This window comes from Gossypium raimondii, chromosome 13 (assembly GCF_025698545.1).
Source record: "Gossypium raimondii isolate GPD5lz chromosome 13, ASM2569854v1, whole genome shotgun sequence".
Taxonomy (NCBI): domain Eukaryota; kingdom Viridiplantae; phylum Streptophyta; class Magnoliopsida; order Malvales; family Malvaceae; genus Gossypium; species Gossypium raimondii.
Window position 1 is genome coordinate 52,877,959 of NC_068577.1, and position 72,089 is coordinate 52,950,047.

At 31.8% G+C, this 72,089-nt stretch overlaps 6 protein-coding genes and 1 long non-coding RNA gene across 9 annotated transcripts; 3 read left to right on the forward strand and 4 right to left on the reverse strand.

Annotated features, from left to right (window-relative positions):
* The first annotated feature begins 848 nt into the window (after positions 1–848).
* Positions 849–2,112, forward strand: LOC105784139 (transmembrane emp24 domain-containing protein p24delta9). The gene is made up of 4 exons (XM_012609936.2): positions 849–1,115; positions 1,190–1,399; positions 1,545–1,621; positions 1,760–2,112. The coding sequence occupies exons 1-4, from the start codon at positions 903–905 to the stop codon at positions 1,902–1,904; spliced, it is 645 nt and encodes a 214-aa protein (XP_012465390.1). The 5' UTR covers positions 849–902; the 3' UTR covers positions 1,905–2,112.
* A 6,802-nt stretch (positions 2,113–8,914) lies between these two features.
* Positions 8,915–10,270, forward strand: LOC105784138 (uncharacterized). The gene has a single exon (XM_012609935.2). The coding sequence runs from the start codon at positions 9,132–9,134 to the stop codon at positions 10,164–10,166; it is 1,035 nt and encodes a 344-aa protein (XP_012465389.1). The 5' UTR covers positions 8,915–9,131; the 3' UTR covers positions 10,167–10,270.
* Positions 10,271–22,936: 12,666 nt separating this feature from the next.
* LOC105781692 (protein MAINTENANCE OF MERISTEMS-like) lies at positions 22,937–23,751 on the reverse strand. The gene is made up of 3 exons (XM_012606209.1): positions 23,698–23,751; positions 23,438–23,584; positions 22,937–23,353 (listed from the first exon to the last, which is right to left on the reverse strand). Exons 1-3 carry the CDS (start codon positions 23,749–23,751, stop codon positions 22,937–22,939), a joined length of 618 nt encoding a protein of 205 aa, XP_012461663.1.
* A 2,942-nt stretch (positions 23,752–26,693) lies between these two features.
* LOC105782616 (calreticulin) lies at positions 26,694–30,234 on the reverse strand. 2 transcript variants are annotated; one of them, XM_012607469.2, is made up of 14 exons: positions 30,047–30,233; positions 29,183–29,290; positions 28,906–29,098; positions 28,382–28,640; positions 28,225–28,281; positions 28,091–28,138; positions 27,915–28,001; positions 27,777–27,834; positions 27,605–27,672; positions 27,424–27,519; positions 27,299–27,346; positions 27,179–27,208; positions 27,003–27,092; positions 26,694–26,919 (listed from the first exon to the last, which is right to left on the reverse strand). In XM_012607469.2, exons 1-14 carry the CDS (start codon positions 30,156–30,158, stop codon positions 26,908–26,910), a joined length of 1,266 nt encoding a protein of 421 aa, XP_012462923.1. In that variant the 5' UTR covers positions 30,159–30,233; the 3' UTR covers positions 26,694–26,907. The 2 variants fall into 2 exon arrangements, with proteins under 2 accessions (XP_012462923.1, XP_052482820.1); XM_052626860.1 differs by lacking the exons at positions 28,091–28,138; positions 28,225–28,281 and having other exon boundaries at positions 30,047–30,234.
* A 2,598-nt stretch (positions 30,235–32,832) lies between these two features.
* On the reverse strand, positions 32,833–36,615 carry LOC105782615 (calreticulin). 2 transcript variants are annotated; one of them, XM_012607467.2, is made up of 14 exons: positions 36,445–36,615; positions 35,363–35,470; positions 35,086–35,278; positions 34,544–34,802; positions 34,387–34,443; positions 34,252–34,299; positions 34,076–34,162; positions 33,936–33,993; positions 33,764–33,831; positions 33,583–33,678; positions 33,452–33,499; positions 33,332–33,361; positions 33,156–33,245; positions 32,833–33,072 (listed from the first exon to the last, which is right to left on the reverse strand). In XM_012607467.2, the coding sequence occupies exons 1-14, from the start codon at positions 36,554–36,556 to the stop codon at positions 33,061–33,063; spliced, it is 1,266 nt and encodes a 421-aa protein (XP_012462921.1). In that variant the 5' UTR covers positions 36,557–36,615; the 3' UTR covers positions 32,833–33,060. The 2 variants fall into 2 exon arrangements, with proteins under 2 accessions (XP_012462921.1, XP_052482819.1); XM_052626859.1 differs by lacking the exons at positions 34,252–34,299; positions 34,387–34,443.
* A 10,262-nt stretch (positions 36,616–46,877) lies between these two features.
* On the reverse strand, positions 46,878–48,758 carry LOC105781964 (uncharacterized). The gene is made up of 2 exons (XR_008192752.1): positions 48,688–48,758; positions 46,878–47,254 (listed from the first exon to the last, which is right to left on the reverse strand). It is a non-coding gene; the product is annotated as an uncharacterized LOC105781964 (long non-coding RNA).
* Positions 48,759–51,611: 2,853 nt separating this feature from the next.
* LOC105783626 (uncharacterized) lies at positions 51,612–53,590 on the forward strand. The gene is made up of 3 exons (XM_012609195.2): positions 51,612–51,933; positions 52,351–53,119; positions 53,286–53,590. The coding sequence occupies exons 1-2, from the start codon at positions 51,864–51,866 to the stop codon at positions 53,109–53,111; spliced, it is 831 nt and encodes a 276-aa protein (XP_012464649.2). The 5' UTR covers positions 51,612–51,863; the 3' UTR covers positions 53,112–53,119; positions 53,286–53,590.
* Positions 53,591–72,089: the final 18,499 nt, after the last annotated feature.

The following is a 72,089-nucleotide window of genomic DNA, read 5'->3' on the forward strand; positions in this document are numbered from 1 at the left end:
TTAAGAACATCTGTCGAGTAAAGAAGCTGATTTAGGCTTTGTTTTCTTTTCTTAGTTTAACTTATTTTTTACAGCAAAAAAAAGAAGAAGAAAAAACAGACTTATTAATCCACCCTTACAAAAATGCTTACTAAGTATTCATAATTTGTATGGTATTTAATTTGTGGCCAGTATTATGAAATCCTATAGGTTCAAATAAGAAAAAGGAAACATGGATACTCCTATTCACACCTAAAAGCATGGTATTATTAAATGAGATGGGCAGACATTGAGTTTTAAATTCTGGGTGAAATTTGAATTTCCAAATAATTCTGAAAGCAAAATGTCAGTCACAATCCTGGTAAAATTACTCATAATGTTGTAATATATATGGTCCCTTACTATTCATTCCATCCATTCGCCATTTCTCCACCTCTATAAATGCTTCAACTTAAACACTCTCTTCATTACCAAGCTTTTCTGATTGATAACATTTGTAAAACACCAGCAATAAACAAGGCTTTGAGATATGAAATACATACATATTATGTATGTACAAAGACTGAGTTTGTATTTCAAATCCTTGGTTTTGTTGCTGCTGTTGTTTTGGAGTTGTGCATGAGCATATTATTATTATTGGAATGGAATTTGTGTTTTTTGTATGTTTATAGTATAGATTATGTAAAATGGTAATGTTTGATTGGAGAAGTCTTGGTAACCAATTTAAATGAAAAAAAAAAATCTAAAATGTCGTGGTGGACTTTAAAAATGATACAAAATTACCAACTTCGTATCAGTTAAAGAACTGACATCCTATGATTCAGCCCCTAAAATAGATCTCATCCCAAGTTTGGGAAGTTTCATATTAGAACCCAAAAAGGAAAAAAACAGGGATTATTGGTTTTGGTTAATCTAAGACAAGAATGTGTGGATTAAATCTGGGTTTCATTGTGATAATGATAGGATTAGTGGTGGAAACAGAGATAGGGGAATCGATGAGATTTGAGCTGGAATCTGGGAAAACCAAATGCATTGCAGAAGACATAAAGGCAAATGCAATGACGGTTGGGAAATACAGCATTGTGAATCCAAGTGAAGGTCAACCTTTTCCTGATTCTCATAAACTGGTAGTCAGGGTATGTTGTAAACAATTTTGATGATTTTTATGTTAAATTTCTGTGTTTGGGAAATTAAATAAATGATGAAATAGGTGAGTTCATCAAAGGGGAACAATTATCACCTAGGAGATCAAGTGGATTCAGGTACATTTGGATTTTTAGCGACAGAGAGTGGGGATTACACCACTTGTTTTTGGGCAAATAAACACAAACCTCCTGTCAAGATGACCATTGATTTCGATTGGAAAAGTGGTGTTGCTGCTAAGGATTGGTCCAAGATTGCTAAGAAAGGCCAGGTTGAAGTATGTCTTTCCTAACTCTTCTCATTATCTATTATTGTTTTTCATTTTCTTGAGTTTCTGCATTTCTAAAGATCATTTATTTGAGAATGAATGTCAAATACGTCTTAGACACCGCTAATGACTTATTGGTTTCATTTGATGCTAGACAATGGAAATTGAGTTGAAGAAACTGTATGACGCAGTCGCAGCCATTCATGAAGAGATGTTCTATCTTCGTGAGAGGTATGAAACAATCATTGCTGTTATTATAGCTGTGAATTCATGACTACCCTAGTTGAGGACGAAGATAGTTTAGGATCTGGATAACATGATCATAGGCTTGGATTCCATGTTTTCTTATTCAACTTGTATGTTTTACAGGGAGGAAGAAATGCAGGAGCTAAACAAAGAAACAAATTCAAAAATGGCTACTTTCAGTTTCTTTTCGCTGCTTCTTTGCTTGTCTGTGGCTGGCTTGCAGATATGGCATCTAAAGTCATTTTTTGAGAGGAAGAAGCTCCTCTAGTTTTCCTTCTCTTCCCTTACCAAGGCTCGATTTTGGATTCAAACAGAGCCATGTTGAGGTGCGATCCCCAGAAATTAAATGAAAATAGATTTAGTTATCAATTTAACAATGGTGGCTTCCGTTTCTATACACTTCTAAAAGTTTCACTAATGTCAAATAAGCTTTGGCCACTAACGTTTGCATGTTTTGTCAAAATAGTCCTAATTGTATTTTCATATGTTTGTTTACTGAGAGGTTTAATGAATAAATTCAAGGTTTTAATCTTTCATATGTTTGTTTACGGAGAGGTTTTTCTATTGAGTTAAATTTTTTTAGATAATTACATTTATTTTCTTTAAATTAAGAGTTATTTTTTAATTTCATGTATTATTTATTTATTTCATTATTTTTCACATGTAATTGTCTTATAGGGTTATTTAAGTAATAAATTACATCTCATTAAAACTATTCCACATAAGGGTGAGCATTTGATCGAATCGAAAATTTTTGAGTTAATCGAGTTTTCGAATCTCATTTTATCATTCTAACTTTATTTGAAGTTTTCTCGAATCGAGTCGAGTGTGATGGAATTCGAATCGGATATATTAGTTCGAGTTAAATTTTAAAAAATAATTTTAGGTCCTTATAACCACTGTCACCCATCGTAATAAAATTTGTCCACCTTAATCAAATTTTTTATTAACTTTCATCACCTCATAATTTATTTATTAATTTTTTATATCTTGGTTAGCTTCTTTGCTTGCTTAGTTGTTACAATTATTTTGATTCTTGTCACTATGTATTTTGGAATTAAAAATACATTAAATGTAAACATATGATTTTTAATAAAAGTTATTTTAAAATAAAATATGAAATTAATACCAATATACAATTTTAACACGAATATTTTATGGTATAATTAATAATTCAATTTTAATATAAATATATGACTAAACAATTCAATAATATAAATAATATAAAATGTGAAATTTAATTTAATAATATAAATAGTAGATATAAATAAAATTATTACTATTTATGTTTAGTGATTTTTTTGGATAATTTTGATTTTTATTTGAGAGTAAAGGTGAGAAGTAAAAGTTTAGGGGAAATAAAAGTTTTGGGAATAAAAGTTTGAGGAAAGTAAATAGGGGAGTAAAATTTTAAAGGAAAATATTTAAAAAATTTGGAGGGAGGAGGGTTTGGGGTAGATGAGAGGTGGGATGGGAAGGAATAAAAGTTTTAGGGAAAAGTGGGAGGGAGTAAAATTTGGGGGAAAATAAAAGGTTTTGAAGGTTTTGGGGAGTAAAATTTTGAAAAAAAGTAAATGGGAGAGTAAAATTTTGGTGGGAAATAGATTTTGGGTAGATTGGGGGGTTGGGAGGGAGGGAGGGAGGGAGGAGGAGTAAAAGTTTTGGGGAGAAAGTGGGAAGGAGTAAAAGTTTTGAGGGAAAAGTAAAAAGGTTTGGGAGTTTGGGGTAAAAATGTAAAATATTATAGTTTGATATTCAAATTATTCGAATTCGAAAACTCAACTCGATTTGAACTCGAAATTTGAAAAAAAAAATTAGAGTTGATTCGAATAACTCGATTCGTTTAACTCGAAATTCAAATTTTTTTTCAAGCCGAATCGAGTTTTGCTCACCCCTAATTCCACATATGAAGTTCCACATCATCCCGTTAATTTTTTTAACGGTACTTTTATTAAACTTGTTAGAAAAAGCAATTTGGAAAAAGAACCAAAAGTTGATGACTAAAAAAAGCTCAAAAATACAATTAGAGTTATTTTGACAAATTATGCAAATGTTAGTGGCCAAATTTATCATTAAGCCTATCAAAAACTAAGTCGTATCTATACACTTCAATATAAACTAAGGTAACACGTGGCACATCAACCATTTTTTCCTTTTCTTTTTGCATTTTACAAAAAGGTTTAATGTCAGTTTTAATCCCTCTAATATGTCTAAATTTAATATTTAATTTAATATTTTAATTTTAATTTGATCTTACATTTTATATGTTATTAATTAGTCCATATAGGTAATAACCTTAATTTTTGATTAAAACATCTTGTGGTTATATATAATTTTTACCCTAAGAGGTTTAGAGTTTGACACAAGGCTCCACATTTCTTTTAAGTCGTTTTTTTTACATTATAAGACAATTGTCAAATTTTAATTTTACCTCTAAACTATTATTTTCTACAGTTTTGGTGAAGAGACGAGAAGGAGGAAGAAAAAGTGTTTTTGTTTTATTTTAATTCCTTTAATACTTAGATTAAATTATAGCTCCTTTTATGGCTATTCACATATGGTTAAAATATGTAATAAGTCCCAATATTCTTTATAAATTTGAAATTTAATCTCTATACTTTTATTTTCAAAATTTAATTCTTTTACTTTTCATATTACAAAAATTTGTTGGTGTGATATTTTAAAATTAAAAAAATACTTACTTGCTAGCCATGGAACTAAAAATGATATTCTAATGAACCTAAATTTAATAAAATAATTTAACATATTGGCAATTAAACTTGAATTTTAAATTTGAAAAGCAATGGGACTAAATTCTTAAAAATAAAAAGTATAGGGATTAAATTCCAACTTTTGAAGAGAATAGGGACTTATGGAACATTTAACCTTCACATATTTATGTTATATTTGTATTTTTTATCCTAATAATATTTAAAACTAGTACGGTTTCGCCCACACTTTGTGTTAGGTTTATTATCTATTTGTGTCAAATTATACAGCAAAAAACCGAATGTTAAAATATGTTCTATGTCCCTATATACTTTCTACATTTGGAATTTAGACTCTCTACTTTTAATTTTCAAGAATATAGTGCTCTACCTTTTGAATTTAAAATTCAAGTCCACTCTTATCGCCATTAAAATTCTTCTATTAAATTCTTGGCATGACATTTTGAAATTTGAAAAACAAAATGTTTGAAAATCTTATAACAATAAAAATAATGTTGAAAATATTGATTAGGATTTTTCCCTAAAACACTCATTTGAATTCATTAAGATGGTTTTTTTGTTGAAATAGTTTTCATATGAAAAATTGATGCCATTATTTTGATTGAATATTTAAAATATTAACTTAGACTAATTAATGGCACTATAAAAGTAGAGGGACCAAATAATGTTGAAAATTAAAATATATAAATTAAATCTTAAGTTTCAACATAGATTAGAGGTCAAAATTAAAATTTGAGAATTATCTTATAATATAAAAAGTGACATAAACCTAAAAGAAATGCGGAGCCATGTGTCAACCTCTAATACTTTTGGATAAAAATTATATATAATCAAGAAATGTTTTAATCGAAAAATTAACGTTATTACCTATTTGGACTAATTAATAACATTATAAAAATATAAAACCAAATTAAAATTAAATATTAAATTTAGACATATTAGATGAATTAAAATTGATATTTAACATTTTTGTAAAATGTAAAAAATAGAAAAATTGGTTGATGTGCCCATCTTACCTTCTTTTTATATATGCGTATAGAAAGAGAAGCCACCACCATTAATGGCTTCAATTGCACCCTTTTGGATCCATCTTAGTTCAAGTTTATCATATTAAAGTATCTCTTTTTTTTCTTTGAAAAATATTTCAAATTTATGTGCTCTAACATGGAATTAGTTATACTGTAAAAATATTTTTTTTCGACATGTTTAATTTTTTTAATTTAACTCAAACAATTTCACTCGATTCGATTCGATTCGATTCGACTTGAATTTAATTTCACTTGACTTGATTCGAAAAAATTTCAAATTGAGTTAGGATGATAAAATATGACTCGTCAACTTGATTAACTCGAATTTTTTTCATTCGATTCGATGAAATGCTCACCTCTACCACTAGATATGCCCAAGATAGTGTTTAATGGGACGGGGAAGCAGTTTGGTACGATGAATTGTGTGACAGTGGCGGTGGAAAGCGACAACTTTGTGGCTGCCAACATTGCCTTTGTGATAATGTTTCCATTTATTATAACTTTTCTCGTATTAATTTATAGTACTATAAATGACTTGAGCGTTATATTATTAGGTTTGTTATTGAATCTTGGGAAAGTTTCTTGGTCCTTTCATGGCTTGTTTTTGTTACAAAATTCAGCTAAGATACCGGATGGTACAAAATCTTGGTATAGACAATCGCCATGAGAATTTCAGGGGACAACGCAACCTTCTATAACTGCAAGTTCATAGGGTTTCAAGATGCATTGTGCGACGATAGGGGCATGCATTTCTTCAAAGACTCCTACATTGAAGGCACTGTTGATTTCATTTTCAGAAATGGCAAATCCATTTATTTGGTCATTTTTTTCCTTTTCTTGGTTATATTATGGTTTAGGTCCCTCTATTATCCTCAAATCAGGGATTTAGTCCTTGTACTATCTTAAAGGATATCCATTTATTACAACAATGATGTATGTTTTTTTTATGCGAACACCACGATTCATTCGATTGGAAAATATTCGGTGTGATCACAATACAAGTGAGGGAAAGAGTGGAGGATGACAGCGGGTTTACATTCCTTTATTGTAACATTACAAGTTCAGGCAACAATACAATGTACATTTGTCGTGCATGGAAGCCAAGACCTAGAGTCGTATTTGCTTTCACAAATTTTGATGGATAAAAGCAAATATGACTTTAAGTCTTAGCTTCCATGCACGATATATAAAAGTTTTATTGATATCAAATACTAAGCCATATCTATACACTTATATATAAAAGTAAGGTGACACTTATATATAAAAAGAAGGTAGCACGTGACACATCAACACATATATAAAAGTTTTATTGATATTAAATACTAAGCCATATCTACACATATATAAAAGTTTCATTGATATCAAATACTAAGCCATATCTATACACTTATATATAAAAAGAAGGTAGCACGTGACACATCAACCATTTTTCCTTTTTTTGTATTTTACAAAAGGTTAAATATAAGTTTCAATCCTCTAATATGCCTAAATTTAATAATTAATTTATTATTTTAATTTTAATTTGGTCTTATATTTTTATAATGTTATTAATTAGTCCAAATAGGTAATAACGTTAATTTTTGATTAAAACATTTCGTGGTTATTGTAATAGTCTGTTTTTTAGTAGTATCGGAACGTTGATTTCGGGGTTACAAATCTAACGTGTGAGTCCATAAATATTATTATTTAATATTTACGAGTAATATATGGTGTAATGATAAATTTTGATTTAATGATTTATGTTAAATGAAAGAATAATTAGGTTTGCGTGGTAAGATCCTAAAATCAAGTGGTTTTAGAAAGTAAGGTATCGAGACCTCATTTCTATAAATTGAGATCATAAATATTTTTATTATATATTTACGGAGCAATTATATAAGTATATTGAAAATTTGTTCAGAAATTTTGATGTTTGGTTGTTAATTAACATTCTGAGCGGGCTTTAGGCCCATTGGACATATGTTTCACTCTAGGTCGCCGAGCACCTTGGGCCTTCAACGAGCACCTTTGGTATATGCGGATTGGGGCCGCGATCCTTACTCGGTTTGTGCGATCTGGCTCCGCGAGCTAGATTAGCGAACTCCCTTGCTGTCCTCTCGTGGTTCGCCTTGCACTCAATTGTTCGGTGGGACCTATTTAGGTCATGGGCAGTTGACCTGGGTCTTATCTAGGACTCGGGTTGGTTATCATTGATGTATAAGAAGATTTAATTTATATACTTTAATTTTCGACATTATTTGGTCCCTCTATTTTTATAGTGCCATTAATAAGTCCAAATAGTTAATATTTTTAAATATTTCAATAAAAATAATGGCATCAATTTTTCACAATAAAACTATTTCAACAGAAAAAAAATATTTCATCTTGACGACTTTGAATGAGTGGTTTTAGGAGAAAATCCTAATAAATAATTTCAACATTATTTTTGTTGTTATATGACTATAATTTTTTTAAAATTTCAAATTGTCTCATAAGAGAATTTAATAGAAGAATTTTAATGGTGGTAAGAACTGGACCTGAATTTTTAAATTCAAAAGGTAGAGGACTATATTCTTAAAAAATAAAAGTAGAGAGACTAAATTTCAAATGTAGGAAGTATATAGGGGCATAGAGCATATCTGAACATTCAAATTGTTTACTCTATAATTTGACACAAATAGATAATGAACCTAACACAAAGCGTGGGCCGAAACCATACTAGTTTGAAATATTATAAGGATAAAAAAATACAAATATAACATAAATATGTGAAGGTTAAATGTTTCATAAGTCCCTATATTCTTCAAAATTTTGGAATTTAACCCCTGTACTTTTATTTCTAAGAATTTAGTCCATTTGCTTTTCAAATTAAAAATTCAAGTTCAATTGTTAATATTGTTAAAATTATGTTATTTAGGTTCATTAGAATATCCTTTTAATTCCATGGCTACCAAGTGAGTATTTTTTTTAATTTTAAAATATCACACCAACAAATTTAACAAAAAAAGTTAATAATTGGAACTGAATTTTGCAATTTGAAAAATATAAAGGATTAAATTGTTGAAAATAAAAGTATAAAGATTAAATTTCAAATTTATAAAGAGTATAAGGAACGTGATAATTTGGTTATTCTAGGGTGCACCTATGCCTTAATAATATTGTTCCTTCCAGAAAAAAAGTATGGACTTGTTAGTTTAAGAATGAACAAATTTAGGGCTTAATCTTATATATTAACCCATCCATTATCCTTCACTTCAGCAAGTTTATTTAAAGGGTGAAAATATGTTAAAAAAATGAAGTTAAATTAGTAGATGTTTAAGAGAGGTTTTAAAAGGAGACAGTCAATCACCCTTACTAAAGTGATACATCTTTATTTTGTGCCCAACAAAGAAACACCTATAGGACTCAATCAAATGAGATTGGACACTTCTATTCACACCTTCAAGCATGGTATTATTAAATGAGATGGGCAGACATTGAGTTTTAAATTCTGGGTGAAATTGAATTTCAAATAATTTTGAAAGTTGCAGGACTCAATCAATGTCTCTCCCTTCCATTTTTTTTATTTAATTACCAATGCATTTACTAAATTACAAACAAATTGTTATTAGTATATCATATTTATAAAGCACCCCGTTGATGAACAAAATCTCATAAGACATTCACTTTCTCATTTCTGTCTTGTTCTATTTACGAACATTTCCACAAATTTTCCTCCCTTCTTTTTTCCGCCAATCACCGCAAAAACCTTCTAAAAACATGGAGTTCCAAACCCAAAATGGCCAAACTTTAGTTCCCCACCATGAGCCCCAAGTTTTCCCTGAATGCTATGAAAGCACCAGCTCCACACCCTATGCCAGTGCTCCTTCAAGCCCTGGACGGGCGCCTGGACCTGGACCAGGGTTCATCAATAGTGGGTTCTTTTACAGTGCACCAGCTAGCCCCATGCACTTTGCAATGACATCATCAGTTGTTGCTTCTTCAAGGGTGTCATCATCAACACAACCCTCTTCTCCTGATTTCGAGTTCTCCGCAAGGTTCGGACCTACAGGGTCGGGTCAAACAGGATCCATGAGCTCAGCTGATGAGCTTTTCTTGAACGGAAAGATCAGACCCATGAAATTATCCACCCATTTGGAAAGGCCTCAGGTATTAGCTCCATTGCTGGATCTTGGACATGAAGATGATGACGATGACGATGACGATGAAACTGAAGATGCAGATAACAAAATAAGGGGCAGAGATCTGAGGCTGAGGGATAAGTCCCTAAGAAGAAGAACAAGATCCATGTCCCCATTCAGACATGCTGCTTTCGGTGATGACCAAACCATGTGCTTGGACAAAGATTCAGGCAACAAAGCTGACACCAATAATGGAACAAGTTGTTCATCAGCTGGGAGAATCACAAGGAGATGGGTTTTCTTGAAAGATTTTCTAAGGAGCAAAAGTGAAGGAACAAACAACAACAACAACAGTAAGCTGTGGTCAACAATTTCATTTTCACCAGCAAAGGAAAAGAAACCAGGGAGCAACAAAATCAATGGTGTGGTTCATGAATCAAAGAACAAAAGGCCAAGCAAGACCAAGGCTGTGAATGGGATAGGTAAAAAGAGGGTTCCACCATCACCACATGACTTGCACTATACTGCATATAAAACACAAGCTGAAGAAATGAGGAAGAAGACTTTTTTGCCTTACAGACAAGGCCTACTTGGGTGCTTGGGATTTAGTTCTAAAGGTTATAGTGCCATGAATGGCTTAGCTAAAGCTTTGAATCCTGTTTCCTCCAGGTAAAAACTATATCAAGTTAACTAGGGACCCTGGGACTAGGATATTAAAGAAATTGTATTGTTTTTTCTTTTTTCTTTTCAGGTTTATCAGCTTAACTTTGGACATTCTTTTATGTTGTTTATTATTAGAAGACATTTATTAAATTGATTCTAAAAACTTATTAAAAATATTCTGACAAATGTTGAAAAACCAATCATTTTGGAACACTACTTCCCATCATTCATCCTTTTGTGTAAATAATTGGAAGTTGGGATGATAAACCTACCACATCTCATCACTCCATTTAAATAAATTATTAAATTATAAAATTCAGTTTAACCCCTCTATTCGATTCAACTACATGTATGGGTTTGTTGGGATTTTCAGAAGATATGAATTTGACATCAGCCATGATCTCCATGTTTTGCCTCCACCATACACTGGGATTTTAGGGATTGTATTTGTAAATCCCTAAAAGTTAAAAAAACTCCTTGATTAATAATCTCAAAATGAAAATGAAAATTTATGGTTAGAAAGGGTTGAGTGGGGTCTTGTGGTTGGTAGACAATGACACAAACAATGACTTGATTTGGATAGCGTCAGCAATTAATTCTAAGCCTTCTTTCTTTGTATGAATAAGCCTTTTTCCCAATATCCAACATTGGTTTGTAGATTAACTTTGGTTGTTAACCTGTAAATTTAAGAGCACAACCCAAGCTATTATTGAATTTGAAATCAAGATTATTAAGGGATGAGAAGTGTAGCAATGTGTGGAGGCATTTCATTTGTAGCCTGGTAGTGCAAATAGTGGCAAACTCACATCAATCAAGCTCTCCCCCAGCTAGCTGCATTGTCTTTTTAGTTTTTATACAATTTCTGTGCCATCCCAACTCTATCACTTAGCTACTTTCATAAATAATTTTGGGTTAATTTCTCCAAACTTCCCTAACTATTGATCAAATTTTGAATTGATCCATAAATTTCAAAACAATATTCTAGTTGAATCCTCAAAGTACCAATATTTAGGGGTGATCAAAATCCGATTCAATTCAAAAAACTCGATAAAAAAATTTAAATTTTGAATTAAATAGTTCGAGTTAATCGAGTTAATCAAGTTAATCGGATCAACTCGAATAAAAAATCAAATTTTTCGGTTTAACTCAAATATGAATTACATAATTCGAGTTATCCAAAATCCGAATAATAAAAGGCAAAACTACGTCATTTTAATAAATATTTACCTTTTCTAAAGTTAAAAGTCAAAATCATTAAGTATTACTACGTCGTTTTGATAAATGTTTACCTATCAACCTTACTTATGTAGTTAAAACATCTTATACTTCGTCTATTAGTTAAATAATCCGTCCATGTAAACACAACATTGAGTATAAATAATAGGATTTGTTAACTCGACTCAATTTTTTGACTCGATTCGAAAAAATTTCAAATTGAGTTCGGTTGCTAAAATAGGATTCGTCAACTCGACTAACTCGAAGTTTTTTTACTCGATTCGACTGGACTAGATCGAATGCTCGCCCCTGCCAATATTGCTTTAATCAAATTCTTCTATCAACCTAACCGTTAATTTGGACATTAAATGTCAATTTAAACTTGACGTGTAATGTATTTAAAATATGTGAATCAAATTGTAAATACGTGTATACTTATTGTATAGATTATTTGAAATTGACATGTTAAAAAAACATATAGAGTCAATAAAATATTTTGTTTAATACGCCATATCCAAGTGGGTATTTAATACTCAAATTAAAGACTAAGTTGATAGTTGATACGATACTATAATGATACATTATGCAATTAACCCAATAACTTAAGAAGTGATCAAGAGGGGAACTATGGGTGTAAATGAGACATTGGTGCTCGTAAGCTACTCGAGTTTAATTCGAAAAAAATTCAAACTCGAATTGGTAATTATCGGGTCGAGCTATCGATCGAGCCGAATTCAAGCTTAGTAATACTTGACTCGAATGGCTCGCGAGCGTTATCGAGTTTTTCATATTTTATATTATTAAATTACATTATTGCCCTTAATATATTATTAACATTAAGCTTAATTATTGAATTGAGCTTTGAGTACAAAAATTGGTAAACGAGCTTAATCTAACTTGAGCTTGATTAACTCGATTATATCTCAATTTAAACTTGAGCTTAAAAATATATGTTCAATTAAATTCGAGTCGAGTATTGAGCTCTGAATTTTGAATCAAACTCGACTAGGCTGAAGCTGAACTACACCCTAAGGGAGTCAAGTAAATGGAATTTTAAGTTAAAAAAGGAATAAGAAGGGGAAGCTGAAAGTCAACAGCTTATTAAAAAATCAAGTGGGCAATGGCAATGGAGGGGGAAACCATTTTTGTCTGCTTCTAACAACGGAATACTAATAATAATAACAATAATGATAGTTCACATGAATTACCATCACTGGGCAGGAACGTGGGAGAAAAAACTGCTGCAGCTTTTGTCTTCCCACCCACAAAACTCACTCCTCTGCAACTTCATTACACCTCTCCTTACCATATATATATATATATATATATATTTGTAACGGGAAAATAAACATTTGTAATGAAAGCACTAAGGTTATGTCCATCCTGGAAATATAACTGTTAAGGAACTGCAATTAAAAATTCTGAGCATTGCTATAATGATATCATAAATGCAGTAGTCAGATGAAAACTGTTGATCTATACCACCCACCTGCATTCTCACAGAGAATAGAATCTATCAAACTTACAGTCGTCTGTACAACATATTACTTACTTCATCCACCACCCATTTTCATGACTTTCTATGATACGTCTTATTGGTTTTCATGTCAGAATGATTGATTGCATCTTCACGGGAATTTGATTATAGTCAGTGTTGAAGTTGGTTCAGCTTACGACCTAATATTCTGTTCTACCTTAAGTATAAATCTTAATTAATAATTTTAGTAATCAGGAATCATAGCTGATTTCACTACACCAAAACAGGCTTTTAGCGGTGCTTTTTTAGGCCTTTAGCGGCGTTTTTTAGCGCCGCTAAAAGTAGTTGCGGCGCTTTGACAAGCGTCGCAAAAAACGCCGCTAAAGACCAATACATTTAGCGGCGCTTTTACCACAAACGCCGCTAAAGACCAATACCTTTAGCGGTGTTTTTCTCACAAACGCCGCAAAAGCCCATGACCATTAGCGTCGCTTTTCCCATAAATGCCGCTAAAGCCCATGACCTTTAGCGGCGCTTTTCCCACAAACGCCGCTAAAGACCATGACCTTTAGTGACGCTTCTCGCAAAAACGCTGCTAAAAACATAGCCTTTAAAAAAAATTATTTTAATCAAATTATATTTATTTTTATGATAAATATTATATTATGTTTTATTTTCTAAATTTGAACTTTAAATATACTTTTAAGGATAAATAAAAATATTATTTAAATTAAAATTTCTATGAAAATTTTAACTAAATATAATAATTATGAATGAAGAAAACTAATAATGATTTTATCGTAGAAGTAAGAAACTAAAAGAAAAGAAAACTATGAATTAAGTAGAAAATCATAAAAGAAATCCGGAGATGATTTTCTAGCAAAACATTTTACATGATTAGTTCATAAAATCCACATCTTCATTACACAAGAGAAAGGACTTTACATATCTAAAAGACCATAAAAGGCTTTGCACAAATAGGATGAAAAAGCTAGAAAGGAGGTACAAAATTGTACATCTTTATCAAGTAGGAAGAAGTTCGTGTAGTTGTTTTGCATTTCTGTCATCCTTACAATGACTTGAACGACCATGCTAAGAACACCAAGCCCCACCTTTGGAAGCCGAAAGAAAAGTTTTATGAGAAATAAAGGCGTGAGGGAATGGATGCAAGGAGTCAGAGAAAATTATGGTGAAAGATTGAAAGACCAAGCTTTATCTATAAGTCAGCCAAATACCTTCCAGCTCCCACCACAACAATCTTGTGGTTTGGAAAATCATCCAAAGATGGACCTTGTGGTCTTACAGTTCCTAACAATCCAGCAAGTGCAACTCCAGCAGTTCCCTAAAAGAATTAAGTAAGCACAACTTTTTAATATTGGTGGCATTCATAGTGATGCTGCAACAATCTAAGTTACACTAGAATCTAATCCTATCCATAAAAGTAGCAACTTGCTAGTCCAAGTGCTCACTTGTACGTCATCATTAAACATGCAAAACCTTTCCCGATAGCGTTTTAGTGTTTCAAAGGCCCACTTCATTTGAAAATCCTCAAACTGAATGGGGTAATCATCAAATAAACATCATGGCATGAGCATAAAACAAAAGTCTCACTTCTGAAAGAGAGAAACCTGTACAATAGCCTTAGGCCAACTTGTTAAAACTGCTTCGATGAACTCATCAATAATTGATAAATATTATTCCCCTTCTAACCTTGGTTGTCTTAGTCTTAAATCTGTCCAAACCCCCAAAAAGAAACATGTCAAAAGAAATCTCCACAATAGGTAAATAAAACAAAGTACCACTAAGCATTTCATATGTTCCATTATATGAATAACAAAGTAAATAAGCACACATTTTATTCACAAAGTGGGTCTTCAATTAGCTTTAGATTGTTAGTACCAACATCTAGCATAATTGGGAGTATCTGTCAGAGACAGATATTGATATAATAATTAAAGACAAGAGAGTTGCCATCAGAAGAAAATGTTGAAAATGTAAAATACGATAATAACATGGAGCAAACTTTTTCAACAAGATATAATCCACACACACACATTTTGCTTAGCCATAAAAATTTAATAAAATTAAGTCAACCATTAGAATAGTGGGATTACATCATCGAAACAACAACATAAAACACCAACAAAAAACAAAAACACCCTTATAAAAATAGGAAAACACCAGTAAACCAACAACTCTAAAGGCAAACCAAGCAAAAGATCACCACCACGCATAAAACATACAAATAAGATCAAATCACAACAATCGCCCTGGCATTAGCCGTTCTGTTGGTATCAAAATCAAGATCCTCCATCAGCATCTCAAAGACTTCAACCTTAGTGTGAAAAACCAACTCATTGATATCATCAACAAAGATTAGTGATTACAAATAATACCTAGAATCTTAAACCAGTATGCCTTTGCAGCACACTTTATAGCTATGGAGCATTAATAAACATAATACAGCCATATGCCTAAACACCACCACTTAGATAGATAACATGATCATCCAAAACAAAACTTCATATTCAAGCACACAAAACCACCCGATCAGACATTCAAATGCAGCAAAACAAAGGAAAAGAATCAGCATTGACACAAAAAATTCAGACCAAAAAAATTCAAACCATATGGCTATCGACATTCTAAGATTTGATCTATGCAACAACAACATATCAACATATCATTGAGTTCTCCATTTTTCATATAAAAAACTTAGCCTTTTAATATAAAGCTAAAATAAGTAAATACCTAACATACCCAAAAGGTTCTTTGTTTCTATTTAGCTGAATCGTCAGATTTGCATCAAACTCAACAAGCCATTTTCACTATCAATCCTATTCAACAAAATCAAGGGGGTTGAACCCTAAAAAGAGAAGAAAGGTGGGTTTACCAACAAGAAGAACAAGGCGTTTAACAGAAGGAGAGAAGCGAGGGGAGACAAGATCCATGCCATGAACAATAGGGGTCTTGAAGTAGATGTCGAAAATGCTTAACATGTAAACGGCATGGAGGATGACACCAAGTATAACCAGCCATGTTTCTCTTCTTTTAACCCATTGTCGTCTCCTAGGTATGCTTGGTTTGCCTAGCTTCGAATCTCAGTTACCCAAGATCCCATCTATATCCACCTTTTTCGTTACTTTGGTTTCTTTGTTGTAACCCAAAATTACTTGGTCTCACCTCTCTATAAACTCTTGCAAGAAAACCTCAAAGTGAAGAAGAAATTGGGAGAGATGCAGTTTAGGGTTTGGATTTGGTTAAAAAACTCTTGTAAGGTCTCCATGAATCTGTACCCTTTGAGGAGATGCAGAGGGCTGCCAATTTGGGGAAATTGAGGGGGAAAATAAAGGGAATCGGGGTAGGGGAGAAATTGGGGGAAAATAAAGGGAATCGATTTTGGGAAAAAGAAGGGGGAAAAATATATTTCATTTGGGATTTTGGGATAAAAAATATATATAAACACAAAACGACGTCATTTTGCAAAAATATTACTGGCGTTTGGAAGAAAAACGCCACTATTGCTCTCTTTTTTGTGGCGTTTTTAACAAAAACGCCGCTATTTCCTACCTTTTGTGGCGTTTTTTCAAAAACGCCGCTAACACTCTATTTCTTACAATTTTTATATTAAATTATTATATCTTTCATATAAATTTTAAATAAATAATTTTTAAATTTTAAGTAATATTTAAAAGAATTAGATAAAATTATAATTTTTGTTTTTGTATTTCATTTTATTTGTTCTAATTTGGTCCTATCCAAAATAGATAGTTACTTATCCGTATCAATCTATTACTTTTTTTATCAATTTTTTATAATTTAATATTTAAATATATCAAATGGTTTAGATTAAATATTTTTAAATATAAAAGATTGTATAAAATTTTATTATTTAATAAAAATCTCAAGTAAACCTTAAATCCTAAACCATTTAATATATATATAAAGTTTATCTATTATCTCTTAAATAATTTAAACTATAATCATAATGTTAATCTAAACCCTAAACCCCTAACCCCTATCTCCTAAACCTTAAATCATAAAACATAAACCCCTAACCTATATCCCCTAACCCCTCTTTTACAATTATATAAGAACTTAATTAATATATAAATTAAAAAATACTAATTAATCTAAACCTTAAACCCTAACTCGACCCCAAATCTTTAAACCCTAAATCACTAACTCTTAACCTCTAACCCCTAACCCCTAACTACTAACCCCTAAACCTTATTTAATATATAAATTAGAAAATACTAATTAATCTAAACCCTAAACCCTAAACGCTAACCCAAATCCCTAACCCTTAACCCCTAAACCTTATTTAATATAAATTAAAATACACTAATTAATCTAAACCTTAAACCCTAACCTAACATCGAATTCTTAAACCCTAAATCACTAACCCCTAAACCCTAAATCACAACCCTTAAACCAGAATCCCTAATCCATAATCCCTAATTTCATAATCTATAAACCTTAAAATTGTAACTCCTAAACCGCCCTTAAATCCTAAATTGACCATATACCTTAAACCATATACCCTAAACCATATATATTAAACCCTAAACTATAATGATAATTCATTAAATATTTTAAAATTAATATTATCGTATCTTTAACAATTATATATGAAAATATTTAATATATAAATTAAAATTAATCAGTCATGTACCCAAAAAATTTTAAACTTATTTTAAATAATAATATTTTAATTTTTCCATTTTTAACAAATATTTAATTAAAATAAATTGAATTTTAATTAATACAAATAAACAAATTAAATAGTAAATAGAAAGATAACTAAAAGCCTGAGCATTAGCGGCGCTTTTTAAAAAACGCCGCTAAAGATCTGAGCATTAGCAGCGCTTTTTCAAAAACGCCGCTAAAGATCTTAGCATCAGCGGCGCTTTTTCAAAAACGCCGCTAAAGATCTGAGCATCAGCGGCGTTTTTTCAAAAACGCCGCTAAAGCCCCGAAAGGTCAAAAAAACGATGTCGTGGGGCTTAGGTTTTGTAAAGCGCAGCTAATGATCGATTTTTAGCGTCGTTTTTTGTCAAAACGCCACTAAAAGTGCCGCTAAAAGCCTGTTTTGGTGTAGTGTCCGAATATTACTATATTTTTAGTTTACAGGTTTGTTGTGCTGGTTCACTAATTAAGCAATGGTATGACCGCCAAACTCAACATTTAACAGTGAGAAAATAAGGGGTTTTTTATAAAAATATTACAAAAAAAATTTATCAAAATATTATAACTTTTTTTTATTTACGAAAATATTACTTTTTTTATTTACAAAAATATACCAATAAAAAACAAAAAAAAACCTGCAAAAAGCTGGAAAAAGCTGAAAAAACTGGGTCAGGCCAATGCCATTGGCGGCACCAATGGTGCCATACTGATTGGCGGCACTACTCGTATTATAAATACGAGCTCTGTCCAGCTGAAGGGAGAAAAATCAGAAGAAAAAAAGAAGAAGAAGAGGTGCTGCGGAAAAGAAAAGAAAAAGAAGGTATTTTTTAAAAAATAATTGATTATATTGTTGTTATTGTTTTGTATATTTTGTAATATTTTTTGTTTTAGTTTAGTTATTAAGATTAATAAAACTCAAATTGATAGTTTTAGTTAGTATTATTATTTTATTATTATTGTTATTGTTGTTGTTAGTATTAAGATGTTATTAATGTATTAAGATGTAACTTAGTAGTATTATTGTTAGTAAAAACTAGTATTATTATTCTATTTTAGTAAAACCTTAATTATTAATTTTAGTGTGTATTATTTTGAGTATAAAATTATTAATATTATTATTGTGTTAGTTATTAGGATTAGTGGTTAAACTGTTTTCATGTACAAAATTGCGTATTGAAACATTAATTTTTTTTTAAGTAATTTATTTACCGTTCGAGAATTTTGATGAGATTTTGTTTATTTTTTGACAGATTAAATATTGAAGATGGATGCTAAGTTTCTTGTATGCGTTTATTTCGATGGAGTCATCTTGACAACAAGTGTTGGATGTGTATTTGAATGTCGACAACAAGTAGCAATGAAATTTAATAGAAATGTATCGTTCGATGAAATGAAGGCAAGGATTAATGCAAAAATTCTTAGACGTTGTGGGAGAAGGATATCAAAAATTTTCTACAAGTTTCCAGTTTCGACAAATCAGGTCAAATTCATCGAAATGGAACTTGTAGACGACGAAGACGTGGAGACAATGGTCGATCTGTACTGTGGGAATGGGAGTGAGAAGAATGTACCGATTCACTTATTTGCTGAGTTAGTTGGTATGGAGTAAAATGAAGATGTCAATGCATCTGATGAAGGACACGGAGCTGAAGAACCGTGGATGGTGGCTCCAATATCATATGTTGATAGTGAATCGACTATGGGTGGGATGGGTATCGACCTGAATTCTACACCCGATGTTGATATGGTTGGTGGTGAAGTAGAAGGTATTGGCGAAGAAGAATGTAGTGGCGATCATTGGGATAAAGAGGTCGATAGTGACAGTGATCCCGATGTGGACGATGTACCTGATGATATTGATGATGAAGATGTCAACAACGATGAAGGCATTAACGCTTCTTCGGTCGGGGAGCAGATGCGGCATATTTTGGTACACAATAATCCTGGGCCACACATGTCGCTCATAGACCCCGACGTAGTGCATGTAGCTGAGTTTCCGGAGTACCCTGAAATAGTTCATTCTCACGGGCTGGCCGTAACATCTGATGATAATGAGTTATTCATAGGCCAGAGATTCAGGTGTAAAGAAGAGTGCATATATGCCCTTAAACGGTACAGTATGAAGATATCGGTGGATTATAAAGTCTCTGTGTCTACTCCGACAATATATGTTGGGGAGTGTTGGAAGGCAGCGGAAGGCTGCAATTGGTGGGTACGAGCTGCATTCATTAGAAGTTCTCAGATGTGGGAGATACGAAAATTTGTTAGTCCTCATACATGCACATCAACACGTATGACAGAAGATCATGGAAAGCTTGATTCGAAAACTATCTGTACGTGTATCATGCCAATGGTTAAGGACATGCCGACCATTAAAGTTTCGGTACTGATTGCCGAAATGCAAGCACGATTCCAGTATCGAGTCTCATTTCGGAAGGCATGGATAGCTAAACAGATGGCGATGGAGCAACTGTATGGGGATTACGATTCGTCGTATAACGAGCTTCAATGTTGGATAGCTGCTATACGAAAGTACGTACCGAGGACTGTGATTGAGTTACAGACAAGACCATATTACGGCCTGGATGACCAGTTACAGCCGGCAAAAAGGATTTTCTATCGGATGTTCTGGACATTCGATCCATGTGTGCGGGCATTTCCCCACTGCAAGCCACTTGTGCAGGTGGATGGGACCTGACTGTATGGAAAATATACACAGATCCTACTTATTGCAGTTGCTCAATACGGTAACAGAAATGTGCTCCCGATAGCATTTGCTATCGTATATAAAGAGAACATGGAGTCTTGGAAATTCTTTCTCACAAATCTGCAGAGGTATGTTATTAGGAACGATAACATTTGCATCATCTCCGATAGAGGGAAGGGTTTAATTGCAGCTATTAGGCGTTCCGGTGTGCCGTGGAGATCCGTTTACTGTATCTGTCACATTGCGGCTAACTTCCACAAAGATTATAAGAATACAGAGTGGAAGAGACAAGTCGTGGCAATGGGTATATGATAACCTTATATTTTTAATATAAGTTGTAATGTTTGATGTTATCGACTTATTTTTCCTTAATACGTATGCAGCGTATGAGTTAGAGCCACATATTTTCCGGCAAAGAATGATCCGACTTGAGAGTGACATGGAAGGGCAAACAAACACATCTTTCCGATAATGGTTGGGCACAATAGAGCCGTGGCAGTGGGCTCAAAGTTTTGACGAGGGCTTTCGTTATGGCCATATGACCACAAACTTAGTCGAGGGGATCAACGTTATATTGTTAAAAATACGTCATCTTCCGATTGCATCGGTATTTTCTGCTACTTTCTACAGGCTGGCTACTTTGATGCCAATGATGGGTCAGCAGCAAGTCGACCAGATGGAGGCGGGACACGTGCTTGTCGAACATGTCAGGGATGCAATGGTCGCAAACCGTCGGTTGGCGAGGTCAATGAACGTGGAAATATATTCATGACGACTGGAAACGTTTCGAGTTACTGAGACCATCAGTCGTCGACCTAGTATACCAACTAGGTCCTACGGAGTTGATCTCCGAAACAGATGGTGCGAGTGCAGGAGGTTCGAAACACATCATTATCCCACGCGCATGTCGTGGCAGCGTGTGCTAAAGTGAACCTTGATGCTGAACAATATGTCGATGATGTGTACACGCTGGAGCGCACATTGCGTGTCTGGAAGAATGAGTTCCCCGTCCTGCCTGACCTATCTACGTGGGAGGTGCCGCCGATGACTTTCGAGCTTCTCCCAGACAAAGGGCTACGGAGGAATCCAATGGGTCGTCCGCAGTCAAGCAGAATCTGTAATGAGATGGACGTTAGGGAGAAATCTGACAGAAAACATTGTGGAATATGCAGGTTAAGTGGTCATAGTCGGAATAAATGCCCTAACCGAAACTTTAATGTTGGACAGTCGTCCGGATCGGGTCGGAATTGACCTAATGCTGACAAATTTTTATGTATATTGTTATAAAAAGTATAATTCATTTGATATAATTTTCATTATTTGGCTTATGCTTATGCTTAAATTGTATCTAAATTGTATCCAAATTAAGTTATAAAATACCATGTGCGCTTTTGGAATTCAACTTTAATATCGACAGTAGAGGCATTTATAATTGGATTCAACTTTAATATAATGAAAAAATAGAATAATTAAATTTATACAAAAATTTTCAGAAGTAAGCAAATATTAAATTAGAAAAATTAAATTTATACAAAAAGTGCATTAAACCCCTAAAATTGATGGTTGGATGGTGTTGTCCTAGGGGTATACCTATTTGGAGGTCGACGATCACGTTCTGAGTGACGACCAATATCATCATTCGGCCCAAGTGGGGGTGTGGCAAACATAGAGGAAAAATCATCATTCGCCGCCGACGAACTTGATCTGGAATAAGTGCCATGATGCTGTGGATACGGGTTGGACGGGCCGGGCATGCCGTACTACGGCGGGTAGGATCCGAACAGTTCAAAGTCGTAGGCGAATTCGCCCGCCAAATTTGGACGATAGCCATGTGAATCTGTGGATTGTTCGGGATCTGGCTAGGGCTCCTGCTCGGGCTCTGCTGGTTGCGGAGCGTACATCGCCACCGGATCCGGATCCATCAGGCCCGCTGCGTCCAATCCCCCAAGTTGCTGCACATGTGGGGGGATTATAGTCGACTGGCCTTCAAGTAAATATGGCTTCTCGCAATTATAGTACCATCGTATATACTCTAATGATGGTTGCGGGTCGGTAGCCACAACCATTTGAGGTATTCGGCGCGATCGATGGTTCCACAGTGCCACAAATTTCCGGTGCTTAATTCCCCAATCCAATTGAAAATTTCCTCTTTTACTCATGCTGTGAACTTCCTCCAGCTGGCACGGCGGATCTGGGATAGGTTGGATGCAGCCAAACTATCGTAGCACCCTATCTCCGTGATACCACTCGACTACGTTGAAATTGATAATTGGTGCGTTAGTGCACCATATGTGGGAATCAACGTATGAGGACGGGGGTACAACGTTTGTGATTTCCGGCCTACGGTATGGCATCCATATAAACTGCATGATAACATTGTAACGAGTTACAGCCATAACGTGTGAATAAGATATAGAAATAGAATAGATGTCATGAATATTAGAATAGCAGGTTACCCCTTCCCGGGCATACTGTTCAATCATCATGCGGTATATTGGGACATCATACGACTTCCCGATGCCTGGACGAACAGTCCACCTACAAAAAATAATATAGGGTTTAGGGTTGGTAACATTAGTCAATATATTATGACTACAAAATAATGACAATTTATATTTTATCACCTGAGTGGCAGTGGATACACATACGGTTGGTGACTAACGGATGCCAAAAACGGCAGCGGATAAAGCGTCTATGACTGCAGCAGTATGAGGCATCCGCCGATGTCGTGGACTTTCGGCTTTGTCTCCCGACAAAGCTCCCGGTACAGCATTGCTAGAACGGTGGAACCCCAGCTATACGACCTAGCAGTGGACAAATCAGCTAGCAGGGGCAAGTACATCAAATGCACACTGTCGCCGTTTGCATCAAGCATGAGTACTACCCCTATCATATGCATGATGTAGCCTCGAGCAGCGCACATCAACTCACCTTCACTGGCATTCGCTGATAATTGTCCAATTTTGGCTTTCAGCCATGTAAATTTTATGCCGGAAAAATACGACTCACCGTCCTTTGGCGAGTCTCCTAGGAGCTGATAACAAAATGCAGCCGGATCCGTAAATGCAGATACTCCCGTTACGGAACTCCCGTCAATTGGAAGCCCAAGCTGCAATGCAACATCCTCCAAGGTCACCGTGCACTCCCCGCACGGAAAATGAAAAGTGTGGGTCTCCGGGCGTCACCGCTCCACTAGCGCAGATAATATATCAAAGCGCAAGTCAAAGGACCGGATCAATGCTACTGACCCAAATCCGGCTAGCTCCAAGTACGGCATCAATCGTACATCCGGAGCTTTCTTTAAAACACTCACACGGCCCCTTAATACTCGGAACGAGTCCTGATAGTGTTACATTACAGAAAAATTATTACGATAACATAATTTATTTGTATATACTGCGTATATCATTTTTAAATAAATAGAACTCGTGATTAACAAATAATAAATCATACCGCGTTATTAGCCGCAGCAGATATGTGTTCATCGTTTCCAATCAATCGAGCCATTGCGATGCCTGCAAGTTGAAAAAAAATTAGTAAAAAAATCGAGCCATTTATTTGTATTTTTTTCTCCGCATTTTATTCCTTTAAAAAATATCATAATTTCTAAATATTTATAATTTTACATTATTTGAGTGCATAATGTTTGAAATTTATTAAATTTGTGTGTTATTTAAATTAATTTTGTGTAAGAAAATAACCCTTACCCCTGCCATTTGCTCGTATTATTTTCTCGATTTTATTACTTTCAATAAAAATATATTATTTTCATATTTTATTATTTTATATTATTTCAAATTACATTTTTTAAAATATTTTGTATTAATTATTTCTTAATTTTAAAAAAAAGTTAGTATTACTACACTCTTACTTCCGCTATTTGTTCGTATTTTTGGTAAATAAAAAATTTATAATTTTTCGATATTTTTTATTTTTTGTAATATTTTGGTAAAAACCAAAAAACCTTTTTCCCCGCCTTTGCTCGTATTATTATTTTCCCCATTTTATTACTTTGAATAAAAATATAATATTTCCGTATTTTATTATTTTATATTATTTCAGTACATTTTGTTTCAATTATTTGTATTGATTATTTCTGAATTTTTTAAAATTTACTAATACACTCTTACTTGACCATTTGTTCGTATTTTTTATCCGCATTTTATTATTTTAAAAATATCGTCATTTTAATTTTTTCATTTTACATTATTTCAATGCATTATGTTTGAGATTTATTACATATACAATTTTTTCGCATTTTATTATTTTCGTGAATATAGAATTTCCGTTTTTCTTTTCAGTATTTAATGTTTTCTTAAACATATTTCTTTATCATTTTACTTTTAATGTTATTTTCCTAAAATAACTAATTTCAACTTCCTAAGTAAAATTCATAAAAAAAATCACTAATCAACATACAATGTACATATCATAACATAAATACATATAATGTACATAACATCAAAATATATATGCTAAATAAAATATTAAAATACGATAATGTACATAACATAAATTTTAACATACAAATATTACAAAAAATTAAATTTATAAAAAAAATTACATTTTATTCTTTTTTTTTCCTTCCTTCCCTCTTCTTCTTCTTTTTTTTTTCTCTTCTCCTTTCCTTTTCTTTCCTTCTTTTTCTTTCTTTTTTCTTCTCCTTTCCTCTTCTTCTTCTTCTTTCTTTTTTTTTTCTCCTTTCCTTTTCTTTCCTTCTTTTTCTTTCTTTCCCTCTCCTTCTCCCCCCCCCAGCACCGGTCGGCTGCCTAAATAAGGCATTGGTGCCGCCAATGCCATTGGCCTGACCCTGGTTCGGTGCAACATTTTGCAGGCTTTTTCAGCTTTTTTTTTGTTTTTTGTATATTTTGGTAATTAAAAAAAATAATATTTTGGTAAATTAAAAAAAAGAGATAATATTTTGGTTATTTTTTTATTTTTTTATAATATTTTTGTAAAAAGCCCGAAAATAAGACTCCATTGGATCCCTAAATTTGGGTAAGATGCAGTAAATTAGTGTTCAGAAGATTCGATTCGAGTTATTTAAAATTTTTAAGTCAACTCGAGTCGAGTTTCGAGTTCGAGTTGAATTAAATTTTACAATTTGAATAATTGAATAATATATTGGTGTAAATATCATTTTAGTCTCTATCAACTTAGAAAATAACAAATTGGTCTCTCTCTCAATAAAAATTACAAAAAAATTCAAAATAACTTTTAAAATTCAAAATATTTATCAAAATTTCAATATTTATAGTTATAAAAATTTAAAAAATTCTAAAATATATATATAATTAATATTTTAAAAATTTCTAAAATAATAAATTTGGAACCTAATTAATGATTCAAATTTATCATACTCAAGTATCTTTCCTTTTCTTTGAAAAATTTTCAAATATATATAGTTTCAAATTGATGTATTCTAATAATGATTTAATTATCTTTGTAACAATATTTTTATTTGACATGTTTAATTTTTAATTTAACTCGAACAATTTCACTCGGTTCAGCAACTCGAATTTGATTTTACTTGACTCTATTTGAAAAAATAGGACTCGTGAACTTGATTAAATCGAAATTTTTTTACTCGATTCGATCGAACGCTCGCCCGCTGAGCAAACTATTAGCAAGGGGCTTGATTCTCTTTTATAACAAAATCACGGGGAAGTAAGATTATAAACGGTTTGTTATATTATTTTGTTTGATTCATTTGATTGAAATGTACAATTTAAGTGTTTAGTTAACGGAATGTAAGATTATATTTAAACACACTTTACTAATTTATCACGATATTTTTTTTATAGGTAAGATTCACGAATGTAAGATTAAGTTCCATAATAAAATTACTTATTTCGTTTTAAGTAAAAACTTTCTTACTTTTTTATATGAGTAAATTACATCCAAAGTCATAAAATTATTAGTAATATTATGATTTGGTCACTCAATTTTAAAAAGTTAAAAATATACTAAATGATTTGACATAATTAGACTATTAAAACCTTTACATTATGACTTTCTACACTCACACCACCTACACCAATTAAATTTTTTTCTATTTTATAGTCCAATTTTTTAAGAAACAATTTAGAATGTCCCGAATTTATTAATCAAAATTCAAACAATTTTTTCTTTAATATTCAAACTGACAATCAAATTAATTTAAATCTAATATATGTTTTTGTACTATTTGATGAATACTTGACCTACCGTACAAATAACTCAAATCGTCACATGAAATTCACTAATAATTTTAAAATATATATATTAAACTAATAAATTAAACAAAGAAGAATCAAATAATTTAAAGACTATTTTATATCTTTTCAAAGCTAACTCACCAAAAAGTGAACTTCTTAATATCCCGTGTAGTTTACCTTTTTCATATTTGATTTGATTACCTTTCGGAATTTGCAATTGACAGCGCTGGGAACTTAATAGTAAACATAAAATAAAAAAAATCTAGTGATCATAAAAAAAGGAAAAGAGTGTGCCTTTGTTCAGACAGTTAAACTCGTACTAAGAAAGCATCAGTGAAAGTTCTTTTGCCTGTAGCATTCAATTCCAACAGGAAACTCCTAAGACTAGAAACTTTTTTTATTAAGGGTAAGGAAGATTTTGGCCTTTTTATCTCCAAACCGAATTGTCAGCGAAATATTGCAGTGCTTAGAGCTCATCCTGCATACACAAAGCACATTCATAGATCAATTGAACATAATAAAACTGATTAGTGAAGTCATGACATCAAAATAACTACTTACATGTGCATCTTCCTTGTCCTCATCGTCTGATTTGGTATCGGAATCAGACTCGTGCCCTTCAGTATCATCAGCACCATCTTCGTCCTCAGCCTGGAAAAACACACGAAACATAATCAAAACCAGAACAATGATGAACAGAGGGATCACGATTTTAAGAAGGCATGTTCCATGCTTACATCGGAATCAACTGGGGCATCCTTTGACTCCTGAACATCAATGTTTTCATTAGTTAGAAAGGAAATGCAATTGAACTAGAAATAAGACAGAAATAAGATGGCTTCTAGTCATGAAAATACCTCCTCCTCTCTCTTTTTCTCTGCCTCCTCAAATGCTGCCTTTTCAGCCTGCAAAAATAGCCAATAACGTCAGTCAAATATGACAAACAGAGCTATAAGAACAAAAAAAACAAAGATGCACATACATCCTTCTGCTTGCCCCATGTTTCTTCAGCTAGTTTCTTGGCATACTCTACATCATCGGCAACTAAGATGTTATCAAACATTGTTCCAGATTTCACCTGACAAAACACAGACATTTGTCTTGTTATAGAGCTCTAAAATGGTCCAGAAAGATAACGGGCTAGGATTTAGACTAAAGAGTACCTGCCACAATTCAATACCGACATACTTCAAGTTGGGGAAAACATAGAGATCTGGATCATCCTTGAAATCTGAGGGTCATAGAAAAGCAAAGAATTACATGAATTAAGATAAAACTTCTTGTTGCTCATATAAAAGTAAAAAAAGGCACAACAGAAATGAGCTAGCAAAAAACCTGGGTTGTCAATTATTGGTGCCTTCCACTTGCCCTTGTAGTTGGGGTTCTTGATTTTCTGCAAAATGAGGAAAAATATCCAAGTTACTAACTAAAAAATCATGATAAATGCAGCAAGTAGGTAAGGATATCACAAACCTTTGGCTTCCAAGGGCCCTTGTACTCGGGGTTGGGAATTGTTGAGGGTGTCCATTCACCATCTTCTTCATCATCCCAATCTTCAGGCTGAGTAAACGATTTTAATTGATACTCTTTAGTTCAAACAAGGCATACTATTTCATGATAAAATAATCCAAAAAGTAATAAATGACTACCTTCTTAGCATCAGGATCAGGAATCTCTTTTGGAATGTCATCATAACCCTATCGTATGTAAAAAACTAGAAGTTAGCTTGCTCATGCATCTTTAGGCGCAGTATTTACAATGTAGGATAAGAGAATGTTATTACCTCTGGCTTTTTGTCTTCAGGGTCAGGGATGTATTCCTTGTCATCCCAATCTTCAGGCTGCCCATCGTGCAAAGTACTTAAGTTGCGTATTCATAATTCATATGAGAAAAAAGTAAACCAGAAAATATATCAATTGGGATAGGGTGCGACCAATCACCTTCTTGGCCTCAGGATCCTTGATCTTCTTTGGTGGGAGAATATCCCAATCAGTGTATAAGCTACCAGTTTGTTTCTCAACATTATCGATAAGGATGCTGTAGGTAGCATCTGGACGGAGAATGAATGTATAAACATGAGTGAGTTGATCAGTCTCACAAGGAACTTCCTTTTTGATCAAGTGATTTGTCCCATTGTACGTAAGAATGGCATGTACTTTCTTGGTGCTGTAGCCACAGATATCAGGTCCAAACATGATGCTGCAACCACTCAACATAACAAAAAACATAAGTAAATTGAACAATAATATTGTTGAGGGTCAGACCTCAACACATCCAGTATTGTCCCCGACTATACTGAAAGCTCGAGTGAGTTCAAAGAGTGATTTTGCTGAAAATCCAAGTGCCTAAAGAGGCAACAGGTTCACAGAGTGGGAGCGCCCAATATTTGATGTGTTGGAGGTCCGACCCACAATAAATATCTATTAGAAATGTGAATAGGTTAGATCAAAGGGCATGCGCCAACCTGTACGGGGTGTCACCGCCAAATTTCTTCTGGTCAACATCACCACTGAGCAACTTCATGTAGCCACCACCACAGTCAAGCTTCTGCTCGTGCTTCACAGAAAATTGGAAGACTAGAGTCTTGCCCTTGTTGTTAACTTCTGGGAACTCAGCTGAAATAGCATAAAACCTGTAGTCTTCACTAGTTTGAATACCTGTGCAAAACACAGAGCCATAGGTAACTAACTTGAAACATAGCCTTTATCTATACCAAGTTATGAGTAATTCCAGAAGGTTACCTTTGTCATTCGGATCTCCATTCCATTTTCCAGAAGTGTAATTCCATTCCCCAGCCATGTTCTCATCTTTCTTCCAGTCAGATTTTACCCAACGACTTTCCCATCCATCTAAAGTTTCAGGACAATAAAAAAGCAAAATCGGCCAAAAGAAGTACAATTAAGCTTTTTGGAATAAATGAAACCTAAAAAAAAGTACAATTAAAGCAAAAGTAGCTTCCTTTTAATAAGTTCTCACTCATTTGTTAAAAAGAGTACAGAATCTAAGGAATGCAACAAGAAATAGTACGCTAAACATGTACAATTTCTGGTCTGCTCTGATATCTATCCATGCAGCGGATTTTTTCCCTCTCACATTTCTCAAAGTTAAAAAGTTTTCATCCCTTATCGCTGTCTTACATAAACAAATACTTGACTCACAATTACTAATAAAATGAAGGAATAAAATAAATAATAAACAAACGCAGAACAATATATAAATCACCATTTCTTTCTATCATCATCTACAGTTACAGTCTTACAGATCAAACTGAAACATTAGTGACCGTAACATTCACTGTCATTTCTTATCGCAATTAAACTACATTTATAAAGCTAATTTTATTCTGAAAAAAAAATTAGAACTGTATTAGGAAGTCAGATCATCTGCTGATCTACTCGAATTAATTGCATTTCTAAACTAAGTATTGAGGAAGGAAACAAATAAAAACAACCAGATTGGCAACATAAAACATATAAATCTTTTATCCGTACAAATTAGATCAAATTGGAAGCTAAAACATCTAAAAAAAACATATACAAATGACAAAAAGCAAGTCGATCTAAAGGTAATCGAAAACCGAGAAATGAGCAAAGAAAAAAGATTACCTTCGAAGCGTTCTTCGAAGAAAACTTCAGCAGAGGCGATGGCGACGAGAGAGAGGAGAATAAGAGAGACGAAATTAGGGAACCGTTTGTGACTCGCCATGGTTGTACTCATCACAGAGAAAAAAGAATAAGTAGAGCTGCGGACCGAGGGCGAGGCCGATTCTGGGTTCCTCTACATGTTCGTTGAATTCACTGCCTTTTGCGGTCCCGTTAAAAATGAGGTATTTGCTAAATCTGACGTGGGCCAATGATTGGTGGACATGTCATTCATTATTAGGTTGACGTGGCATACAACTATTGGAAAAAAAGTTCGGCATGACATGTAGGAAAGTTTCTGCTTGTTTGGCTAGAAGTTTAAGGAGTAATGTTCTAGAATTTCAATTTATTTGCAGTTATTTTGCTCGTGTTGTAGTATCCGTTTACAAACGCAAATGTTAAATAGTCAACAGTTTCAATGTTTTATCAGCGATATATATTGATTTTAAAATATACTTGTTCCTTATTAAAAAAAAATAAGTTTATTCATAGGTCGAGTCTAAACATTATATTAACATATTTTATACTTACTTAAGGCTTGACCCGAAATATAGATTTAAAATTTTGCCTAAACTCAATCATATTTATAAAAGGCTAATCTAAGCTCGTTTCAGACCCCACTCATTTTATTTTTTACTTTTTTTAAAAATATTTATATTATTTTAATTTAATATTTAATAATTTAATATTTTTTATTTATTAAAATTTTTATTAGTCATCTTAACATTTTTCTAATGTTTACATTAGAGTAGTATTATATACTTAGTATAGATTTATTTTTTGTGTTATAAATTGCATAATACATAAAAATATTATAACATAACATAAAATATTATAAATTCAAAAATGATCGACTTGGGCCTTGAATTTTCAAACCCAAGCCCGATCCATATTTTAAGCGGGCTTAAATTGATTGCCCAAATCTATTTTTCGGACATAATGTTTTTGCTCGAACCTACTCAGATTTTGGGCGAATTTTCGAGTCTGGGTGGGTAGCCCGACCGATAAACAGGACTATTTTAAAATAAAACAAAATAATTATTCAAAATAAAATAAAACAAAACACTCATAAATACCCTTAAGTATTTGTCAATTTTAAATTTTGACAGATTAGTCCATTTAAAAAAAAGTGTAATTAAGTTTTTTTTTTCCTTTCTCAAATGATAGTGTTAATTATTTCCATTAATACATGACATGTATATGTTAATTATTTCCATTAATACATGACATGTATATGTTATAAACTAGAGGAGAATTTATGATAGATAAAGAATTGATAGAGAAAATCTGGTACATTAAAATTGAAATAATAATCGTTTTACATATAGTTTTACATAACAAACCAAGCTAAAATTCAGATGTAATTTGTTGTTTAAATACTTGTGAACTTATTAAGTAGTTGTAATGCTTACCTTATTGTTTCCCTTTCTCTGTAGATGGCCAACTTATGGAACGTGTCAAGCGAATCGTACGGAGTTCACATTATCCCACCTATTGAATTGGTAGTTTTTGATAGTTTTAAGTTTAGAATTGTGGCATACATATAGGTGTCTTGATGTGTACAAGGCTTGTGATGTGTTTGTAGTAATGAATTTGATATAAATCTATATGTGAGCTACTTGTTGATTTTACATATGATTTAAAGATGCATGAATTGCCAATTGTGATGCCTAGTTGAATGAATATCTTGATTAGTATATTTGTTTGACATGGTTGAAACATATGTGATGAATGGTTAATGGTTGAATTTGAGGAAGTTAATGTTTATATGTATGTAAGTTGGTATGGTAAGAGCTTATACATGTGACACTTAAATGACTTATAACTTGGTGAATTGATGTGGTAATGTTGGTTGATTGTTTAAATGGCATGATTGTATAAGTTGAATATGTCATGGTATAGAATTAGATGATATTGAATCGCTTATAGGCATGTTGGCATAATTTGAGCTTCAATGGATGAAATTGGTATGTTTTGTTAAGAAATGGTGTCAATTTGTGGTATATTGGGTTGGTTGATTTTGAGAATGTTTAAATGGATGTCTTGGTATATGTTTTGGGTTGTTTTTGTACAGGCTTAAGTATGCACCAAATAGGTTATTGGTTTGGTTTGACACGAAATAGGTATCAAATGACCAAAATTTACCAAAAACAGGATCTTTGTCACGACGTGGTATATCCCTCGTCACAATGTCAGCCAACAATTTGTGATGTCGCAACGTCGTGTGGTTCGATGTTGTAATGTGACAAATTGTTTGGTGACATCACGATGTGGAGATAGTGACATCACAACGTTGAACCCAAATTTTCAAAACCTTACAATTTGATCCTAATTCGTGCTTGGGTCACTAAAAGAGCTTCTGTAAACTCGATTAATGTTCGAATTTAATTATGTATATTAATTTCTAGGTGCTATTGTATCACCTTTTCTTTTTAGAATTTTTTTCAGTGAAGTTGTATTTCTTTCGATCCAAAAAATTAATATTAATAATCAGAAATTACAACTGATTTATTAAAAAAGGCAAAGATTGAATATATGCAATTTGTAAAATTCAAAATTGAAATCCAATATAAAATCTATTTTAAAATCCAAATTTATTAATTATCTAAAATCACCTGTTATAGGATTGGTGAATGTGTTGTGATCACATTTTAGTTTACACCATTATTGTGCAAGTTCACTAATTATGCAATGGTATGACCATCAAACAATCTTTCGGAACTTGCAATTGATAAACCGGGGAACTTGAATAGTAAAAATATCTAGTGATCATAAAAAAGAAAAAGAGCATGCCTTTGTTCTGACAGTTAAAATCATATTATGAAAGCATCAGTGAAAGTTCTTTTGCCTGAAGCATTCAATTCCTTTTTCCTCTAACAGGAAACTCCTAAAACTAGAACTCTTTTTTAAATAAAGGGTAGGAAAAAATTTAGGCGTTTTTATCTCCAAACCGAATTGTCAGCGAGATATTGCAGTGCTTAGAGCTCATCCTGCATACACAGAGCACATTCATAGATCAATTAAACATAATAAAACTGATTAGTGAAGTCATGACATCAAAATAACTACTTACATGTGCATCTTCCTTGTCCTCATCGTCTGATTTGGTATCGGAATCAGACTCGTGCCCTTCAGTATCATCGGCATCATCTTCATCCTCAGCCTGGAAAAACACACGAAACATAATCAAAACCAGAACAATGATGAACAGACGGATCACATTTTTAAGAAGGCATGTTTCATGCTTACATCGGAATCAACTGGGTCATCCTTTGATTCCTGAACATCAATGTTTTCATTAGTTAGAAAGGAAATGCAATTGAACTAGAAATAAGACAGAAATAAGATGGCTTCTAGTCATGAAAATACCTCCTCCTCTCTCTTTTTCTCCGCCTCCTCAAATGATGCCTTTTCAGCCTGCAAAAATAGCCAGTAACGTCAGTCAAATATGACAAACAGAGCTATAAGAAAGAGAAGAAAAAAAACAAAGATGCACATACATCCTTCTGCTTGCCCCATGTTTCTTCAGCTAGTTTCTTGGCATACTCTACATCATCAGCAACTAAGATGTTATCAAACATTGTTCCAGATTTCACCTGAAAAAACACAGACATTTGTCTCGTTATAGAGCTCTAAAATGGTCCAGAAAGATAACGGGCTAGGATTTAGGCTAAAGAGTACCTGCCACAATTCAATACCGACATACTTCAAGGTGGGGAAAACATAGAGATCTGGATCATCCTTGAAATCTGAGGGTCATAGAAAAGCACAGAATTACATGAATTAAGATAAAACTTCTTGTTGTTCATATAAAAAGAAAAAAAGGCACAACAGAAATGAGCTAGCAAAAAACCTGGGTTGTCAATCATTGGTGCCTTCCACTTGCCCTTGTAGTTAGGGTTCTTGATTTTCTGCAAAATGAGGAAAAAGAGTTCCAAGTTGCTAACTAAAAAATCTTGATAAATGCAGCAATTAGGTAAGGATATCACAAACCTTTGGCTTCCATGGGCCCTTGTACTCCGGGTTGGGAATTGTTGAGGGTGTCCATTCACCATCTTCTTCATCATCCCAATCTTCAGGCTGGGTAAATGATTTTAATCAATACTCTTTAGCTCAAACAAGGCACACTATTTCATGATAAAATAATCCAAAAAGTAATAAATGACTACCTTCTTAGCATCGGGATCAGGAATCTCTTTTGGAATGTCATCATAACCCTATCGTATGTAAAAAAACTAGAAGTTAGCTTGCTCGTGCATCTTTAGGCGCAGTATATGCAATGTAGGATAAGAGAATGTTATTACCTCTGGCTTTTTGTCTTCAGGATCAGGGATGTATTCCTTGTCATCCCAATCTTCAGGCTGCCCATCGTGCAAAGTACTTAAGTTGCGTATTCATAATTCATATGAGAAAAAAGTAAACCAAAAAATATATCAATTGTTATAGGGTGCGACCAAGTACCTTCTTGGCCTCAGGATCCTTGATCTTCTTTGGTGGGAGGAGATCCCAATCAGTGTATAGGCTACCAGTTTGTTTCTCAACATTATCAATAAGGATGCTGTAGGTAGCATCTGGACGGAGAATGAATGTATAAACATGAGTGAGTTGGTCAGTCTCGCAAGGAACTTCCTTTTTGATCAAGTGATTTGTCCCATTGTATGTAAGAATGGCATGTACTTTCTTGGTGCTGTAGCCGCAAATATCAGGGCCAAACATGATGCTGGAACCAATCAACACAACAAAAATATAAGTAAATTGAACAATAATATTGTTGAGGGTCAAACACCAACACATCTAGTTTTATCGCAAGTAGAGGTTTTGTCTCCCAACTCTACCGAAAGCTTGAGTGAGTTCAAAGAGTGACTTTGCTGAAAATCCAAGTGCCTAAAGAGGCAACAGGTTCACAGAGTGGGAGCGCCCAATATTTGATGAGTTGGAGGTCCGACCCACAATAAATATCTATTAGAAATGTGAATAGGTTGGATCAAAGGGCATGCGCCAACCTGTACGGGGTGTCACCGCCAAATTTCTTCTGGTCAACATCACCACTGAGCAACTTCATGTAGCCACCACCACAGTCAAGCTTCTGCTCGTGCTTCACAGAAAATTGGAAGACTAGAGTCTTTCCCTTGTTGTTAACTTCTGGGAACTCAGCTGAAATAGCATAAAACCTGTAGTCTTCACTAGTTTGAATACCTGTGCAAAACGCAAAGCCATAGGTAACTAACTTGAAACATAGCCTTTATCTATACCAAGTTATGAGTAATTCCAGAAGGTTACCTTTGTCATTAGGATCTCCATTCCATTTTCCAGAAGTGTAATTCCATTCCCCAGCCATGTTCTCATCTTTCTTCCAGTCAGATTTTACCCAACGACTTTCCCATCCATCTAAAGTTTCACGACAATAGAAAAGCAAAATCAGCGAAGAGAAATACAATTAAGCATTTCGGAGACAATGAAAACTAAAAAAAGTTCAATTAAAGCAAAAGTAGCTTCCTTTTCATAAGTTCTCACTCATTTGTTAGAAAGAGTACGGAATCTAAGGAATGTTAGAAGGAGTACAGAATCTAAAGAATGTTAGAAAGAGTACACAATCTGTAAATAGATACAATTTCTGCTCTGCTATGGTTTCTATCCTTGCAGCTAAAAAGGATAACTTTTAGTTATTTCCCTCTCACATTTCTAAAGTTAACGTTTTCATCACTTATTTTTGTCAGGTTAAGAGTACACAATCTGTAAATAGATACAATTTCTGCTCTGCTATGGTTTCTATCCTTGCAGCTAAAAAGGATAACTTTTAGTTATTTCCCTCTCACATTTCTAAAATTTACGTTTTCATCACTTATTTTTGTCAAGTTAACGTTTTCATCCCCGTATTTAAAAGACATATTTGACTCGTAATTAGCCAATTACTATAAACTGAAGGAATAAAATGAATAACAAAACAACAAAAAATAATATATTAATTACCATTATTTCTATCATCCTCTACAGTTGCAGATCAAACTGAAACGTCAGTGACCGTAACATTCACTGTCATTTTTATCGCAATTAAACTACATTTCTAACACTAATTTTATCTAGAACTGAATTAGGAAATCAGATCATCAGTTGATCTACTCGAATTAGTTGCACTTCTAAACGTAATTAAGTATTTGAGTAAAGAAACAAATGAAAACAATCCGACTGCCAAAAGAAAACATATAAATTCCCGATTCGTACAAATTAGATCAAATTGAAAGCTAAAACATCTTAAAAAACAGATCCAAATGACAAAAAACAAGCCGATCTAAAGGTTGAGATACGACGGACAAAATTTAGTACTCGAAAACCGAGAGAAATGAGTAAAGAAAATAGTTTACCTTCGAAGCGTTCTTCGAAGAAAACTTCAGCAGAAGCGGTGGCGACGAGAGAGAGGAGAATAAGAGATACGAAATTAGGGAACCGTTTGTGATTCGCCATGGTTGTACTCATCTAAGAGAAAAAAAAAAAGTAGAGCTGCAGACCGAGGGTGAGACTGATTGTGGGTTCCTCTATATATTGGTTGAATTAAATTGTTTTTGAGGTGCAGGTATTGGCTAAATATGACGTGGACCAATGATTTGCAGACATGTCATTCGTCAGTGTCATTGGATTGACGTGGCGTAAAACTATTGGAAAGAAGTTTTGCATGACACGTAGAAAAGTTTCTGCTTGTTTGGCTAGGAGTTTAAGTAGTTACGTTTTAGAAATTCAATTTAGTTGCAAGTTGCAACTATTTTATGATGTCCTTTGAGGGAAAGTATTATATGGAATAGGATATATTTTTTTCAATAGTTTAACTTACATCATTAATTTTATTTTAAATTTTAAGAATTTTATTTTATTTTGATTTCTTTTAAGATGAAATTATTGATATGACATTAAGCTATTAAAAAAAGAAAAATAGATGACGTGACATTTTTGTTTCGTACAATCATTTCTCATCCGGAGAAAGGATCGTATGAAACAAGAATATAATTCATTTTCAATAGTTTAATACCACATCAAGCAATTTCATCTTGAATTTCAAATTTTATTTTTTATTTTTTCAAGATAAAATACTAAAATTCAAAATAAAAAGATACAAATAACATGACTTCATTGTTTTATACCATTATTTCCCATCCATTAAGAGTGTTTTGGGTTAAAAATGATTTTCAATCATAAATAATGTTAAATAAACATATAATGTTTTTAATATGTTTATTATGTTATAGATGTTTTGATAAATCTATTGGAACTTGATGCGGAATCCCGGATCTAGACACAAGAGAAACACAAATTAGAAATAAAACGAGAATAAATAAAATTAGCTAAATAATAATAATAAAAGAGAAAAAAAGACAGATTTGTCCTATGGAACCCTTGGTTAACTTGTAACCAAAAACGCCAATGATTGAACGGCTCCCTACGAAACCCCTAGAAGAAGCACCTCTAGAAACACCGATGAACGGGAAAGAAATTTGAATATTTGTAACTCCGAAATACCCTCGAAAGTAATAAACTCCAAACTAAATAGCAAGAGAAGAATCACTCTACTCTCAAAAATTTGCCTCACACAAATTTGGAAGAAAACAAAATACTCTCTTTTTATTCCACCCCCCTCCAATGTGTAGAAAGCAAGCCTATTTATAGGTAAATTATAAGAGTAATTGAATCCTAATAAAACTCTTTTAAGAGTAATTGAATCCTAATAAAACTATTTAAAATTATCTAAGAAAATAAATAAATAATAGCCTAACCAATAAAATTACTTAACTCATAAGTGATGTGTCCCAACCAATGAGAATTAAGTAAATAATAATAATAATAATAAGATATATAAAAGATTAATCCACCAATTTATGGGCTTTCACTATTCCAAGATTGGTCCAGTGAATTGCATTCCTGTATTTGTCAACGTCACGAACATGATGAATTAAATTTGTAGCAACAAAGTCTTGGACAAAAGCATTCATCTTTGATTTTAATTGTCGTGCCTTGCTTCGAGTGATTGGACCACTAGGAAAAACAACCCATTGAGTATCACCTCCTTGGCTCGTATCATTCTCCCCCTCTTCAAGAAGATTCGTCCTCGAATCTGAACCTACATCAAATTCAAAAGGAGAAAGATCAGAAACATTGAAAGTAGCACTAACACTATACTCACCAGGAAGATCAATGCGATAAGCATTGTCATTTATTTTCTCGAGTACTTGGAATGGTCCATCTCCTCGTGCATCAAGTTTATTCTTTCTCTTAGAAGGAAATCGTTCCTTCCTCATATGCACCCATACCCAATCTCCAGGTTCAAACAAGACTTGCTTTCGCCCTTTATTAGCTCGATGTGCATTGGACTCATTCTTTTTCTCAATGGCTTTACGAGCCTTCTCATGGATCTCTTTCACTAAATCAGCTTTCCTTTCATCATCTAAATTAGCAATCTCATTCAAAGGTAAAGGAAGCAAATCTAAAACAGTAAGTGAATTAAAGCCATATACAATCTCAAAAAGAGTAAAACCTGTGGAAGAATGAACAGAACGATTATAAGCAAACTCAACATAGGGTATCCATTCTTCCCAAGATTTAACATTCTTACCTATTATGGCTCTAAGCAAAGATCCCAAAACTCGATTTACCACCTCGGTTTGACCATCAGTTTGAGGGTTGCATGTAGTAGAGTAAAGTAGTTTAGTACCTAACTTACCCCATAACACCTTCCAAAAGTGACTAAGAAATTTTGCATCTCTATCGGAAACGATAGACCTTGGGATTCCATGTAATTTCACAACTTCACGGAAAAATAGATCGGCAACATGGGTTGCATCATCAGTCTTATGGCATGGAATGAAATGAGCCATTTTAGAAAATCGATCCACAACCACAAAGATGCTATCTCGTCCACGCTTTGTCCTTGGTAAACCTATTACAAAATCCATTGAAATGTCAGTCCAAGATGAACTAGGAACAGGAAAAGAAGTATATAGACCATGAGGCATCATAGTGGATTTAGCTTGTTTACAAGTAATGCAAGCAGAGCAAATTTTCTCAACAAGTTTTCACATGTTAGGCTAATAAAAATGCTCATGTAAAACATCATAAGTCTTAGTGACTCCAAAATGACCCATAAGACCACCACTATGAGCCTCTCGAACCAACAATTCTCGCATTGAACACTTTGCTAAGCATAGTCTATTATTTCGAAAAAGATAGTCATCATGCTTATAAAATTTGTGAAATGCACCATGTTCACATGCGTCATAAATGCTTGCAAAATCAGAATCAGTGGCATATAAATCTTTGAGATACTCAAAACCTAATAACTTAGTATGCAAAGTACTAAGTAAAGTGTACCTCCTTGATAGAGCATTAGCCACAATATTATCTTTACCTTTCTTATACCTTATAACATAAGGAAAAGATTCAATGAATTCAACCCACCTCGCATATCGCTTGTTCAACTTACCTTGTCCCTTTAAGTGCTTAAGTGATTCATGGTCAGTGTGAATCACAAACTCCTTTGGTAAAAGGTAATGTTGCCAAACTTCTAATGCCCTTACCAATGCATACAACTCTTTATCATAGGTCGTATAGTTCAAATGTGCTCCACCAAGTTTCTCACTAAAGTAGGCTAGTGGTTTACTATCTTGCATGAGGACGGCACCTATACCTACACCAGAAGCATCACATTCAATCTCAAAGGTCTTTTCAAAATTAGGTAAAACAAGAATAGGAGCATTACACAATTTATCTTTAAGTTCATTAAATGCTAATTCTTGCTTATCTTTCCAATGAAAAGATACATCCTTTTTAATAAGTGCAGTCAAAGGTGAAGCAATTATGGAAAAGTTACGAACAAACCTGCGGTAGAAACCAGCTAACCCAAGGAAAGACCTTACCTCAGAAACAGTTTTAGGGATAGGTCATTCTTTAATTGCCTTTACCTTCTCCTCATCCACATGGATTCCTGTAGAACTTATCACAAAACCCAAAAAAACAAGCTTATCCATACAAAAGATGCATTTTTCAAGATTGGCAAAGAGTCGTTCATGCCTTAACATATCCAATACTAATTTAACATGCCCAACATGATCATTAAAAGTTTTGTTATAAATCAGTATGTCATCAAAATACACAACGACAAATTTTCCTAAAAAAGGTCTAAGTATGTGGTTCATTAATATCATGAATGTGCTAGGAGAATTAGTTAAGCCAAATGGCATGACTAACCACTCATACAGGCCATACTTAGTCTTAAAAGCAATTTTCCATCAGAGTAATTGTAACAAGCAAAGACTGCTTCCATCTTTTCCTCCCAATCAAGGTAAGCATCAGGATCATTCTTCCCTGAGAAAGAAGGAAACTTTGGTTTGGGGGTGTCATTGTTTCGTTCCAACCTTTCTCTAGGTACAAACTCGGACTCAAAGTCATCATAAAAAACATGGTCCTCCATTCGTTTAAAAGTTCGATCTCGCGAATTTGATCGGCTTATAAAGGCTTCGTTCAACTTCTTGTAATTATCGGTAATGTATCTCTCTTGAGTTGTAAGTTTTGTATCAAGATACTCCATTTCTCTTGTAACATCTGGGTCATGCGATGTTCGAATTGAGTTTGCAACTTTTTCATCTCTTTTTGTAACAACTCAACCAAAGGATCGTTCTCTCTTTTTTGCTCATCCTCTTCATTTTTACTAGTTTGGGATCTAGTGAGCGGCATGGTATCTGTGAAAGATCAAACAAACAGGAACAAGAAAGAAAAAATAATAATAACCTCACTCGTTAGCTCTCAAAAGAATAACTCTCTGAATGATTCAAAACTTGTAAATATGTTTGGAGAGGGTTAATAATCAAAGATCAAATAACAGAGGTGCAAACTTCAAAGAAACAATGAAGACCCTAATTGCTCTAAGAGGCCAGTAAACTTGACTAGGCAATTTGTAATGGAGGCTACACGAATGAAGGAATTGTGCGTGCCTTTAATATCTGCTAACACAAGAAGAAACAAAGTGTTAGAAAGCGTAAGAGAAACAAAAAAAAAACGTAGACCTGCAACGATCCCTAACTCTAGAGTCAAAGAAAAGCTTTAATAAGAAGAAAACTTAAGAAAACTCTACCCAAATTTTTAAAAAAAAATCGGAAACGTTTGGTGTCTTAAGATTTTCAAAAATTGAAGCTTTAATTATACTTGAGTCAAGAAAAGAAGAAGGAAAAGAAATTCAATTTTGGGAAAAAATAAAAATAAAAATAATAACAATAATAGGAAAAGAAGAAACCTACGTATGAAAGGTAGGCAACTTTTTTTTGCGGTTTTTTTTCGCTTTTTGCTTCTTCTTTTTGCTGTTTTTTTAAAGAATAAGAGGAGAATAAACACAAACTTCAAAAAAAAAAGAATCGACAAAATCGATGAAAAATGTTTTTGGTATTTTGACTCGTTTCGGATTTTATTTTAGCTTCAAAAATAACACCGAGTGGCCTGAAACTGATATCAACTGATGCGGAATCCCGGATCTAGACACAAGAGAAACACAAATTAGAAATAAAACGGAATAAATAAAATTAGTTAAATAATAATAATAAAAGAAAAAAAGGATAGATTTGCCCTATGGAACCCTTGGTTAACTTGTAACCAAAAACGCCAATGATTAAGCGGCTCTCTACGAAACCCCTAGAAGAAGCACCTCTAGAAACACTGATGAACGGGAAAGAAATTTGAATATTTGTAACTCCGAAATACCCTCGAAAGTAACAAACTCCAAACTAAATAGCAAGAGAAGAATCACTCTACTCTCAAAAATTTGCCTCACACAAATTTGGAAGAAAACAAAATACTCTCTTTTTATTCCGCCCCCCTCCAATGTGTAGAAAGCAAGCCTATTTATAGGCAAATTACAAGAGTAACTGAATCCTAATAAAACTCTTTCAAGAGTAATTGAATCCTAATAAAACTCTTTAAAATTATCTAAGAAAATAAATAAATAATAACCTAACCAATAAAATTACTTAACTCATAAGTGATGTGTCCCAACCAATGAGAATTAAGTAAATAATAATAATAAGATACATAAAAGATTAATCCACCAATTTATGGGCTTTCACTATTCCAAGATTGGTCCAGTGAATTGCATTCCCGTATTTGTCAACGTCATGAACATGATGAATTAAATTTGTAGCAACAAAGTCTTGGACAAAATCATTCATCTTTGATTTTAATTGTCATGCCTTGCTTCGAGTGATTGGACCACTAGGAAAAACAAACCATTGAGTGTCATCTCCTTGGCTCGTATCAGAATTTTTTTTTTGTGTTAATATTTGTATATATTAACATATTTATTTATAGTAAGTTTATTTTATCTTTTTCATGATTTTTTAATAATTTATTTCAATTTATTTAATGTGGTGCACAGTTTGTTATTACAACTCAATTTAGAGATTTCTTTATATTTATGTTTTCAATCCATGACAATTTAATTTTAAATTTTTATATAATTTGTAACAGTAATTACTTAAAGATAAAAAAGAATAAATTGTTTTTTATTTTATTTTGAAATGATATTATTTAAAGGGATGTGTGATCTTAAATTATCATATCTTTTGCTAATTTATTACAATTTTCAATAAAATATATTTAAATGACAAATACTTAGAATAATTAAAATTAAAATTGTAATCAACCATTCAAATTCCCAACATATTGAGGCATAAACTTGAAAAGTAGTTAATTGTCTTCTAAGCCCTTCTTATTTATTATTATTTTATTCTCCTTCAACTCACTTTTTATTTAATAAACAAACCCTCAACCTACTTTTGTAGTTAAATAAGCTCTTAATCTATGATTTTTACTCATAAAACCATTTATTTTATTATTAAAGTAAATATATTTTACCTAAAGTAAAGCTATTTAAAAAGTATAAACTAATTGCATTTTATGTTTATGTGAATTTGATGAGAATAGTTTATTAAATAAAAAATTTAAATTTTACTCTAATAATATTTTTATAATTTATGTTTATGTATATTTTACTCTAATAATATTTTTTGGTTAAGTATACCCGTTCTCCTTGAATTCTAGGTGAAATTATGTTTTTTCATTCAATTTTTAAAATTTACATAATGATTATTAATATTATTGAATTCTTACATTTTAATTACTCATTTGTTATCTTCTATTAAAATGATATGTTAACTTAAATTATTAATAATTAATTTGGTCCATGAAATATAAATAAAATATTATTAGAGTAAAATATACATAAACATAAATTATAAAATATTATTAGAGTAAAATTTGAAATTTTTATTTAATAAACTATTCTCATCAAATTCACATAAACATAAAATGCGAATTAGTTTATACTTTTTAAAATAGCTTTACTTTAGGTAAAATATATTTACTTTAATAATAAAATAAAGGGATTTTATGAGTAAAAATCATAGATTAAGAGCTTATTTAACTACAAAAATAGGTTGAGGGCTTGTTTATTAAACAAAAAAGTGAGTTGAAGGGGAATAAAAAGAAAATAATAAATAAGGAGGGCTTAGAAGACAATTAGCTACTTTTCAAGTTTAGTGCCGCCACACTGTCCGACAGCACCATTTCACTTTATTTCCTCAAAATGGTAAATTCGCATATCAGGTCCTTGAATACTTTAGATCATTACATTTCAGTCCTGTGCCACTTGTGGCAGGCCCTCCACCAGGCTGTCATGTTTTTTTTTTGTATTATTTTGATAAATAAAAAATTAATATTATTTTAGTATTTTTTTTATTTTTTTGTAATATTTTTGTAAAAGACCCGTCAGTTTTTCTTCTCTTCTATTTGTCTCAACTGTGGCTCGCAAGAACTTAATTCCAGTTTCCCGCAACTGGTTGGAGAAGAACAAATTTTTACACTCATTTTTTCTTTTCTATTTTTAACTCGTGATTGATTTTTTTTCTTGTTCTTATTATATTTTTCTTCCAAAAAAATTTCAATCTTCGGCTTTTTATTTTTATTTTATAAAGCATTTGTATTTCCAAATTTAGTTATTTTGTTTTTGTTGGATTTCTTTATTTTTGTGCTTTGCATGATGATTAGGTAATAAGTAAATACAGAAATTAAGTAAATTTTAATAAGAAAATGTTGAAAAATAACTTTATGCATGGAAAGTAATGTCAATGACGTTTAATGAAAAAAATTATAGGAATAGTTTTGCATAAATTTAAGAATTATGTAAAGGAAGTTTTAGTTGTTAATTTGAATTGTCGGTTATTATGTTAATCATATATTAAATAAAATAATTAAAATGTAAACAATGTTAAAGTAAAATGTCAAAAATCGAATCATTGACGAGGCTAGGTCTGTATTGGAAGGTCTACGCTTAGTATGGGAGAAAGGTTTCAGACAAATGGAACTCAAGTGTGATAATGCGCTGCTGGTTGAAACACTCTTGGCTGACAAAGAAGGAAATAGAAAAATGGTGGAACTACGGTTAATTTATGGCCTTCTATGTAGGATGTGTAAAGTCTGTATCAAGTATGTATCGACAGCACAAAACAGAGTGGCCGATCATATGACTAAATTGGCTAGAACTACCATTGTGCTCTGAACCCCTCCGTAGCTGAACCCCTACCATTGTGCTCTTCCTGATCAGTGTTGCCAACATTAGGATTATCTTCTTCTTCCTCAGCCATATTGCCCTTCCCCTCAAAATCCCCTTTAAAATTCTCCCTGGAATTCTCCTCCTTCAACTACCTATTGACTACTGTCGCCCCTTTCCTTAGCACCGCCTTTAGAGAGATATACTATCCGAATTCCACTACTTGTGTACCTAACGTGATCCAAATTAGGCAGAAACCCTCCCCATGCCCCAATTTACCACACAAAAAACAAAACAACGTGAGTTTTTCATATTGAAAAAAGGCGTAAATCAAACGATCCTGAGCCAAATTGATTCTTTTTTTTGCTTCAACGGTAGCCGAACATCTATATTCACCCGAATTCTTATAAACCTACTAACTTCCCTCACAATGGAAAAGGCATCATACTCCAAAAAAGAGCCAATAAAGTTACCAAACTGACGCGTCATACCTTCTGACATGAACCCTAATGGAGCTGAACCCAAAATACCAAATAAACCAAAGTTACTTGTAATGGACCCTCCCCTTGCTCCATCTTATGAATAATTAACAAATGTCTATTAAAATTCCACAGCATACCATCATGGACCCTCTCTAGATCCACCTCACAATAAAACCTGAACAAAAACCTCTTATCACAAATATCCGAGATAATTAACCCTCTCAACAGATGCCATAAATTTGCAAGACTATTACATAATGATAGAAAACTCACCGCACTTTCCCTACCAAGAAAAATTGAAAGTCCTCCTCCACCACATCCACATTGCCTTGCCCCCGAAGCAGATCTTCTTCCTCTTCAGAGATATTCAAATTCGCAAGATCTTTCCCCATATATTCGTGTGACAAAACCCCTTTGAAAAGCAAAACCTTGCAAAAAAACAAAACAAAACCCTAGAAACTTAAGAGAAAAGATGTGCCAAATTAGCAAACTGAAAACGTGCTAAAAAGTAGTAGACTTTTACTTAAATAGTTAAAAAAAACTGGTAGTATGTGTATATATAAATACGAAAGAATTTCAGTTAATTTTTATATACAATATAATGATTGAAACATATAATCAATTAAATTGATTTATATTGTTGTTTATTATGTTAATTAAATAAAATGGTTATGATAAATATAAAATTTCCATAAAAATCTATTAAAGTAAAAAAAATCACTATTGAAGTAGATTTGCAGTCATATTAGATTATGATTTTGTAATAATGTAATTAGATTTATTATACTTTGAAATGTTGAACTTATAACAAAATATATTTACATGTAAACAAGTTAAAATTAACTTTTTAAACAATTCAAGTATCTTAAGATTAATTTTAAAATGATTTTATATTTGGACTAAATAAGTTTTTTTATAATATTTTAATTTTATACAAAATAAATATTTATTTAACATTATCGTAACATAATCATCTGGACTCTTCTTCACTTCATCTGCCCATCTCATAATCATCTTTGAAGGATTTCAATTTTCTTTTAATCTCATCTTCTTTGATAGCCGTCTCAAAATTGTGGCTCGTAGACCATATAAATCTTTGTAATATTTTATTTGTAGACGTAAAATTTCAATTTTTTGTTCCACAAAATAACTTTTTTTAGCCAAAATTTTGTCTAGTGTATTAAAACTAGACCTGATTATGGATTTGGTTACCCGCCCAGACCTGAAGGTTCGTTCGAAAAGTAGGAGGATTTGGATAAAAATATAGGTACGAAAAATGGGCTTGGACAAAAAATAAGGCCACTTGGGGTTGCCAAATTGCAAAGTTTTAAAAGTTTAGGGCCGATGTCGTGACGCCATTTCCTCCACGTCGTTACGTCGCCAAAACAGTATGTCACATTGTGACCTCAGACCATTCGACATCGCAATGTGACTCCTACCGGTCAACGTTACGACGAGGTAAGTTGCTCGTTGAGACGTGGACTCTGTTTTTGGTAAAAATTAAACCATTTGGTAACTACTTCAAAGCTTCTAAACATATCTATCAACGTGTTCAACAATTACCAATTTCAATTGAATGAAAACATGTGAAAACAAATCATTTAACTATTTTCATTCAACCATTTCAACATAGGTTCAATCTATTACCAATTATTCATTTCCCTACTTTTCATAAAAATACCATTCTAAATAAACCAACCAAACCATTCAATTATCAATATTTACCTGAACCAAGTCATATAGAATCATGCCATTTCATTTCCATTCCAATCACTTAAGCATATATGCACATCTATTCGTTCAACTTAGATTTCTTCAATACTCAACTTCTAGCATATCTAATGACATATTCAATTTTAAAATCATCAACTAAACCACATCAAACAACAGCTAGTTCATACACCATTTGGTACATACCAACTTTTCAACAACTCAATATTTGACACAATTATCAAGCATACCAAATGATTAAGATAGTGGCCACTTTCTTAACTTCTAATCTCTATATACATGTCACAATTCCAAAACTCAAAGTGATTAAAAAGCTACCAAATCGATGATAGGATAGTGAGAGCTTCGAAATAATTTGGTTTGACGTATTTCGCAAGGTAACGCCTACAAGGAAAAGGGGAAATAATTAGGTAAGCATATAAAATGCTTAGAAGTTCATAGGCATAAAACAAAAATGTACCTTATCATTCAATTAGATACAATAAGCTTTTAAGCTTGACATAATTTGATTAGACATGACAAATCGCACATCAATAAGGTGAGTATTAAATTGTAATTAAAACATATGATACCACAATCACATATCATACCACTTCATGTCATTTTGCTTAATAAAGTTCAAAGCTTAATCAATCATGAAATAATACAATTGTATACATACCAAGGTTAAAATTTCAATACCTCGTTCAAGCTCAAATTTAACATTTTCCGAGTGAATATCAAGAACATTATATCTCATTTAAAATTTTCAATTCTTGTAAACTATTTCGCCCGATGAACTCTATTAAACAGGCTCGGATATATAGGTATCTCCGGTACACCAGTTGCTCGTCCGAGCTAAATATATAATCGTGTTAGGTTACCAGTTTAGGTTAAAACTTTATAACAACCCATCAAATTGTTTGTCCAAGTTGAAAATATACAGGTTAGGTCACCCATTCGAGCTAAACCTTTAAAACGACATCAGGTTACCGGTCTAAGCTAAACCTATGTCACATGTATCTTCGAGTCCACAAAAATGTTGGATCTCGATAACATCTGTAACCAATCTCGTACAAGCGTGCAGAAAACCCTATTGGCATCTCAATCGTATCCTAACTTTTACCAAGTTCACACGGGCTTTTTTTCCACTTATAATCATCATTTTACAATTTAGTCTAATTATCATCTTTTCATCAATTCACAATTAAACACATATATAATTACAAATCAAATACACAATAACCTATATAAACAAATACCATATGAACTTACCTGGTCAAAACAACAAGCAAACTAAATCTTCAAGGACTATTCGATAATTTTGGCTTTTCCTTATTTATCTTAGATTTTATCCAATTCTCAATCTAATCAATTATTTTAGAAAATTCATCAATACTAAACATTTTCATATTATGCCATAAGATGAATGAACCTATATAATTTCATTTTTCAAATGTCCCTAAAGTTTTAATATTATTCAATTTAGTCCCAAATCGAAATAATTATATCTTTCAAATTTGAGCTTCGGTTTGAAAACCGATCTCAATCACATCCTTAGGGACTCTCTACTATCTATTATTACTAAAATTTCACATCAATTTTGTAATTTATTCACTTTGATCATTTTGTACAAAACTAACAATTAAACATTACAATCTAGTCATTTTTCACATCTAAGCAGAAAATCTATCAATTTAACACCAAAACCTTCAAGAAATAAACAATGAAGGCTTTCAAATTTTTTTTTTTACAAATTGGTCCACAAGCTAGCTAAAACAAGCTCCCATGACCTTAAACACATAAAACTTAAAAGAAAAAGACTTAAAATTTCTTACCAATCAATGGCCGAATGTTTTGAAACTCAAAAGGGTTTTCTTCCTTTCAAATTTGGGCAAGAATGAAGAAGATGAAGAAAAGATGCCATATTTTTTTTCTTTATTTTGTCTTATATACTTTAATTAAAAATAATTAACCTTAATTAAATAAACCTTAACAATAATTAACTAAAATTAGTGGATGACAACATCATTTTCCACTATCTCATAAAATAAAATGGTGTTTTTACCATTTGGAATCTTTAACTATTTAAAAATTTATAACAATAAGACTTTTACAATTTAGTCTCTATACCTTAATTAAGTGATTAATAGGAAAATTTGAAGGACCAAACTCTAATAAATTTTTATACCAAATCTGTAAATATTTATATTTAATATTTATGGACTCGGTTTACGGAAATAGAGTTCCAAAACCGCCTTTCCTGATACCACTAGAAATCGAGTTGTTACAACGATAACTTTTCTTTTTCCTGATACCACTAGAAATCGGGTTGTTACAATGATAACTTTTCTTATCAAGTAAAAATTGACCAATTATTTTAGTAAAATTAAAACTCTTATTTATAACTGTATAACAATAAATAATATTTATAATGGAAAAATCAATAATATAATAAACAACAAAAATTGTATTAGTCAATTAAAAATTTCTCTAGCCTATGTGATTTTATGCGTTTAATATTTAATTTTTTAATATTGTGCTTTAAATTGTACCAATTAGTATAAAATAATATTTTATTTAAATTATTAAATATAATTAAAATATATTAACGTATTGATTCAAATATTATAATATAAAATCTTCAAATAATAATTAAAAATTTTAAAGTGAAAATTAACATAATTAACTCTATTATTAATTAGCGATAATTAATATGCTTAAAATTCTATTCAAATAATAACTCTATTTTACATAAAATGAGTGCAACATTTTTAAAATAAATTTAGCACAACTTTTGTTTACCTCAAATTTTTAACTAATAATGATAATTTATAATTATCACAACCATTTCCTTATATCTTTTATATATATATATATATATATATATATATAGATAATATTACAAAGTTTTAAAAATAATCTTAAGTGACATATTTAAAATGATAACAAGTGGGTAGTGTATTTACTTGACATGTCAACATATTTATTTATTAAACTAATGTAGGCCTCATAATTTAAAACATATTTTAATACTATACAATTATTTTAAAAATAATCTGATTTTTAACTAAAAAATAAACTCATAAGTTAAATAATAATTTATTACATTAAAAGGAAAAATAAAATATAGTTTAAACATTAAAATTATTTTAATTAGAAATAAAAAAATTATTTAAAATTTTATAGCAATTAAAGATTAATATTGAAATTAAAATTCGATTAAAATAAAATTCATTTTAAAATCCGCTTAACTTTAGAACAAGAACACAAGCTTTTAAAAGCGTAAAAATTTAATTTTATATGATAAAATATCATATTTAAAACACTTTATAAATATTGTTTAAATTTTGTTTTAAATTGATTGTAACATGTTTATAATATGATAAAACGTATTTAAGTTATTAAATAATATAGTTAAAATTAGTTTTATTTTGTTGATTGAGTCTTAGCTCAATTGGTATAGATTTTGTTGTCAATGTAGAAGGACATGAGTTCGAGTGCGCTGAAGCATTATATCCTTCTATTTATGGGTCCAAGAGGGGTTTTGGGTAATTTTAGGTATTGTGTCAAAAAGAATAAATATGATCAGAACCTATAACGAGATTGCTTAAAAATAATAATTTTATTTTCAATAACCATTAAATTAGTTAATTAAAATATGTTTTAAAAAAATTATAACGTTAATATTAAAATTTAAAATATTTAAAAAATTAAAATTGTTTAATTTTCAATTAAATTATCTTAGAGAATAATTAGATAAAAATGGGAGCCCTAAAAAATAGGAGTATTTTGGATACTTCTAATTAATTGAATTTTTAAATTTAGTTAAAATTTAACAATAGAATTTAAGATCTTAAGAATTTGGTTAGTAACATAATAAAAATTTATAATTTTTGAACAATAGAGTTAAATTATTTTAAAGAATTCCTAAAAAATGATTTTTTACTTAGAATATTTTAAAAAATTTATACACTATTCATAAAGTATTTTAAAATTTTATAATATATAGTATTAGAATACAATGTTTTTACAATATATTTACGGTATGTAATTTAAAATTAAATACTTTTAAAATAAAATATCTTTTACAAAATGATAAAAATAATTTTCTCAATACTACTTAATTTTAAAAAATTAAAAATTAAAATATTTTAATTGATACTAACTTGTATATTGCACGGGTAAAAAAATGATTTTATTTTATGCGAGAAAAAAAGATAGTCTCGTCAATTTAAATTTTTTTCAAACTCATGCATTTATATATATATAGATTATAGAATAGATTATCGATAGCTATAGATTATGTATTAAATATTTAATATAAAATCTCATAAAAAAGTCTTTGATATAAATAATCTTTTATTGAAAATTTTGATTTGTTTGGAATAAATTAGGAGAAAATATTTGATACACCGATAGGAAGTACCACAAGTAAAGTTAAAGGTTTAACAAGTGTTATATAGGGTATAATAACAAGTAGGGTCAAAAGTTAACAAGTGTATTATAGGGTTATAATAAATAATAAAAAGATACATATAATTTGTTTAAAGTTTTTTATGGAATAAAATGTATATTGTTAATATACAAAATACTAACCCATAATAAAATATTTAAAAATAAAGCAACACATAACAATTTTAAAACAATAAAAATATTTAAAATATTTGTAATTTTGTATATAAAAAAAGCTTTATATTTTCAATCAAAAAGAAAAAAAGAACCTTCAAATTGATTGTTCTAGTGGGTCAAAAGATGGACCAAAATTTGGGGGTTATTTAGCACATGATTAATGACGGGTTTTCTAAAAATTCTTAGTCAAATTATTTCTAAACATTCACAGTTTTCAATGCAGGTGTGCGACGATAGATTCCCTCCCTCTTCCTTAAGCCTTACTCCAAAGAATAATCTCTCTGAATCTGAACTCTCATCTCATTTCACCCTCTCTGCTTAAACCCCAAATTAGGATTTAAATTTTTTAGGGTTAGGCCAAATATTTTCCCTATTTTTTCCAATGGATTTCCAGAGGAAAAGAGTTCAGCTTCCGGGCTTCATCGTCGGAGTCATCGTTCTCAGTTATACAGGTAAGAAAACAACCCAAAAACGTCCTCGTTCCTTTTTCTCTTTTATGCTTTAAGTCCTTCCTATATTCGTGAAATTATTGCCTTATATAGTGTACTAGAAATTAGAACTTTTATCGGTTCAATTGATTATATTTGTTTGTTGATATTAAAACTTTGATCTTTATTTTATGATTCGTTCTTGACTTTGTGGGATTCTAGTTATGGTATTCTTTCTTCTGTTCGTTAACTCTTAGGACTAATTTGGTAGTTCTCTAAACTGGGTAATAATCCTATTTCTTATTGGGGTTTTATGTATTCTTTTTAGGTTTATACTGAGATTATGTCATTATCTGCCTTTCCATGCTTTTAAATGCATTTTTTTGCTCATTTTGTGGCATATGTTTATGACTTAAAAATTTATTTTATTTATTCTTGTAGCTGAAAAATGTAGGCACCTGGTTGGAGAGGAGGCATCATCCCAAAGTGGGCAATTTACTTTGTTAAATTGCTTTGATATGGGCTCTGGTTCCGTAGCTTGTGCAGTGAAGGAGGGTGTGAAGCTTTATTTCTATAACATTAGATCTGTTCATGTTGAGAAAGCAAGGAATCTTGCAATTGAGAAAGCGATTGAGGATGCAGTGTCTCAAGGCATGGCTGCTAAAGAGGCTGCAAAACGCGCACAAATAGAAGGGAAAAAAGCGGCAAAGTTGGCCACACGACAAGCCAAGCGCATTATAGGTCCAATCATTTCCTCTGGTTGGGACTTTTTTGAAGCTTTATACTATGGTGGTACTATTGCTGAAGGATTTCTAAGGGGTACAGGCACATTATTTGGTGCCTATGGTGGTGGTTTTATCGGTGAGCAAAGCCTCGGGAGAGTTGGTTATCTGGTGGGAAGTCATTTGGGGAGTTGGGTTGGTGGTAGGATCGGACTGATGGTTTATGATGTGGTTAATGGAGTGCATTACTTGCTTCAATTTGTTCAAGCTGAAGAAAGCCCTGTCTATGAAAAATCAGAAGTTTCAGGGGATTCCTATGTTTATGGAAACTCAGACGCATATGAATCTCCACCTGATGAGAGCTCCGAATCACAAGAAAGTGAAAATCATAAGGATTCCTACATTAAAGAAAATTCAGATGAATATGAATCTCCACCGGAGGAGAACTCTGAATCGCCAGAAAGTTTTAGTTTCTGGTGAACACATCTGTAAGTTTATGTTACCTTTTAATTCAGATGAACATATACAAATAAACTGAATTTTAGTTGCTCAATTCCCATAGATAGATGGTTAGATACAATGATTTTATTTTGACATAGAAGTTAACATTAGTAATGCTTGAATCATTAGATGTCTTGTTCTTTTCTCTTACAGTGTTGGACAGACAAAGAACAAATTTCTTGTTAGAGATCCATGCTGTACTTATACAAACAGATATGTTAACTGCTAAAGGAGCCTAAAGTCAACTACAGCAGCTTAGAGGTAGAAACTGGACCATTTAAGATGAGTTTGGATCAAGTTAGTTGTAGTATTGTTTCGGGTTAAATTGGATTAGTATACTATGGTGTAAGTTAAATATCATTTCATAGTTGGTAAAGATCATTATGCTTATTGTTATCATTAATTTGTAATACTTGGAAACTTTTATCCGTGTAATCATATACTCATTAATTGTGGAAGTCATCTTTAGCAAATTTTACGAGAAATAATGGAGGTGTGCAGAGGAGTTTTAATAGGGGCAAACAAAAAAGACAAAAGGCCCCTTAAATGTGAGTGAGTTCTACCCATGGCCAAGGCCCAAGTGACCACTGTTTATTTTCTCTTTGATGGTTCAACAACAAATATTCATGGCTTGCCTTGTGTGGCTCCACCATTTTTATTTTGGGTAAATTGTAGTGGCAGTGAGTTCTTTTTATTATCCAACTATAAAAGTACAAAATCGTGACTTAATTGTTTAATTTTCTTTTATTATCAAAATGGAAAAACGAAATGATTGCATTTCAAATTGACATGTTAATAATTTTAACTCTTAATATTATGTCGATTTAGTTTTAGTTCTAAAAAAAAATCAAATCTCAATGTTTACACATTAAGTAATTTAACAAGATTTCATATAAGATTCATGCTTGAATCATTTAATGACCTAAATTCTGAAAAATAGTCAATTCAGTTCCTTGAATAATAAAGTATTCACTTTGTCGAATCAACCTAAATTCAAGTCTAACAACTTCAATAACACTTCAAGTTTTGATTTGCTTCATCAATGGCAGCTAGCTCGAGGTAACAAAAATGAGTTAATTGATATTAAGTTTTTAGTAATTTGAAGTATAAGGAAAGATGTATTTAGGGAATTTCTAGTTTAATTATAAACATAATTTTTTAAAAACATTTATTGTTTTTGTTTCTAATTTACACACTGTGTATTGGATTATATTTTCATGTAAAAAGTAGGGTAGAATTAGGCAATGTAAACATTGAGGGTTAAAAAAAAGAGATTAAATTAACACAATGTGTAAACGTTGAAGATAAATTTGTTATTATACCAACTTTAAAAGTTGTTATGTTATCTTCCGTTAGCCATTTAATGGCTTGTAGCCAAAAAAGAAAAGAACTGAACAATTAGATGATCATTTTATAACTTTTGATAGTTGGATAACCAAAAAGAAATTGATACTTAAGTGACTATTAGTTTAGTTTACCTTTTTATTTTTCAGCTATTCTATAATAAAAGAATTTTGATGTTTTGCAATGGAGCAATTGGCGGTCTGATTATGAGAGTATTTCTATTTTTATATTAAATAAATTTAAAAACTTACTACATGTGGTGGGATTTAAGCATGAGTAACCCATAAATATGAAAGCATTACTATTACCATTTCAATCAAATCCATATTTGATTTTAATTTTTTATAAATATTTTATACATAAAAGTTTTTACTCACAAGTGAGTGCATCATAATTTAATATCATTTAAATATAATATTTCAAATTTCATTCTTTTAATATTTTTGAGATTTTTTTTAAATTTTATAAGTAATAAAGCTAGATTATTTTTAATCATTTAAGTTGCAAATTGCTTAGTTTAATGTTAAAAAATAGGTAAATTACTTTTATGTTTAAGCATTAACTTTCATTAAGAAGGGATAAGGTGTTGCAATACAACAACAAGAACATCTTAATCAGTAGTGAGAGTCTTTCCTACCTCAATCAGTGATGGCTGACATAATAACTTTTCGAAGGAAATCTGGAATGTTTGCTGCATGAAGGGAGACATCTATAAATTCTCATATCGCCCTATCATAGGCCTTCTCTAAATCTATCTTGATGGCCATCCATCTTTTGTGTTTGCTTCTCATGGAATGAATAACTTCTTGGGTGACTATGATATTGTCAATAATGTTCCTTTCAGCAATAAAACTCGCCTGTTCAGGGCAATTGATTCTAGGAAAAACAACCTTAAATCAGTTCGGAATGATCTTTATGACTTGCTTGTAAAGAACTGAACACAAGTTTATTGGGCGAAATTATGCAAAGTTCGTGCAATTAAAGGGTAGAAGGGATATATCAAAGGGTACTTTATTGTTATGGAATTAAAAGGTAGAATGAGAAAAATTCGTGGAAGGGAGCTGAAGATTGAGGAATCAAAGCTAAAAGGTAAACAAATTGAAGCTAGAAGTTGAGATGACGTTGAAGCTTGAAGCTGAAATAATGTAGCTGTTCAACCCACTTAGCCATTTCTGAGATGATGACTTGCATGACTCAGCAAGCAAGAAAAGGGCTAAATTCTGTTATGCAATTTTCTTATAAAATGTACCAGCAATATAGTACTAGAATGTATTGAAGGATTATGAATAAAATATCAAGAAAAATATCTCTTTTCTCTAAATTATTCTCTGCTTCTCTTTTTCTGTCATTCTTTCTTTTTTCCCTCGTCATTTCATCCAACACCTTACTTGCACAACAAACAATTTCTCTCTATCATTTCTTTGGGAAAATTTAACATTTCTCGAGAAAGAAATGAACAATTGCAAATGGCACCACCCTAGGAAACTAAACAGGTATTGAAACCCAAAGGAGATGGTAATGGCGACTTCTTATGCCATGATTGCAATCAATATTTTAGTACTTTGGATGAGATAAGACACGGTGTGGTTGTGGTGCATGGTTTGATATGTGTATGATGAAAAAGAACTGAGTTGCTGAGTTGAAAAAGAAAGAGGAGGCTCAGAAGGAGCAGAGGAAACATGACAAAAAGAATAGAAACTTGGCTAAAGAAATGCAAAGAAGAAGAAGAAGAAGAAAGAAAGAAAGAAAGAAACAGAAACAGAGATAGAAACAAAGTGAGAACAAGAACAAAAACAAGGAGGAGAAGCAAAAGAAGAAATCTGCCTCTAAAAAATGTATTAAAAGTTTTAATAATTTCTCTTAAAAGGTTTTTGTGATTTTCTGTAAATATTAGTATTGTACTGGTTTTCATTCTTATTTCAGGCAGCCAGAAATAAGAAGATCCAGGCAAATAAGAAGCTTAAGAATCTCCACAATGCTTGAGAATGTCAATGAGAGAGAGGTGGGATGGTGATTGTGATTGTGATTGTTATTTTTATTTTATTTTATTTTTTATGAATGTGTTTCTATCAACATGATAGTGAAGAGTAAAATGACTTACCAACTGACGCATGTTTTCCTGTTGACTCAACCCATTTTACTAAAACAAACACCAGGAAATTATGAATACATTTTCCAAATGTATCAAAGACACCCTAACTGTTATGTTTCATCTTTGCTTCTTCAATATCATTCTTTCCACAATACATTATTTGATTCTTGTTATTAACTCTAATGCATGGAAACTAAGACCTAATATGGGGTTTGTGATCTTTTTATTTGATTGTAATTTGAGATTTTTTAAGCTTATATTATTTTTCATTGGATAAATTAACTATATATTATTTTCAATTTCATTGGTTTGATAATATTAATTATGCATCACTTTCAAATCTTACTTTAAAATAATGACTTTGAGAGCTTTTTTGATGGCACTAAAATTATTAACATAGCTACCAAATTTGAGACCATTGACTTGATTTAATGGATGAAAAAATGCTCTGTATTCCAAGCAAATCACAAACAGGTAATGTGACAAAGGACACCCATGCTTGATGCCCTTAACTAGACTGAAGGCACTCCATTCCATAGAATCTCTATAGTTGAACTCGTGATGGCCAACATAATAACTTTTCGAAGGAAATCTGGAATGCTTGCCGCCTGAAGGGAGGCATCTATAAATTCCATCTCACCCTATCATAGGCCTTCTCCAAATCGATCTTAATAACCATCCATATTTTGTGTTTGCTTCTCATGGAATAAATAACTTCTTGGACGACTATGATATTGTTAGTGATGTTCCTTCCAGCAAAAAAACCCACCTGTTCTAGGTCAATGATTCTAGGAAAAACAACCTTATATTTGTTCGGAATGGTATTTATGACTTGCATGTAAAGAACTGAACACAAGTTTATTGGGCGAAATTGTGCAAACTTTGTGCAATTAAAGGGTAGAAGGGATATATTAGAGGGTACTTTATTGTCATGGAATTAACAGGCATAATAGCTTATCCAAATCTATCTTGATGGCCATCCATCTTTTGTGTTTGCTTCTCATGGATGAATAACTTCTTGGGCGATTATGATATTGTTAGTGATATTACTTCCAGAAATAAAACCCGCATTTTCTGGGCCAATGATTCTAGGAAAAACAACCTTATATCTATTCAGAATGATCTTTAGGACCTGCTTGTAAAGAACTGAACACAAGTTTATTGGGTGAAATTGTGCAAAGTTCTTGCAATTAAAGGGTAGAAGGGATATATCAAAGGGTATTTTATTGTCATGGAATTAAAAGGTAGAATGAGAAAATTTCGTGGAAGGGAGCTGAAGATTGAGGAATCAAATCTAAAAGGTAAACAAATTAAAGTTGGAAGCTGAAATGATGTTGAAGCTTGAAACTGAAATAATGTAGCTGTTCAAGCCATTTAGTAGTTTATGAGTTGATGACTTGCATGATTCAACAAGTAAGAGAAGGGCTAAATTCGATTATGCAATTTTGCTATGAAATGTACCACAAATATAGTATTTCAATGTATTGAAGGATTATGAATGAACTATCAGGAAAAATACCTCTTTTCTCTAAATTATTCTCTGCTTCTCTTTTTCTGTCATTCTTCCTCTTTTCCCTGTCATTTTATCCAACACCTTACCTGCACACCAAACAATTTTTCTTTATCATTTTTTTTTTTTACAATTTCTCTCTATCATTTTTTTGTACCCTATCATTTCTTTGCGGGAAAATTAACATTTCTCGAGAAAGAAAAGAACAGTTGCAAATGGCGCCACTCAAGTAAACTAAAAAGGTGCCGCAACCCAAGGGAGATGGTAATGGCGACTTCTTATGCCATGATTGCAATCAACATTTTAGTACTTTGGATGAGATGAGACACGGTGTGGCTATAGTGCATAGTTTGATATGTGTATGAGGGAAAAGAATCGAGTTGCTGAGTTGAAAAGGAAAGAGGAGGCTTAGAAGGAGCAGAGGAAACATGATGAAAAGAATAGAAAATTGGCTAAAGAAATGAAAACAAGAAGAAGAAGAAAGAAACAGAAACAAAATGAGAAGAAGAACAAAAAATCTGCGTCTAAAAAAGGTATTAAAAGTTTTAATAATTTCTCTTAAAAGGTTTTTGTGATTTTCTGTAAATATTAGTATTGTACTGCAACCGGAAATAAAAAGATTCAAGCCTGAGAATGTAAATAAGAGAGAGGTTTTATGAATGTGTTTCTATCAACAAATGACTTACGAACTAACACATGTTTTCCCGTTGACTCTACCCATTTTACTAGGAAATTATGAATACAAAGACACCCTAACTATTATGTTCTATCTTTGCTTCTTCAATATCATTCTTTTCGCAAAATATTATTTGATTTTGTTTAATAACTCTAATGTATGAAAAGTAGGACCTAATATAGGGCTTATGATCTTTTTATTTGGTTGTAATTTCATATTTTTTTGACCTTATATTGTGTTTGATAATATCAATTATGCATCACTTTCAACTCTATCTTAAAAATAATAACTTTGAGAGATGGCACTAACATTAATAACATTGCTACCAAATTTGAGATCAATCTTCGTATTAAGCAACTGTAATGGGTTCAATAACTTGAAGTTTGTCAAGCTTTGGCATCTCTTTTATAGTTATAAACCCACCATAAAATTAGTTTTCTTATTTTTATAATTTTTTTAAAAATTAAAAGTGGATTGCTAATAGACATTATTTATTCCCTCCATTTTGAGATGATTTGTCCAACCACGCAAATTCAATGACTAAAAGATGTGAAAGATTAAATGTAGGGCTAAAATGGTTTTTTTTTTTTTTGTAAAGTTAAAGGGCTAAGTAAGTCATAATGCCTTCTTTTAAAAAAAATCAATATGAAAATTGTGGAAAAGGTAAATTTTCCACATTATATATTATATTAAGAATGAATAATTTACAAAAGAAGCTTTCTGTGTTTCCAAATTTTTGTAAAAGGGTTTCGATTTTAAAATAACAAAATAATCCTCCATAATTAAATAATTACATAACTAATAATTAAATACATGAGTTAACTATGAATAAGGAATTGCATTTTAAATCAGTATTTTAAAATTTGCACTTGCTTTTTAAATTTTAATTTTGCTCCTCCATATTATTAATTTGTTTTAACTTATATCTGGCCTGCTGTGCGCATGCGCATTAAAACACTGAATTTATGAAACTATTTTTAAAGTTCGGTTTCATTGCAAGTGTACAATGTTAGTTGTAATATTTATAGTGTTACAATGAAACACCGAAGTATTCTAAGGATCGAACCCAAAGGAAGAGGCGATTGAGCTTTAATTAACATACACGATAGAGTCTAGGTGGCTACTAACACGATTTTATAGTACGACAATTCATAAAAGAAGATTTTACAAGAAAATTAAATATTCTATCCTAATGACTAAATTGCAAAAAATGTAAACTAAAGGGACTATCCAGCAAATCACTAATGGGGGTTGTTGACTTCTATGTGGTTCACCAAATCTCGGGCTCCTGACATAAATCACGCAAATTACTAAGTGACTTCAATTTATCTCTCGATCTCAATTTTACCGACTTAGACGAATTAGGTTCGGTTTATCTCTTGATCTCGTCGGTTAATCTGGGACTAACGAACAAGTGCATGACAAGATTACCTCTCGGTCTTACTTTATCTTAATATTTCCTTAGGGGCGTCACTACCTAAGTTCTTAGTTCTATTCAAATTAGGCCAATTTGGTACGATGTAGTCCATTGTCCAAAGATTTTAGTTTATCCACATCTCCATCAACCAACCTATTTAAAGGTTTAGCTACTCATGCTCAAAGTGAAGAAAATAAACATAACAATGGAAAATGAGACAACCATGAAAGTAAAGTCTAAGAAAAATATGAAAGTTGAGATTTTTATGCAAGAAAACTTAAATAGCATTTAACTAGAATCTAGAGCAAGAAACATAAAAGGAATAAACTTTAATAGATTTAAAGTAAAATAAACTAAAATACATTAAACTAAAACTTAAAGAGTCCGGAACATAAAACACAGAGACTAGAAATGCAAATAAACCTTAGCTACAATGTTAACTAACTTAACTAACATAGAAAAAAGAAGAAGTAAATGCAGAAAATAAAGTCTAATCTAAGGTAGAAGAAGAGAAAACCCTAGAAAAGTGCAGAAAAATTAAAGAAAACCTAGAGAAAATTAAACCTAAAACTGAGCTAAAATGTGTCTCTCTCCTCCTCAACAATTTTTGGCTGGTTTGAAGGGTGTTTTGATGACTTTTGGATGCCAAAATTGCCCCTACACAAGTCTTGTGTGATTGGTGAGTCGGGTAGACAACGATTTCCCCTTTTGTCCAAGTTTGTCCCTTTGACGAAGGCGATATTGCGATACTCAGAGGAGGATATCGCGATATCTCTAGTAGTGTTGAACTTGGGGTCTTCCTTGGGAGCTGGATATCGCGATACCCAAAGAGGATATTGCAATACCACTGAAGGAACTCCTTGGTCTTCTACACTGTCAGAGGTATCACGATTTCAGGGGTTGATATCATGATACCCTTGCCCTAGATGCCGTTGTCGCTCGTTTTTAACCTCCAACATGTCCTTACAACATTTAAACACATGTTAGGCCTTCCATGTAACACCCCTTACCCGAGACCGTTGCTGGAGTCGAGCACGAGGCATTACTTAGGTTATCTTACTAATTCGAAGCATAAAAACTTGTTTTGAAAATTAATTTCACTATTTATAGCAATCTATCCAATCGCACAATAGTTACTAAATTACTTATAACTCGAGCTAAGAAACTAGAAATTTAACTCCGTAAATTTTCTCTGAAACTAGACTCATATATCTATTTTCCATAAAATTTTTAGAATTTTTGGTTCAGCCAATTAGTACATTTTATTAGTTAAAGTCTACCCTATTTCACCATTCGACTGTTCTGACCTCTTGTTACTAAAAATAAGTTTTCTAATTGTAGGATTTTCATATGGTGTTCCCACTTGTTCCTACAGAAAATAGACTCAATAAGGAATCTATAAATATGAATTAAAACTCATAAATATTTTTGTACAATTTTTAATGATTTTATAAACTCGGAACAGGGGACTCCAAAAACAGTTCTGACCCTGTCTCACTAAAATTCACATATCTCAAAATATAAAACTCTTTTTGCTCAACCGTTATTTTTCCATGAAAATAGACTAAACAAGCTTTCATTATATATATCATACATTCTCTAATTAATTTTATACCATCCTAGGTGATTTTTCAAAGTCACGTCACTGTGCTACCTGAATTCTGTTTCTTTGCAAAATTTTACCCTTTCACAATTTCCATGCATAACTTGTCACCTAGGCTTTTATAACAACAAACACCTTCATATTTAACCATTTTAATAACCATTCATCATCAAATACTTACACATCTTTCTTTAGCAAAATCATAATTAAAAACATTCAAAATAACTAAATCCCTATACATGCCATAACTCAAACGTGTTTCATCATAAAATACCGAGTAGTTGTTCTTGATAGTGTAGACGATCTCCGACTTCTTTAGGATCCCTGAAGCAGCTTTGCAATACTATAAGAGAAAGAAAAATAAAATAAGTAAGCATTAAGCTTAGTAAGTTTACTAGCAATTAAATAACAACATTTAACACAAATGATTATACTCGAATGTCAAGGTCTCTAATTTACTCTTTGATTAATCTCATTGTCATTCTCTTTCTTGTTTACTTAGTTAACTCGTGATCATAACTTACTCTTCCTTTGCTGAAATGTTGAGTATCATTTGATAATATAATAAATTCTTAACTCTTATAACTTACATGAGCTTGCCATTTATGCTTTAAACTGAACTTTCATGAACATGATTCGTTTACAAGCCCGTTGAGCTACACTGGAATAATAAGGATACTCGGGTCTCTTCTGATAATAACATGCCAAAGCCATGTCCCAGATATGGTCTTACATGGGATGTTCTCATGTCGGTGCCCATGCTATGTCCCAGACATGGTCTTACGGGGGACCTCTCATCTCGGTGCCAACGCCATGTCCCAGACATGGTCTTACATGGGACCTCTCGTCTCGGTGCCAATGCCATGTTCCAGTCATGGTCTTACATGGGACCTCTCATCTTGGTGCCAACGCCATGTCCCAGACATGTAAGAACCTCTCATCTCAGTGCCAACACCATGTCCCAGACATGGTCTTACATGGGACCTCTTTACCCAAATGTCATGACATTTGTATCCAGTACTTTCCTTATGTATCAACGGGACTTTTTAATATAAATTCTTTATCATTTTATACTTGAATCAACATCAAATAAATTCATGGAATAAATTCATAGTTGCTGGAAAATAACAGCATTAATAATAATTATTGAAATATTGCATTTATTTACCGTAAACTTACCTCGGTACCAAATATAGCCCAATTCACTAACTTAGTCTTCAACTTTACTCTTTCCTTTGTCTAACCTCGAGTTTCGTTCTTCTTGATCTAAAATAGCAAATTTAAATTATTTAATACTCACATTTATCAAAACAGCCCTCGACTCAAACTTTGTAAAAATTACGATTTTGCCCCTAAACTTTTACATAATTACATTTTTGCCCCAAGGCCCTGAAATTAAACTTCATCTCATATTCTTATGTTTTATGACATGCTGAACATTTTTCTCTTCTATGACAACATCAAATTCTCACTCTAACACTTACTTATGTACATTAGGGATTTTTACCGATTATGTCAACTTACTCGTTTTCGCTTAAAATCGGCTAGCAAAAGTTGTTTAACATAATTTCTAGCTTCATATTCTATCATAAAACATCAAAATAAACACTTTTCACCTATGGGTATTTTTCCAAATATAAACCCTAGGTTAAATTATTGCTAGAATAAGCTAAATTAAGCTACCGGGACTCCAAAAACGTAAAGAACATTAAAAACGGGGCTTGGGATCACTTACTATGGAGCTTGGAAGCTTGAAAACCCTAAATATGGCTTCCCCCTTGCTGATTTCGTTCACCGTGGAGAAGATGTGCATATTTTGCCATCTTTTTCCCTTTTTAATTCTTTTTATTACTAGATTACCAAATTGCCCCTAACTTAAAAAAATTCCTATTTCACTTATCTCATATCCATTTTTGTCTACCAACTTAACCAATGGTATAATTGTCATATAAGGACCTCCAATTTAAAGTTTCATAATAATTGGACACCTCTAACATGTAGAACTCAACTTTTGCACTTTTTACAATTTAGTCCTTTTGGCTAAATTGAGTGCCCAAACGTCAAAATTTTCGAACGAAATTTTCAAAAAACCATTCCGTGAAAATGTAGACCATAAAAATATAAGAAAAATAAATTTTTCCTCATCGGATTTGTGGTCCTGAAACCACTGTTTCGACTAGGCCCAAAATCGGGATGTTACATCCCAATGGCGCTATCGGCCAATTTGGGTAAAAAATGAGACAAAAAGGAGATGTTTTCACTTATTACCGGAAAATATTAAAAGTTTAATTTGCTCGAGAAAAAGTTCTTTGAGTGTGTCAGAAAAGCCTAATTTGCCACGTCGATTTGTGGCAGATCAATATCCCTTTAAACTGTTTAAAATTATTTAACTATAATATACGTTAATATAAAATTATAAAATCATCTGTTAAAAATTATAAAATTTAAGGATTGGAATTTATTAAAGCGTTATTAGAAGGGTATATATTAAAAATAAAATTAGAAGGATATAGAAGAGAAAAGAGATCCCACCACCACATTGCCACAAATCCTAATTAGAAATACTTGTTTATAATTTTCTTTAGGTTAATGTCGAAACCATTTTTTTTGATAAAACAAAAAATTTAGTTGTCGACTTAAAAACTAAAATTGGAGTCGCCACCAATCTTTTATTGAGGTGTGATCGGTTCACCTTGAAAATGATTTTAGGTCTACGAATTTTGAGAAAATAGGTTCGGGAGTCGGTTACGCACGAGGAAGGGTTAGCACCCTCGTAACGCCTAAAATTGGTACCGAATCGATTGTTTAATGTCTTAGTTTCAAAAGTTTGAATAGATTTTAAAATACGATCCTTGTGTTTAAAAACTTGTATAAATCAAATTACATGTTAAAACCCTCTCATTTAGGGAAAAGAAAATGTCACACCCAATGCGTTAGGGCATGATATTTCATATCCTCAAGAATGAGCTTGTCCAGAAAAACTCAAGCGATGAAATTTAAAATGATATTCAATTGTTTAAGTCAGACGAAGAAATCGATACCCAATACATTAGGGTACAATTTCTCAGAATCCCAAACATTGAATATTGCCTTTATTTTTTAGGAAAACCTTTATCTCGAGAAAATAATATGTCATACCCAATGCGTTAGGACACAACATGTTGAATTCCTGAAAATGATTTTTTATTTATGTGTTTTAAATAAAGAATATTCTCGATTATTTAGGTTCACGAGGAAAATTGGAACCCAATACGTTAGGGCTCAATCCTCTCGAAGATCCCAAATACCGAATATTTTGAAAACTTATGGATAAAAAGATTTCGATGTTTAAATCAAGTGCAACCTTTTAAACAAAATGCGAATGAACAATAGTGTATAACACAAAGCAATAATTTGTAAGCTAAAAGTATATACTAATGCATGCCAAATAATCAATAAATACAAATATACAACACAATACATATATGAGCAATAATCCCATATCTCATGTAAATATTAACACCAATATTTGAAGGCTAATATTAAAAAACCCAATCTTAAAGGAAATACCAAGTGTAAGACGACACATACACATGAGAGTTTGAAATAAATTATACATTGAGTTTAAGAGTGAACACTACATAAAATGATAATATCTAAATGAATCTTAAAGTAAATATTGTAAAAAGAAAATCCAAACACATAAAATAATGTACATATGTTAATCTAATAAGTAATATGTATAAAATAAAAAGACCAATATAAATAATATATATAAATATGTATAAAAAGCTAAGGTAAATAAAATAAACTAGGATATATTTAGAAGGAATGAAGTATCTATATATATAGAAATAAGTTTTAAAAAAGTTATAGTATATTACGTATGTATATGCGTAAAATAAAATAATTTGATAAAAATGTATATGTATATAAATATAAAATATTATACAAAGATATTTCTATGTAAATTAAAAAAAAAACTAGAGGCATATAATGGATAACCTTTTTAAAAAACACTATAAATAAAATGAATATATAAGAAAGAAAGTGAAAATATAACAAATATATTAATAATATCGATACAATAAGAGAAATGATAATAAATAATAATAAAGTAAGTAATAATAATAGATACAATAATAGTAATAGCAATATTAAAATAAAATAAAAAATAATGATAGTAAAAATAATGATAGTACTATTGAAATTAATTAATTTAATAACAACAATGACAAAAATGACTAATTTGAACTTAAAACAGAAATTTGGGGGCAAATCTGTAAAATAAAAAGAAAGGGACCAAAATGAATGCGCGAATAATAAGAAGGGACTAAAGGGGAAAATATCTTTGCTCTCCAAAACTCAGCGCTTTGTACGAGACTCGAATGAAATCAGAACAAAATTTTCGGGCAAAATTAAAAAAAAAAAAAGAACTTGATTATAAAGCAATAGAAAAGCGGAAGGGCTAAAATCAAAATTAGCCCATCCATTAAGAAACACGCGAATCCTAAGACCGGATCGGGTCGGCACACGGGTATGGCCTTATACGGCGCCGTTTTGAGGCCACTGAAACAGGCCCTAAATGGCGTCGTTTTGTACCTATTATAAAATCAACTTTTTTTAAAAAAAAAACCTTCATTTTCTGCCCTTTTTTACAAACAAAAAAGAAAAAAAATTAACCCTAACTTTCTTTGCTAGGGCTTCAATTTTTAGCTGCCGCCGCCGTCGTGCCCACCGTGGAGCCACCACCGTGAACGGTGCTCGAAACCAGGTAAGTCGCTCTTTTCTTTTTATTATTATTATTTTAAAAAATATGAAATAGAGATAAAAAATGGAGAAAAAAGAAAACTCGAAGAGGGGGGAAAAAAACAAATCACCTTCAAATTCTATTCGATTATCTGTTTTTGTATTTTCAATGGTGTTTTTTTGATACAATATTCGTAACCTTACAATCGGTTTACCATTGGCTTTTATACCGAAAATAATCATAATAAAAAAAAATAATAAAAAATCCTATATCTTGCTTATTGTGCTGTGGTTTGTGGTTTGTTTGCAGGAAGAACGTGCGTGGTGCGAGGGCGACTTGCTGCAACGTTCGCGGAGTTGCTGTGCATGGGTGAGGCTGCTACGTTCGCGGAGTTGCTTTGCGTGGGTGAGACTGCTACGACAGAGGCGGCTGCTGAAGGGTTTCAGATCGGGCTGTTCTTCCAAATTGGGCTAGGGTTTGGGCCTAGTGTATTGGGCCAAGGGTATTTGGGTAATGTAATTTTGAGTGGGTTTATTTGGTCTAATTTGGGCTTTATGTTTTATTTTTTTATGTTTATTTATTCGGGCCTGGGCTTAAAATTGGGTATTACAGTTAAAATATGTCAAAATTCTTTAGATTTTTTTACATATTTGAAATTTAGTCCATATACATTTATTTTCGGGCATTTAGTCCCTTCACTTTTTAAATTTCAAAATTTAAGTCCAACTATTAACATTGTTAACTTTTGTTGTTAAATTTGTTGATTTGACATTTTGAAATAAAAACGATCACTTGCGCGTTATGTAACTTAAGAAACGACATTGTAATGAACCTAAATTTAACTAGATAATTTTAATAGTTAGACTTGAATTTTGAAACTTGAAAAGTAAAATGACTAAATTCTTAAAAATGTACAAAGACTAAAGTCCAATTTCTGAAGAATATAAAACTTATAGTACATTTTAACTTTTTCTTTACGATTGTTTTTTATCATATTTAAATTTACATATTTTTATAATGTTTTATAAATAATATGAAGTCAGTATTTCATAAATGACTCCAATATTTTAATTCTTAACCTATTAAAATAAAGGTGATAATACCAAAAAACCCCATGTACTATATCTTAAATTGCATCTTAGCCCTTTTATTGAAAAAAATGGACAAATTAACCCTTGTGCATTAGACTATTTAGATTGTTTGTTGCTTAATACACAAACCATGGAGAAGATTCACCTGTCTTGACTACTTAAAATATTCAATATATGTGCAATCTCATCGTCTCCTAAAGATCCTAATTGCATTGTCTTGCTATTATTAATATTCTTTTGAACATTCTAGGAGGATAAATTTTATTTACTGTAGGCCTGGTGAGAGTGAATGGGCAATTGTAACAGTACCGGAGGAGGTGAATTCTAGCATGGAAGAATCAGAAAATTCAATAAATTTGGATTATGATGATGAGAAAGAGGAATTAGAACTGATGGTCCTAACTAAAGCTAGAATCACAATTGTAATTGGCTACCAAGGTAAGATTTATGAGCTATGTAGGTCAACATTGGTGAAAATATATTTTGATCCAATTTTTCAAGTGAAGCTTGTGAAAAGAGGCGTATAGGACAAAGTTGAGTTACCCTTGGCATCATCTCTTGGAACAATAGATAATAAGTTTACATGATTGAATAATGTGACGAGCTTTTCGTGGTTCGAATAAATTTACGTGTAAAAATGCAAGCAAAATTACATAAGTGAAAGTTTTCAAGTTAAATTTGACAAGAAAAATATGGGAGAAGGTGGGATGCCTAGGTGAGAATATTGCTTTCTATTGTTTTAATCATAGTTGTTGTGTTGAAAGCTAATGTATGGAGAAAGGAAAAGCAGGGGCATAATTAGGGGGCTAGCAGGGGCCTGACCCCCCTAAAATGAAAAAATTTCCACTTAGGCCCTTTAAAGTTTTTAAAATTTTAAATTAGTAAAGGTAAAATTGCACTTTCCTCCCTATAAATGATAAAATTTTGATTTAATCCTTTAAAAATTATAAAGATATTAGTTATTCAAATGGTGAAATTATATTTTTACTATCATAAAAATTAAAATTTAATATCGATAATGAAAAGGAAATTGTATATGCTTTATCGCTTCTTTTCCAGATGATGAAAATGTTCTCCAAGACAACCTATCTCTCGCAAAGTGAGAATTCTTGCTAAAAATTCTCTAAGGCGCCGAAAATAAAGTGGAAGCAACTCAAAAAACGAAAGAACATAAAATGCCACAAGAAATTAAAGCTTGCCAAGAATGAGATAATTACAAATGAGGGAGAATACTTTTATTTATAGTTGAACTACTCAAAACCAACGGTATAGATTGAGTTACATTGACGATTGAGATTAAAGTCTATCTACAATTGAGATTCTTAAGGAATTGGCTCAATCCTTTAAAATTAAAAAAAATCAAATAATATTAGATTACAAATATTTTAAGATTTACTTTCCATATTTACCAAGGTAGCCCTAATTTTCCATAAGTGCTTCATTAGGCCTCCAAGACTTCAAGTAGACGAGTTTCTCCACATGTTCCACAAATTAGGCCAATTCAAGTGAGTCGAATAAGCCTCATTTAATCTAGTGATCTCCACGTCAACAATTAATTAAAATTTAATTTTTTTAAAAAAATTAAATTAAAAAAATAAAAAAATAATTTAAAAAGTATAAAAATTATAAAAAAATATTTTTAATTTAAAAAATTAATTAATTGTTAACGCACATGGACTGCCACATGGATGTCACATCAGTAAAGTTAAAATATGTTAACTATTCCATCTATTTTGAGGTAATTTGATAAAGAAAGTTTAAGGGCTAAAAAAATAAAAAATAAATAAAGAACTAAAATAACTTTATTTTGGAAAGTTGGAGGGAAAAATACATGATTATGTCCTTTTTTTAAAAAGGTGGTTGCTATTAAATCAATATTATTTTTGTAGATTAGAAGATAGTTAAAATCAGGTTAGTCGGTTTACCAATCGGTGAAATTGAAGGTAGAGGTACTTTGGGGAGACTTGAAAGGAATGGAAAATTTTCATTCTACTCTATTAATTCACAACTTGTAAACTTTGATAGGGAGCATAAAATAATAGCATGCTACATTTGGACTGGGTTTCGAGTTTTTATATACGAACCAATTAAGGTTAAAGAAAGGCATGGTTTCAAATCCTCAATTGATCACATTTTGAGAAGTTGCATGCAAGACTGCTACTGAAATACGTTGGATCTATGCATCATCAACCACCAATCAAATTTGCTACCTACCTATTTTGCCAGGATGAAAATTGAGATGTTGAAGTTGAAAGAGTGCAACAGACTTCAATTATGAGATTGAAGTTGATGGAAAAGTGGTAATAAGGGGGATATTAACAACTAGTGAGAAAATAGTATGCAAGGATTTCAAAATTTTTGTTAAGCTCACACAAAATCTATGCTCACCGACACCCTTCATCTCATCCCAGCTACCTGGTCTGGTCAATAACCAAGAAGCGACCACTTATTTGGCAAACAGAATGCTTGAAGCCATTGAGAAGAAAAATTTCAAAGTCCGCTATCTTCTCACTAGTTGTTGGTATCCCCTTATTACCACTTTTCCATCGGCTTCAATTTCACAATTGAAGTTTCCTGCACGCTTTAAACTTGAATATCTCAATTTCTATAATTTCCACTAGATTCCCTAATTAAAAACATATATAAACTTCTAGTAATAAAAGCTAATTAGTTGCACTTACCAAAACAAACAAGATGTGAAGCTTATCTAGGAGATGTTTTTTATTTGCATTCATGCTTTTTAGAAAGAGACGCTAAATCAAGTTCTCAACTAGGTGAAAGAAGTATGGCTTCTTTACCAATAGTTGAGACCCAATCGGGAGACGTTTTGGCATATATTCTTACTAATGTAATTTTTATTACAGATGGACAAATATACTTATCCGTCGATCTATTCAATGCTGGAATCAAACTTACTATTAATGTGAGGATTCTCGTCTCTAGAATGGGACTCACATATCAAATTAAAGCTATGAAACAAGTTACTGTTAAATCAAAATTGGAATTGGCCCAATTCGCTGAATTAGACGCCTTTGGGCATGTGCGTCACATGTGTGTAATACATGCATAAAACAATGAATGGAGTTAGTTGAATTTGTAAGTTTTGGAATAGGATGCATCTATTAGCTAACATTAGACATTCACATAATGTGCAGCCATACATGGCATTGCAAATGGATAACGCATGCATAGCATATGCACGTGATTCTTAATTTTCAAAGAATCTTTCAAATAGAAAACACGTACATAACATACACATAATTAATAATTTTCAAGGAACTCTTATGCTACCATAAATAAAGAACTCTTCAAACCACACAATCAATGCTTCACATCCATCATTCTAAGAAACTCTTTATGCATTTGAAGTTTAATTGGGGAAATGATGAAGGAAAGCACTAGCATATTAAGTTTTCTTTAGACAACATGGTGAAGAATGAATAAGGTTAGATTGTATGATTTAGATGTATCGAATTATTAATGCTAATTCAAAGATAATTTAACCATAGATGCACTTATGCATTGTACATATTTTTTATTTCACACATGAGTCTACCTATTTTAGAGAGAGAGGCATGCTCGGACACATAATTACCTATAAATTTAAGAGAAATATCATTTTGTGGGAATCCTTCTAATTTATTAGTGATTTGCAATAACAATTTTACTTCAAAAATACAACTTTTGAGAAGTCCTTCAACCTACATTTCATATCTCACATAAACTATATTAAAAGAAGCCTTTTCATTTTAACTAAAAACATGTATACATTAGATCCATATTGGAAATTAAGAAATAAACTTGTCACTTTCTATATAAAAGTTTAATTGTGTTACAGTAAATAAAGAACTCTTCAAACTACGAATCAACGCTTCATCTTTCTAAGAAACTTTATTATGCATTTAAAGTTTATTAGAATGAACATTGAAACTAGAAGCTTGAATAAATTTAGGAATATATCTTGCTAATTGCTATCTATGGACTTAGCTTGGTAGAGCAAACACCATAGATATAGGATCATAACGGCTCAGTGTGTACTTTTTGGAATATATAAACTGCTTTAAATTTAAATTAATTTATTATTTACATTAAATTCGATTATTACTATTAAAAATATGAATTCACTAAGTATTCGAATTTAGTAAGTTACTTTAACAAATAGTTTTAAAATATAAATAAGATAATGGAATTAAAGGGTAGATATGTGTATGATGGAAAAGAATTGAGTCGCTGAATTGATAAGAAAAGAGGAGGCTCAGAAGGAGCAGAGACGTGAAAAAAAGAATAGAAATCTAGCTAAAGAAATGCAAAAAAAAAAAAAAAAAAAAAGAGCAAAGAAATAGAAACAGAATGAGAACAAGGAGGAGAAGTAAAAGAAGAAATCTCCTCTAAAAGAGGCTTTAGAAATTCTCTCTTAAAAGGTTTTGTGACTTTTAAAGATTAGTATTGTTTTGCTTGAATTTTGAGTTTAATTGGTTTTATTCTTATTTTAGGC

Coding starts and splice junctions, on each gene's coding strand:
- LOC105784139 (XM_012609936.2), top strand. CDS start 903: ATGTGTGGATTAAATCTGGGTTTCATTGTGATAATGATAGGATTAGTG. Junction 1,116..1,189: donor CTCATAAACTGGTAGTCAGG/GTATGTTGTAAA, acceptor ATGATGAAATAG/GTGAGTTCATCAAAGGGGAA. Junction 1,622..1,759: donor ATGTTCTATCTTCGTGAGAG/GTATGAAACAAT, acceptor TATGTTTTACAG/GGAGGAAGAAATGCAGGAGC.
- LOC105782615 (XM_012607467.2), bottom strand. CDS start 36,556: ATGAGTACAACCATGGCGAATCACAAACGGTTCCCTAATTTCGTATCT. Junction 34,163..34,251: donor CTGATCCCGATGCTAAGAAG/GTAGTCATTTAT, acceptor TCATTTACCCAG/CCTGAAGATTGGGATGATGA. Junction 33,994..34,075: donor AGGGCCCATGGAAGCCAAAG/GTTTGTGATATC, acceptor CTCATTTTGCAG/AAAATCAAGAACCCTAACTA.
- LOC105784138 (XM_012609935.2), top strand. CDS start 9,132: ATGGAGTTCCAAACCCAAAATGGCCAAACTTTAGTTCCCCACCATGAG.
- LOC105781692 (XM_012606209.1), bottom strand. CDS start 23,751: ATGGCTCGATTGATTGGAAACGATGAACACATATCTGCTGCGGCTAAT. Junction 23,585..23,697: donor CTGCTGCGGCTAATAACGCG/GTATGATTTATT, acceptor TAACACTATCAG/GACTCGTTCCGAGTATTAAG. Junction 23,354..23,437: donor TTGATATATTATCTGCGCTA/GTGGAGCGGTGA, acceptor GTTGCATTGCAG/CTTGGGCTTCCAATTGACGG.
- LOC105782616 (XM_012607469.2), bottom strand. CDS start 30,158: ATGAGTACAACCATGGCGAGTCACAAACGGTTCCCTAATTTCGTCTCT. Junction 29,099..29,182: donor TGGAGATCCGAATGACAAAG/GTAACCTTCTGG, acceptor TGTTTTGCACAG/GTATTCAAACTAGTGAAGAC. Junction 28,282..28,381: donor AGGATCCTGAGGCCAAGAAG/GTGATTGGTCGC, acceptor CACGATGGGCAG/CCTGAAGATTGGGATGACAA.
- LOC105783626 (XM_012609195.2), top strand. CDS start 51,864: ATGGATTTCCAGAGGAAAAGAGTTCAGCTTCCGGGCTTCATCGTCGGA. Junction 51,934..52,350: donor CATCGTTCTCAGTTATACAG/GTAAGAAAACAA, acceptor TTATTCTTGTAG/CTGAAAAATGTAGGCACCTG.